Genomic DNA, 70,953 nt, shown 5'->3' with positions numbered 1-70,953 from the left:
ATGGCCACTGGGTAAGATAGGAAATTGTTCTTCTTTAACTAAGGGGGAAACTGAGGCCCAGCTGTATCAGGATCCAAATTGTGGAATAAAATCCAAAATTGGGATTAGGAAAAAAAAAAATAGAGGGATCGCCCCTTCAATATATGGAAGGAGGGAAATAAGTGGAGACTGGAAGTCATCTGCCCGTCACTTGGGTCCCCACAGGTGATAGTAAAATGGGTCAGAACATCCCCTTCTACTTTTACACCTCTGAAGAGATTGTGTGGGGACCTCAGCTTTGAGTTTAGAGAAACCCCTCTGTGTCCGCTCCTTTACCCAGTGAGCTATGGGGTCGACTGCTTAGAAGTTAGAAAGAGAAGACAATTCTCCTTTAGCAGAGGGCTGGACAATATCTGACTGTTGCTTACCACTGTCTTGGACTGGCACTAACTGGACAGTGAAAGTCCTTTGACTGTTCTTGATGTCCCGAAATTCAATCTCATTGCATTTTACAAGAAGCAGAGTAAGGGGGCCTGGTCCAGAGAAAAGTGTCCTCTGGGCCAGGGGCAAGGTCCCAAAGCCATGTTTGGAGAGGCCCCTTCAGCCACAGGACCTCTTATCATGAACTTATGCAAATTAAACTGCATTGCCTTGGCAAGAAAGATTGAGCAATAGCTAGATTGAAAGATGCTGAGAAAGATAGGCAGAGAGAAAATAAACCATTTTTAAATAGTGGGGAAGTAGTCCCAGAGTGAGCAGGAAAGAGGACCCCTGGGCATCTGCAGCTCTTCCCCTCACTCGCTGTTTCCTGGACCTCTCACAATGCGCACATTATTCTTTGCTGAGTGTGATTCTGGAAGTCCAAAATTCCCCACCATTAACCCCAACCCCCCTAAGACCCCTTTAGTTTATCCAGAGCTGGGTGAAAGAAATAGCAATCTGGCACTTCTCGCCCTCTGACTATAAAAATAACTGGTTTTATTTATTATGTGCTTCCCCCACTAGAACGTAAGCTCTCTGAGGGCAGGGATTTTTGCCTCTCTGTTCACTTCTATATTCTCAACTCTTGGAGCAGTACTTTGCACACAGCAGACGTTTAATAAACACTTACGTAAGGAGAAACTAAAGGAAGGAGCGAAAGAAGGAACGGAGGCGGAAAAGGAAGGACAGAGAGGAAAACGGGAAGAACGACGGGAGGGGGGCGGAGTTAAGAAGGTCGGCCCAGCCTCGTTGCGGGTCCCCGGGCAGCCCTCAACTCCCAGCAGAACTACAACTCCCAGCAGGCCCCGGGGACCCGGGTGGGCCGCCGCGACCAGGCCCGACCAGGCTCCAGCCCACCAGGCTCCCGGAGTGCCTTGCGAGAGCAGGCGCCGTCGCAGCGCCCGCCGGGACTTGTGGTTCGGACCGCGGGTGGGGGTGGGGCCGGGCATGGAGGCGGGCGGGGGCCGGGGGCGGGCGCAGGCCCCTCCCCCGTCACTTCCTGCGGGGCTGCGGGCGCCTGAGCGGCTCTTCAGCGTTTGCGCCGGCGGCCGCCGCGTCTGGCTTGGCTCCCCCTTCCTCTGACCCCCCCCCCCCCGGCCCGGCGGCGCCCGCCTCCTCCGCGGCCACTCCGCCTCTTCCCTCCGCCGTTCCCTTCCTCCTCTCCCTTCTTCCTTCCCCTACTCGCTTTCCCCGGCGCCACCGCCGCCGCCCAGGACTGCCGGCTGGGGGACGAGCTCGGGGCAGCAGCCAGGTGAGGCGGCCGGGCCGAGCCGGGCCTGGCGGGGCCCGCGCGGGCGCCGCGGCCGCGGGGAGGGGGACGGCGGGTGGGGCCTAGGCCTCGGCGGCCCCGCGCGCCTGGCCTTCTTCCCCGGGCCTCTGTCCCGCCCGCGGGGCCTTCCCGGAGGAGGCGGGTCCTCCCGCGCCCCCCGCCTCGGGGCGCCCCGCGGCCTGGACCCCAGGCGCTCCAGCTCGTCCACCCCTTGCTGGGGCAAGAAACAGGTGCCACGCCGCCTTTCCTAATTCCTCCTCGTGCGTGGGGATGCCGAAGTTATTCCTGGGGCGGGGGATGGGGTGGGGGTCCCCGCTTCAAGTCCCTGAGATCCGGAGCGTCTGAATCTCCGCAGCTGGATCTGGAGCGTAGTGGTTACGAGCACAGCCCAGGTGTCCAGCACGGGTACAAACCCCAGCGCTACTCCCTTAAGCAAGTCACTTAAACTCTTTGTGTCTTGGTTGGAAAAAGGGGCTAATGCGGTTCCTGCCTCTTCAGGCTGTTAAGGTTCCGTGAAATGGGGCGTGTGAAGCGCTTATCAGAGTGCCAGACCCACAGCGTGTCCCAATAAACCGTCTGCATAATTAGCGTGATATTAAGGTATAACTTAATGGGTAAAGTGGGATACAAGTTGACCTACCTACCCACCCGTTTGGGTTTTCTTTGAGGCAGAAATATTTAGCGTGCCCACCGCCAGCGCCCGGGCTTTTGTTTTGGGTTGTTAACATCTGAAAGGGGCGTACGTTTAATTGGGACACTCTGTAAGTAGGCAGACTGTAAAAGATGCTGTTACTTCCATCTCCTCCGCTGAGCCAGCTACAAGATTTTCACCAGCTCCCTCAGTATGGGCAACCTGTCCTTTTTTTTTTTTTTTCTGCCATCATCCGGCTTCTTGTCATTTCATTTCTGGGAAAGTTGCTGGCAGAAGCTTTCCTTGAGTTCAGCAAACCTTTCTGGAGCACTTGCTCTGTGTCAGGCTCTGGAGGGGGCGGTGTAGGAAGCTGGCAAAAAATATGTCTGTCCTTTCTTGCGCTACATTTCTAACTTCTAACTTTTTTTCACTGCAGCTTTGCTTTTATTCCCTCCGTCCCTGTTGGCCGACTTTCCTTTTAAGCCCTTGCCCCACCTCCGTGTTGCAGTATTGCTTATGTGGAAGTTTTCTCCTGTTCGGCGAAGATGTGTGCTTCAGTCTGTTCTGCCTCTGTTCTCTGGCTGTGGGGACGTTTTTAAGGTCACTCTTCCCTTCTGCTTGTAGCTTTAATTGTTTAGAGGGTGGGGGAAAGAGAGTTAATCCGGGTTTTTGATTGATCTTGATCTTTCAGGAATCGGTGTGCTTACCAAATATAAATTACATTGCTCTTTGTTGAAGTAAAAACTAAAAATACAGTTGGATTGTAGAGGGAGCAGTTTCGGTCCTCCTGGTGACAGGTGGGATTTTTAAAACAGCAACTTTATTTATTTTTTTTTATTTTTATTTTTTAAAGATTTTATTTATTTGACAGAGACACAGCGAGAGAGGGAACACAAGCAGGGGGAGTGGGAGAGGGAGAAGCAGGCTCCCTGCAGAGCAGGGAGCCCGATGCGGACTCGATCCCAGGACCCTGGGATCATGACCTGAGCCGAAGGCAGTCGCTCAACCAACTGAGCCACCCAGGCGCCCTAAAACAGCAACTTTATTTAAAGATACTGAGTTTCTTTTAATTCTTTACCTAGTTGTATATGTGTACCTTTCCTTAAGGAAATGCAACTCATGGAGGTTCAAATTTACAAAAAAGTAGTGCGTGTGTGTTTGCTCACCTGAATGATCCTCCTATATTGTAGAGTTGTTTTAGGTAATAAGTGTCTTTACTGAATTTAAAGCTGTTTTGAATTACACCTGTCTCTTGATTACATGTGATATAAAGTGGCCTGTTGACATTTTTCTGTAATTTTCTGACAGAGCCTTACCGTCATTTCTAGTTTAAAATCTTTGGTTGGATGACTCTTCAGAACACCTAAGAAATAGCTGTACAACACGCATGTCTGCTGCCACATCGAAAATTGTAGTGTTGGGGAAATGATGTTTTAATATTGCCATCGATAACCTTTTTAAAAAACTCTTTATTATGGAAAACATGAAAAATTGGATAACTGTAGAGAACCCCCATGTATTGGTCACTTAGCTTTGACAATAATTAACTTGTAGCCAAGGTCATCTTGTTTCATGAAGTACCTCCTCCCCCAAACTGGGTTATTTTGAAACAAATCCTAAACATCATATAATTTTACAAGATCATCTCAGACTGTTAATCTGTCACAAAATTTACTTTTAGTGGAATCATAGTTCTCATTTTGTTTATTGGTCTTCTCATCTCTGTTTACACACGATTACTATACAGCAGAAAAAAAAATGAGTGGCCAAATTAGCTCTTGGTTCAGTGCTTATTCCATTCAGTCATGTCCAAAATATTGCCTTGCTTTTTTGTGTACAAAAGCAACAGTTCTTGAGCTGTTAGTGGTTATAATTGAAAAGGAATCAGAAATACAGATATCCCTAAGCCTGTTTTGGTGGAGACCTACTTGTTAAACCACTTACAATGGAGAATAACTTTGTGTCAAAATTAAACTACAGTTAATAATTCATAATGAAACTTTCAAAGTTTCTTTACAGTAGTTGTGTAAATATGCTGCTGTCACATTAGGTTAAGAATTAAGCAAAGGGTATTTGATTTCAAAACTTCGTTGTAGAATTATTTTTAGTAAGTATGAATGAATTTCAGAGCCTAGATGCTCATGTTTTTCTTCCTTGTCTGAAAAGAGATTTCTCCTAGAATTGAAGTTGACAGGAATATTACATTTGTCATTGTTACTTAATTTTCAAATTTCTGGTCATGGGCTGTTCACAGCTTTTCGACAATTGTAATTTACTTTTAGATAATTGTAATTTCAATTATGTAGGTTTACTTTGTGCTTGATCAGGTGTAGTGAAAACGTATGTTTTACTACAGTCTGGGAGATGGAGAGGGCTGTGCATACCTCTTAAAATTAGAAAAAAAAATCTGGTATCTAAGAAAGGGCACAAAATGTGCTTTATTTTAAAAAATGCTTAGTGCTTCCCAGGAGGCTTAAAGTCAAACTTTTTTAAGTATTTGGAATTGTTACCATAAATACAGTTTGTTCAGACTAAATTGCTCTCTTTTAAGATTCAGCCAGAAAACCCATGTATATACAGATTATTTTAAGTTTAGAAAGGAGTATGACTCATATAACTTTTCCCCCTCATTTCTGAAGTGTTATCCATTAAAATTATTCTGAGTGTAATCATTAAACGTTGGCCTATACTGTGCTGCTTCATCCAGTCTCCCCTCAGTAAGACAATGAAGATATTTAATATAGGAGGCACAGAGTGGCTCTCAGCTTGCAGGGCAACTTTCTCTCTTGCCCTTTTACTGGATGGAGTGAAAGTGAAATTCACCAGCATAAAAATGAAACTTTCATGAAAAAGGCATCTTTTAGTTGGATGTCAGTAAGTCAATTCCAGGGACCTTGTTTTTATGAGCCTCCACACTGGATCGTCTTACTCACTGTCATATTTAGTGGCACAGAATTGCTCAGGTTGGGGAAATGTAAATTCTTCCCCCCTTTTAAATGAGAGCTTTCAGAAATGTTGAGAGAATTTTATGACAAATTTTGTTTCACACTAGACCTTTTGCTTCACACTAAACCTAAACAGGTTGTTTTAAATTGTAAACTTTTGGTGACAGAGACCTTTGTAGCTAACATGCTTCTAGTATAATTTTCTATATGAGCTTTTCCTTAAATAAAACCTCATTAAAATCAAGATTTAGCATTTATGCCGTTCCAAAAAGTGTAATTTATGAGTTAGAGGGCGCCTGGGTGGCTCAGTCGTTAAGCGTCTGCCTTCAGCTCAGGTCATGATCCCAGGGTCCTGGGATGGAGCCCCGCATCGGGCTCCCTGCTCTGCGGGAAGCCTGCTTCTCCCTCTCCCACTACCACTGCTTGTGTTCCTGCTCTCGCTGTGTCTCTGTCAAATAAATAAATAGAATCTTTAAAAAAAAAAAAAAATTATGAGTTAGAGATTGAATGAGAAGACATGTTATTTGCTATCCTTATTTTTCCCTGACATTTTATTATGAAAATTTTCAAACATATAACAAAGTTTAAAGAAATTTACTATATGCCTCTGTATCTACCACCTGCTCTCTGCCATTGACATTTGGCTCTACTTGTTTTATCAGGTCTGTTCCATTTGTCTGTCTCTTTGAATTCATTAGTCCATTTTATTTTTCAGTACATTTCAAAATAAATTGCAGCATCAGCACACTAAATACTTGAGCATACATAGCCACCACAGTGAATTTTAAATTGAGGCAGCTCTCTAAGGTGTTTCTAGACCTTTAAAAGCCAAGGGCTTTGTTGATTTTTTTGTTTCCAGTTTTGCTTTGACTCCAGAACTTTCTGCTTTTTTGAAGAAATGTTTAATGAATTTTTGCGATAAGGTGTGCTTATGTGTAAATCAAGTATTACAAAGGTTGAATAATGTTGGGCAAATCCTTTGTTCTCACCTACTAAGGAGATAATAGGATTACAAATATATAGCTATGTTGATCTTAACAAATACTCCTAGATGGATGGCTTGGAGATCTGTTTTGTGACAGTTTAATGCTCTGAACTAGAAAACCTTACCAAAGAAAATTATTTATTATTTAAAAAATGGTAAAATGAGGAAATTACTACAAAGAGCTTAATTTTTTTTTAATATGTACATTCCCAAAGTAGTGAATAAGGTTGATATAAAAGTGATTTGTGTCACCAGATAAGAGGAGGTAGAAACAAATTCTCTGCAAACTTAATTTTATATTTTCTGGAATTACACATGTTCCTTTATTTGTTAAAGGAGTATATTCAGGGGGCTCCTTCAGAGTGTATTTACTGAAAGCAAAAGTAGGAAAATCTGTCCAAGAAAGTATTTGCTTTCGATTAAAAATTAGTCTTCTCAATATTAAATTTGTAGCCCATCTGCTTTTGTTTAATCTGGAATCTAATTTGGGGGAGAAGTGTGATGACTTTGTGAGTTTATAGCAGTAATGAAGCAAACCAGGCTATTTTATTATATGATACAGAGGTCATAATTGTTCTAGAAGATTTTTGTTAGTCTACCAGACTACAAAATCTTAAAAAAAAATTTAAGTGCCCTGGGGTCTTTGCCTAAATGGAAAGCATTGTTCATTAGATTATCTCTATATTTGATGTAGCTTTAGAACTGGTTGCCCAGTGAGTGGGTTGATTTTAGTCAGCATGTTCTCTGTTCCCATTTAAAATGTTTTTTACAAGTGATGTGTAGCTATAAGTTTATATTTATAGATGTTTATGTAGCTGAGGACAGGATTAGTAAATTTGCTGGATAATAATACTTGCTACTATTTATTGAGCTCTTAACCATGTGCTAGGTAGGTTAGGATTACAGGGTGAGGGTTACTTGATGCAGGAAAGGAATCTGAAGGGTCAGATTGAATTTATCTAATGATGTAAAAGCTGCTGTTCAGCGAGCTCTTCCTTGGTGCTAAGAGTTGAAGTAGACACTTTATTTTGTATTTCTTTTTTTTTTTTTTTTTAAGATTTTATTTCTTTATTTGACAGAGAGAGAGAGCACAAACAGGGGGAGTGGCAGGCAGAGGCAGAGAGAGAAACAGGCTCCCCCCAGAGCAAAGGAAGCCTGATGTGGGACTCGATCCCAGGACCCTGGGATCATGACCCGAGCCGAAGGCAGTCGCTTAACCAACTGAGCCACCCAGGCGCCCCTATTTTGTATTTCTGATACTGGAAAACGTCTTTGCAGATGTCTGTTCATAGTGGCTGTGGATACTGAGGCCTGTCTGGGAGGCCAGGTAACTGGAGTGGGGTTCTGAGCTCTTTCCATTGAACCAACTTCATCTCTAATTATGCTCGGGTGCTTTTTGTTTAGGGCGATTTTTTCTGTGTGTCACCATAGCTAGAATGATTTTTTGGTCACTAGAACTTCAGACCAATTTGAAAAAAGTCTGTTTCAGTAATACTCAGTTTTTAAAATGAACTCGATTCGGGCGCCTGGGTGGCTCAGTTGGTTAAGCGACTGCCTTCGGCTCAGGTCATGATCCTGGAGTCCCAGGATCGAGTCCCACATCAGGCTCCCTGCTCAGCAGGGAGTCTGCTTCTCCCTCTGACCCTCCTCCCTCTCATGCTCTCTGTCTCTCATTCTCTCTCTCGCAAAAAAAAAAAAAAAAATTGAACTCGATTCATCATTCCCTTGAAATAGACTTACCATGTACTTTTGTTTGTTGTGATAGATTGCTACAGCCACATTAAAACTTGTAGGTTGATTCAAAGGTTTGTGGGGGGCGGGAACTACTTAGAAGTAAATCGGAAGGAGGATATTTCATTAACCTGTGTGTTGTAGGAGGCTGTCCCCTAAATTATTGCTATAATCCTTCATGAAGTTAATTAAAAATGATTTATGAACTATAGACAAGGTTGTTGCTAAGAAAATTAGTTTCTTTAGAATTATAATATTCTACTTTATTGGATATGCATTAACTAAACTTCCAATTAACTTGATAGGGCTCTCTGGTTGTTGCCCTCTTTGCCTCTCAGCCATGTCTAACATCTGTTTCCTTGCTGATGGTATTGGAAATATTTCATGTAACTTTCTGTTTGGTATTAAACTGCCTCCTGAACAGTTTCTTTTTTACTTTCTTTGAATCAGTGATCTCCTGAATAGGAAGCCTCTTTGGTTCTCCACCCAGGCAGTAGTCCTCTCTTAATGGTTAGTTTTAAGAGGCTAGATCAGTGAAATTAAACCTGCCCATTGGATTTGGGGTTTTCATGAGACGGTGTGTGAGTTTCCATTCTGTGTTTTAACCTCAGCCTAGGTGACCATGTAGTCTGTAATGACGTACGTGTGTCTCATTAATCATGAAAAGGTGTCGGAAGTGTGTCTTTTCTGGGGATGAAGTGAGCACATGCTGCTTCTTAAATTGTCTATATTGGCTCCCCTCAGGCACGAGCTTTTTGATCTAACTAGATCTTGTCTGATTCTCTCACAGTTTTGCTTTTTGAAGTCCATGCTTTCTATAGATTAAAATTAACTGAGGCATGAATTTTCTACTCTTGCAGATTCCACCCTGATACATACAGGGCCATTGTCTGCTGATGCCATTGTGATTTTGTACAAAATGCTAGGCAGTCCTTTCCTCTGTCAGAAAGAAGATAATTTATATGTAATGATAAGTCTGATTATTCCTGGAGGCTTATGTTCTTTGTTGCACAATTTAACCAACCTGCTCATTGAAGCTTATGACCCTTCACCTAGATAACAGTCAAATAGAGTTAGGTAAATAAATTCCCTTTTTGTTTGTAGTATAGTGAACCTTTACAGTCTGGAACATTTAGAGTATGACTACTGCTGGGTACTGATTTCCCTGTTAACAGAATTTACCTATTTAAGCACCAAACATAAAAAAAGAATAAAGTAATTTTTTAAAATAAAGTTCTTTCTAATTTTGCTGTTTTTTCTTTCTTAAATAGCGTGTTTCATACATGACTTATGTCATTTTATAAAATCAATTCCAGTATACCCTAAGAAAGTGACGTTTAACAACTAACTTTGGTATGGAATATCATACTTTACAAGCATTTCACCTGTATTACCAGCTAATCCATCCAAGCAGTACAGTTACTTTATTAATCCTATGAAATTGGTGGTAGTGACCCCATGTAATATAGTAAAAGGTTGAAGCCTCTTAACATATCAAATGAAGCTTTTACTATTCAGCTCAGCACCAGAGTTGGACCCAAACTCAGATCTCCAGCCAAGACTTTCCTCCACCATAACCAAACAGACCCCTGTGCTAGCTGGTTTGCCCTTATCCTAAATCAGCATTTTGCAGCCAAGGCGTCTTTTTGTTCTTACTTGTCTTCTTTAGTTATGAGGTGATGTGTATTATAAATGATTTGTTACTGTGAGTTAAAATGCCACTGTGAATTATTTACTAAATTTGTGTTAGGTTCAAGGTTATTCTTGTACAATTCCACAAGGACAGGGACTGTATCTTATTTATGCACTGCCTTCTCCCCAGTGTCTAAAATACTGCCTGCAAGTATTAGGTGTTCAATAATTTTTTGTTGAGTGAATAAAGCAATGAATGTAATTCATTCTTTTGCATTCTAGTATGTTTTCTTGAGTGGGAAGGTAAGGGAGTTGGGCTTAACCCCCAGTCTGTCTTCTCTGCCACTGCTTGGAGAAAGTAAGTGCTATATAGCTAGACTAGTAATAATCATGAGGGTTTTGGATTATCATTTGAAAATGGTTGGGGGATTTCAAAAGCTGCATTTGGTCACGGGAGTGTGAATGTGTATATGAGTGTCAGCTATCCTTGTTTTGTGTGAAAATGTCTAAAATCCAGATGGTTACAAGCTGCTGTATTTCTCCCCCCTCCTCCTTTTTCCTTTGCTGTAAAGTTGTTGTGGTTGTTTCTTACTGTTGTCATTGTCTGACTCTAGCAGCTCCTTTTTTCCATTTTATTTATTTATTTTTTTATGTTTTTTTTTTTTTCTAATTTTTTACATTTCTGGGTTGGGCTAAAAAAACGTAGATACCCAAAACTACTGTAATTGTTGAGCACAGATGGACTTGAATTGAGGGAAGCCCCCCCCGGAGTAGAAGGCATGAGCTCTCCTAGGCAGTCTTAGAAATGTCTTTGGGCTGCTCAGAGGCCTTTCCAGTTTCCATTCATGCTAGTCTTGTGAGATTATGGAGCAACAGGCCTCTAGATTGGAAAGTTTGTTAGTAGTATAACATACTATTTACGAAAAGGACTTGAGTTGTTTAAAATACCGTAAAACAAATTAGACTTTATTGTTTTATTTCTGGAATTGTTTGGACAGTGAACACCTACTTTTATCTTCTGTTAAGTCACAGTAGCAGTGAGAAATTGAAATGAGTGAAATTATGTTGTAAAAATGCAAAAGGCATCTCAAGGTAAGGAATCATCTTTGTTACTGACTACAGTTGACCTGTGAACAATGCGGGTTTGAACTGCATATGTCCATTTATATGCGGATTCTTTTATAAATGCAGTACAGTATTATATATGTATTTTCTCTTTATGACTATGTTAATATTTTCTTTTCTCTAGCTTTATTGGAAGAATACAGTATATAATACATATAACATAAAATTTGTGTTAATCAACTGTTTATGTTATCGGTGAGGCTTCCGGTTACCAGCTAGGCTATAAGTGATGAAGTCTTTGGGGAGTGAAAAGTTACACGTGGATTTTCGACTGTGTGGGGTGGGGGGGTCGGCACCCCTAACCCTCGCGTTGTTCAAGGATCACCTGTACTACCCTTTAAAAAGGAAGATACCTCTAGATAAATCAGATCTGAGAGTTTGAGAATTAAACTCTTATGTCGCCTGAAATCCAGTTCTAAAGAATGATTATGGTTTGGATTTACTAGAGGTAATGTGCTTTTTGTATTTTGCAATTTAATATAAGAATGTTTATGTGCAACTTGTGTTTTTGTAAATTTTCCCATGCAGTTGTATTTGCATGACCAAGCATATGGTAAGGACATTTATAAATAAAATATTTAGCCGGTAGTTAAAAGGGGGAAAAACCCCGTAAGTTTAAAAACCACACTTGTGTGATCAGACAGTATATGATGCCCAGTTTCTTTCTTTAAAATTAGTTTCGAAGTACTCCTCTCTCTCTTATGGTCATGTCTCCACAAAGTACTCTGCCCAGCTCCCAGGCAGTTGTGGCTTTTGTGGATTCTACAGTGTGCTGCTTCAGGCCATGACATGTTTTCAGAAACTTTCCTCCTTGTAAATTTTAGGTTTCCCCAAAACTTGAGCAACATATATCTTCATTGTCAGAAATGGTTTACTCTAGTAAATTATTATTGTTTCTTATTTTCTAGGAGTTTCCTAATCACATAACCTCTCAGAACTGAACCAAAACAGCATTATTCCCGGAGCACCTCTTTTTAAGGTACACATAATTTGGCTCTCTAATTTCAGGCCTGTTCATAATCTGTAATATTTTTGAATTCTTGAATGGCTTGTGTGGAAAATGACTTTTACTTCTGTCTGTAATGTTAGAGAAAAAGAAGAAATTGTATGCAGTCTGAATTTCTTTTTACTCTTGAGATTTAATTAGAAAGTAAATGCAGGGAAGATTGTTGGCAAGAATGTAAAACCCTTTAGCCAGCACTGCCGTGTACTTTAAATGTCGAGACGTGAAAATTGGCCACTGAAGTTGTCATTAGACATAACTCGGTTGGTAAGTATCTTGCTCATAGCAGGTTTTGTAGATTGCCTTTGATTTCTCAGATTGTTTATGTAAAACTTGATTTTCAAACTTGTGGAAATAATCCAACATTGTTTTCTGTCATGAGATAGGGTTATGAATCAAGTTCCATTTACTGCTGGCTGCTTGTGATCATCTAGACCAAAAGTTTTGTAAGAGTTGAGGATTTTACAGTTTTATATCAAGGCACTGCAAAATGCACTGCATCTGTCAGTGCTGCCTTGTATTTTAGCAGTTTCCCTCTGAGAGCTGAAAGCACAGCATCATAACATCACTGAGGTAGTGATTAGTGGACAAGTCAAACCCAGCTTTCTTTGGGAATAAGGAAATTGAAGCATAAGGAAATCAGAGAAGTTGTACCAGGCTCAATGAATGGATTTACACTGGGTTTATTTAATGCTTTTCTTTTCCAAGGACTAAACTGTTACCATACCATGCCTCAGGATTTCTTCATTATTTTCGCCCTCTGATTGCTGAAGCTGAGGCTTTGCCGAATATCCTGTTACAGGGTGTTCTGGGGAAACTGAGGCATCGGGCAGTGGATTGCCAAGAATTGGATGGATAATTGCTGTCTTATTTGGGAGTGGAACTGAAAGCCACAACTCAGAAGTTTGATCTGATTTAACATTGTTGGTTGCTACTTAGCAGCAAGGCTGGTTTCTTAGAAACTGGGTCTTGGCTCTAGTCTGTTTTGCATGAAGATGATGGTAAATGCAGTCGTGTTTCTAGGTAGATGGCACATAGTTACAGAGTACAATTTCCCTTTTCTGAAAGGAAAAGCCTGTTATGTTGAACTAAGCCCCTTCTTACTTAAGAATAGGTTACACAGTGCTACTCTGAAAAATCTCCAGCAAATCATGAATAGTCACTCATTTTGGTTGGTTTAAGACATTTCTCCATGTTCTTATAAGTCTAGATTTTAAAAACACTTCCATGTTTGCAAAAAATAATATGTGTTTGACTTTAGTTATTTTTAAGAGTTGCTCCTAGGGAATAGAAGAGGGAAGCTTGATAAGGTTGCAAAGCTAGAAAAGAAAGTAAAGTTTGCAGCTGGTTAGGCTGCAGGGGTAAAGTTTTTTTCACTTAAGTGTGCAGTTTGGTATGATGGTCTTTCCAGGATGAACAATTAATAATGAATTCTCTTTTAAGAAGTGTTTCTTTATTTTTTTTTTTTTTTTTTTTTTTTTTTTTTAAAGATTTTATTTATTTATTTGACAGAGACACAGCGAGAGAGGGAACACAAGCCGGGGGAGTGGGAGAGGGAGAAGCAGGCTCCCCGCAGAGCAGGGAGCCCGATGCGGGACTCGATCCCAGGACCCCGGGATCATGACCCGAGCCGAAGGCAGTCGCTCAACCAACTGAGCCACCCAGGCGCCCAGAAGTGTTTCTTTAAATGGACCACCCAGTGGTTACATTTGTGTGGAAAGAAAATCCTCCATTGCCCACTTGGCACTGAGCCAAGTGTGAGACAGGGGCCACATTCAGTCACTTGGATGCAAAGATCTTGCACAGCCTGGGTTGTTTCCAGGCATTATTTTTGGCTGATTTTATTGTCTTACAAGTGATTATGCCTCCTCAGGGCTACTTGTCCTGTCTTTCTTTTGAGCACCAAGTACATAGTGGTCTTTTTGTTTTGTTTTTCCCTCTGTCTTAAGTAGTTTGGTCATATTTCTTTTAAAGAACCTTTTATTGGGTATTTTGATATTTGGGCCTGCTATTGGATATTATTTGCTTGACATTGCCGTTGTTATTTGGAAATGGTTATGTAGGAGTATAGTGATTGCCATGTTTCTGTATTTGCGGCTGCCCTGCCTACGAGTGTTTAGATAATGTTTGGAGTCAATGAAGTGCTGTTCTGGGGATCAGAGCCACGATGGTGGGTGCTGGTAGGGGGTGAAGGTAGGAAGGTGTGGTGGTGGTTGTGGGGGTGGGGTGAGTTTATTTGTAGAAAACAAAAACCACATTGCAACCAGAAAGATGTGTCCAGAAAGGATCTTAGAAATAACTGTTGAATGTAAAGGAATGGTGTGGGCATTTTAGGTGTATTTCAAGGCTATTGTAGGAAAATGGTTTATTCCTTAGCTTTTTTATTGTTGTTGACAAAGTTTCTCTGAGAGTGGAGCCTCTCAAAACCTAGAGAACTAATAGATTTACATTTGGTTGCTTAAAGATCTCTTTTTGTGTCTTTGAGGAAAAGTTTAACAAATAGATTTTTTCTAGCACTTGAGAATGTACAATATGCCATATAAGGTTTCACATGTAGTAGATGCTTAATAAGTTTTTGTTGAATGTGGAATGAATATACTATCCTGAAATTGCTGTTCATACAGCTGATGCTTTATCCTGGCAAGGAACTGGAGTGCTCTTGTGTCTGTGTACCCACACTACATAAGATTTGATGGAGGACTTTGTTCAGGCATTAGCAGTACTGCCCTCACTAGGCGTTCATTGGACAGTAGCGCAACTCCAAGAAAAGGATGGTGAAGGGAGAGATTTTGGGTAAAATGTTTGTGGCTATCTAAGCTTGTTCAGAATTGTGGTGATTTCTTTTCTCCTTTTTTTCTTTTTCTCTTTTTCTTTCTAACATATCTTGTTTGGAAACATCACTTACTGCAAAGGGGAATGATGTGTTGAACACAAAAGTATACCTTCATTATAAGTCATATATTAATCTAGTTACAAATTGGATATTAAAATGTTTTTCCATAATTGCTGAAGTAGTTGTTTCATATTACAATGATTTAACAATCTGTTAGTTGAAAGTGAATATAAGACTAAGCACTCTTGGGGCACCTGGGTGGCTCAGTTGGTTGGGCGACTGCCTTCAGCTCAGGTCATGATCCTGGAGTCACAGGATCGAGTCCCGCATCGGGCTCCCTGCTTGGCAGGGAGTCTGCTTCTCCCTCTGACCCTCCTCCCTCTCATGCTCTCTGTCTCTCATTCTCTCTCTCTCAAATAAATAAATAAAATCTTAAAAAAAAAAAAAAAAAAAAAAGACTAAGCACTCTTGCAGATAGTTCTGTAAACTATTTCTAGAAGAATCTGCCTTTTTGTTTATTAAACAAATCACTCAGATGGTACACTCAGTATGGCCTAGTCTTGGTAGATCACTGCTGAGTGAGGAATTTGCATTTGTGTCTCCTCACTTTTTTTTTCTTTTCTGGAGAGAGAGAGAGACAGTGAGCGCGCGCGAGAAGGGGAGAGGAAGAGAGAGTATCCCAAGCAGGCTCCACACCCAGCGTGGAGCTCACCTGCGGTTTGATCTCACGACCCTGAGATCACGACCTGAGCTGAAATCAAGAGTTGGACACTCATTCGACCGAGCCACCCAGACACTTCTGTACCTGATCAATTTTTAACACATTATGTATAATTTTTAAAAATGCTTAGGGCCGCTGGGTGGTTAAGTGTCTGACTCGATCTCATCTCAGGTCTTGATCTCAGGGTCATGAGTTTGAGCCCCACATTGGGCTCCATGCTGGGCATGGAAAATACCTTAAAAAAAAATGCTTTTGTAGAATTCATGTGCCCATATTCCCGTTCCCACAACCCATTAAAAAGTATGTGACACTTGTGAAATGGAAGCTGCCATCCAAGGTGAGACTGTTTTTATGAGAAGATTTTTGTGTCCTCAAGCCAAATTTGGGACTTGGAATTAGGAGTCTTTAAAAAAAAAAAAAAAAGGTATTCGTAACTCTATCCTATCACCTCTCTTTGTGTTTTAGTGCTTGTATGTGCTACGTAAATACAAGGATTTGAGAATAAGATGTGAACATGTTTTCCTGAGTTGGTGTCTAAAGCTCTTGAGATAAGAGAAACCAGAGGCTTCTCGTCTGTGCTGGAGGCCGGAGACAGGGAAATAGCATGACCCAGGCTTAACAGTTAAAGGTGCTTTCAGTGCTGAGGAAAGCTGAACTCTTTGTGTTTTCAGTTTTCCACCTAATTTTACTGTGTGTAAAATATTGTTCGTTTATAAGAAGACTGACAAATCATTTTAATCTCTTTGGAGTCCCTAACTTATCTGGTAGCAAGTAACCCTTAAAGATAGGCTCAAAAGAAAAGACACGATCTCATGGAAGGATTTCATCTTCAGGACAGGGTAGTACTGTTGAGCAACAGGTGCTAAATCTGTACAGAAGTGGTATCTCCAGAATTCCCTGATTCCCCTGAATGCTGCTGTGCACTCTATAAATAGCAGTAGTGAAAAGCTTTATTTTTTGTTCAAGTTATGTGGGTAAATAATATATTTTACCCCATTTATAACTATGTTAGCTGCCTGGCTTCTCTTTGGGAAAGGAGCGTCTATTTGGGTAAAATATTAGCCTCAATTTTTTAGAGCCTTTTGAGATAAAAAGGGGATTTTCTTAAGAATATAAGCTACTTATTAGTGAGATTTTGTGGGTTAGTGTATGTGTACTCGAAACAACATCCTTGGCTCCTCTGTGCATTAGATACCAGTAACTCCTCCCATCCTCCAGTGGGCGACAGCCAAATAATGTATCCAGACCACTCCGAAGAACTGACTTGTCCCCTCTTTAGAACCATTGCATTAAATTCTCTTTTCAGGCTTAGAGACACATAGGAGCGTTCATGGGCTAATGGGTGCTGTTTGGTATTGGTCACGGTGGACATTAGAAATTTGTAGATGAGTACAGCCGTATTCGGGTTTTAGGAAATTTTTATTTGCAATTTTGAACTACTTGTTTCCCAGTTACAGAGACACAGCTCCAGGTGAACTCAAGGTAACATTTTGGGGGCAGTCTTAATTAAAGGCCATTTGTTCCCTTTTTCAGCTTGTAGAAAATCTGTATTTAAGTCTGTGAGGGGACTGCTGGCTGTGGGCCTGCTCTGCTCAGCACAGGCCAGAATAGATCTCTGGGCCCCACCCTTTCTAAATTTAGTTCATTCATTCAGTCTCATACCCTCAGAGCAACCTAGGGCAGGATTGGGTTGCTGCCTCTGGGGTGCACGTAGGCTCTGGAGTCTAGACACTTGGTTTTTGGCATAGTTTTTGACCTGTGACTAGTGGTTGGTGGTGTGAAGTTGTGAGTACACTATAGGTGAGTTTTTTTTTTTTTTTTTGGTAGAAAAATGCCCTCAAGACAGAGTTTAGAAAGAGAGGGGAGAAGGGAGTGCAGGGGGGTTGAGGGGCACTGAGAGAGAAATATTTCTATTTCTCAGCTGAAGGAAATCAAAACAATGAAACAAGGTCCTAGCTGATTTCTTTCTTTTTTTTTTTTTTAAGATTTTATTTATTCATGAGAGACAGAGAGGCAGAGGGAGAAGCAGGCTCCCCGCAGAGCAGGGAGCCCAATGCGGGACTCGATCCCAGGACCCTGGGATCATGACCTGAGCTGAAGGCAGACGCTCAACCGACTGAGCCACACAGGCGTCCCTGTCCTAGCTGATTTCTGAATGGTTCTGGAGTTGTTTCTTGATGTTGGCAACTTGTCTACCAGGACAGTTACCTAGTCTTAGTGAATCTCCTCTGTTCCTTTGTTCTGACTCCAAAAGTAAACAAGGAACAACTGCAGTATGGGGGATTTTGGTGAATAAGGGGATGGTTCTGTATCCAAAGTCATGTTTGAGCTGAGGTGTTTGGGTTGTTGTTTTTAGTTTTGCAGTTCTTTTTGCTCTCAGCAAGAGAGAATGTGCCAGAACTTCTCAAGTAACTTAATTGCTCTGGTCATTCATCTCTTTCTAAAGGTCCAGCTTTAATTAAAAATTACTCTGAGACTTTTTAAAAAATTAAGTAACAATTACTCTGTAATAGAACTTCTGATTTGTTGCTGGTTTCTGTTTTGGTTGGCTTTTTCTACTCTTTGTTGCTCTTGGTTATTTTGGGAGTACTTTTGACTTGGTTAAACATTTTCAGCTTTTTGAAGGATGACTCTGAACATAAGCAGAACTGTCCTTATTTTTGACTTATGAAGAAAATTTAAATGTATTTAGAAGTAATGTCTTTGGAACTTAGAAGATGAAGTAAATAGTCTCCTCTGCTCCCCAGGTTCCACTCCCCAGCCACACCAGTGAAATTACCAATCTGAAATCTGTTCCTCTCTTCTTCATCTTCTCCACTTTTGCTTTTAATCGTACAAACACTATAGAATGTTCTTTACTATTCAAATAATTTCCTAGGATCCTGTATATTGATGTAGATGCAAGTTTTGTTTGGGGTCTGTAACTAAATGAGACCATCTCAACAAACCTCATAGGAAAAAGATCTTTTACCATCATAAGGAAAAGAAACAGCAAAAGTGAGAAATTCCTGTGTTTCTTCAGTCAGCCTAAAGGAAAACTGTAAGGGTGCCAGTCTGAGCACCTTCGGTGGAAGCAGTGTTGACATTCACCCATTAATGGTCTTAGGAACCCAGTGTGCTTTCAGCTTCTGATAATTTTGAGGCCAGAAATCTTTACTGTATCCATATAGTATGGAAGGCCTCTCCCTATTTTTTTTAATTGGCCATTTTGAATATAGGCTGTAGTTTGTAATTCTTAATATTCAGCAAGGAATATCATTAAGCCCTACTGATGCTCTTTATAAAATAAACATGCAGAGCGGACAGGTATTGCAAGTCATTTAAAAGCAGTGTCAGAAAGTCATAAGGCCAGGAACCTCACTGCGTACCGAGGGGAAACCCACTTCTGATATATCGGCGGAGCTACAGGCTCAGTGGGACTATTTTCATTCTTGAGTAGGTGACACCGATTTTGACTGAATATTGGCAATTACATATCTCCTCTATAATTTACCTTTTTATTTTCTTTCCCTTACAACTTTTAGGTAGAACTTTAGACTTCATAGCACTGAATTAACCTGCACTGAAAGCTGTTTACCTGCAGTTGTTCACTTTTGTTGAAAGTGACCATGTCTCAAGTTCAAGTGCAAGTTCAGAACCCATCTGCTGCTCTCTCAGGGAGCCAAATACTGAACAAGAACCAGTCTCTTCTCTCCCAGCCTTTGATGAGTATTCCTTCTACTACTAGCTCTCTGCCCTCTGAAAATGCAGGTAGACCTATTCAAAACTCTGCTTTACCCTCTGCATCTCTTACACCCACCAGTGCAGCTGCAGGTAAGCGTATGAATCCAAGTGTCTTCTTTTTCAAATGTTTTCTTAGCCTGTTTTTTGATCTGATAAGTAGATTGCAGATGTAGGGAGCTCTCACATTACCTTCAAGAAGCAGAAAAAAGTTTTTTTTTTTTTTTTTTTAAGATTTTATTTATTTATTTGACACAGAGAGAGAGAGTGAAAGCAGGAACACAAGCAGGGGGAGTGGGAGAAGGAGAAGCAGGCTTCCTGCTAAGCAGGGAGCCCGATGCGGGGCTTGATCCCAGGACCCTGGGATCATGACCTGAGCCGAAGGCAGACGCTTAACGACTGAGCCACCCAGGCATCCCAGAAGAAAGTATTAACACCCATGCTTCTTTATTCCAGATGTAAAACACTCGGTTGTATACTGGGTTGTCGGAGGCCTGAGTTGACAGACCATTTCAAAGTGTAAGAAAGGGAATTGGAAACTAAACTATAAAACCTAGCTTATTATAAAGTGGCGGCCAGCAGAAAGGATTGAACAGTAAATACCACTTTGGATTTGTATTGTTGTATGGGAAAATTCTTCTTTTAAAATTATTTCCCAGAACTGACAATTCTTGTATGTGTAAGCCCTTGTTTTAGATCTCTGTAAGATTATATCCCAAGCAAGGGAGCAGCCAGATTTACCGGAAAGCAGGAGAGTGCGTTGGCATTTGTTAATTTTTATTTTGAACAAGTCAGTTTAAATTGAGATTCCAGAGGTAGTTCAGAAATCACAGTGAGGACCAATTAGAAATTGAACAAAGAAGCAGAGATTTTTGAAGAGGAATAAGTTCAGAAGCATTTAAATCTGACTGTTAGGAAAATAAAGATGAACTAAATGTACTCGTTGATGGGGCATGTGGCTGGCTCAGTCTGAAGAACATGCGACCCTTGATCTCCAGGTTGTAAGTTCGAGCCCCACATTGGGTGTAGAGATTACTTAAAAAAAAAAAAAAAAAAAAAGTTCCAAATAAATGTGCTCATTGATGAGAAAAGACTTGAAACAGCTGAAAAATAAACAATCCTGAAAATAATATTCTGCTTCCCAACCCTTCCCCATAGTGGCAAAACCAATTAAATGGGGTGCCAACATGGGTGTCTCCATAGCAGAGTCACCTTCTAACAGATTCTTTCAACCCCTTGTACCTGACAATTTCCCTTGCATTTCCTCCTTCATTTCTCATTTCCTTTATAAATCTGTTCTTAGAGTGTTGGCTCATCCCCCTCTCAGCTGCACGGCATCTGTCACCCTACCTCTAGGCTTCCTTGGACTGGCTCACTGGAGAGCTATCTTGACTTGTCATAATACCCAACAGATTCAGTTTTCCCCACATTTGCCATTGGAGACCATCTTCAAAGGAAATGTCACAGACTGTTTCAGTCCTCTGGGATTTACTGCTTTTTCTTCTAATGCGTTCTTATATCCACATCCTACTGACTTTGTAAAACTCCTGCCCGCCAAGGCCATTTTATTTTACTTGTATAATTCTCAGAAGTAGATAAGGTCTGAGGGTGGCAGCCTCTGGAGATAAGACTAGGGGATGCCCCAGGAACGAGAAGTTAGCCGTGTGGAACACGACAGTCGTTGTTTGAGAAATGGCATTGGCACGTTGAGTTTTGTGCAATAACCGACAGGGTCCAGCTGACGGCTGTTGTGGTAACCAGTGTGTCTGTGCTCACAAGACCTCCGTGTTATTCCCGCGGTTGGCTGTAACAACAGTGCTTCATCTGATTTCAAATCTTGCTTGCTGCCATGGTTTGGTTATCCCCCTGACCTCGGTTCGCTCTCTTCGGAAGACACGCTCTCCTAGGTTCCCCGGCTTCGGCCGGCTCAGAGCGGACCCCAGCCGTGCCTTCAGGCGGGCGCCCCCGCGTGGTTTGCAGCTGTGCGGCACCGCTGCTCTGACTCCTTAGACCTTCCGTTTTCCCTCTTTTCTCGTATCCCCGGGAGAGCAGCAGTCCTGTATACTGCTAGTTGACTTCATTGCTCTGACGTTATTTTTCAGTTCCTTCTAGCATGGCACACCCCAAAGAGAAAACCCCAATGTGTCTTGTGAATGAGTTAGCCCGTTTCAACAAGATTCAGCCTGAGTATAAGCTTTTGCGTGAGCAAGGTCCAGCTCACTGTAAGGTAAATATTGTCCATACTGCTTGTGCATTTCTAACCCACCAGGAATGTTTTCTGTCTTTTTATGCTGCTCCAAGTGGTGCTGTAGTTCAGAATACGTACTTCCCAACCACTGAGACTGTCTTCAAGAGATGCAAAAGTATAGATTTTTGGCAAGTCATTTCTCTTCATCCTTGCAGAATGGGTCAAAGAAAAGACATGCTTCTTTTTGGGATATATGGCTTTTAAAATTCCAATTAGTGTGTGATTGTGTTTAGGACTCTGAATAGAGACAATTCCCAAGCACCTGTGAATGACTTCCTGTGAGTTTTCCAGGCTCTGGGCCTCCTGGCTACAGCCTGCCTCGGGCTCCTTTCCTGCTTGTTTGCACGAACCCTAGACTGGGCAGGGAGAGGAGGGGAACAGGAAATCCGTTTTGCCACTTGTCAGCAATCCAGGTAAAAGGTTTGAAGATGAGGGGTAGAAATTAGTCTCAGAGTGAGTCCTTTGGATTGTCTCTGATTTCACTTATCCTTGTCTTTCCCCATATCTTAGAGAATGGAAGACTGACTGTAATTTAAATTTTTACTATTTGTTACTCAGGAATTCAGTCTTTGAAGCTCGTTTGATATCTGTGCTAAAGTAAATCTTGGAACTTAAATGTGTGCATATCTGGCTTTATCTTTGCAGCTGCAGTGTGAGAGAGGGTATGGTGTCAGAGAGAAGGAATCGGGTCTCCTATTTCTGATCCTAGCTTTGCAGTAAAGATAATATTACTAAGGATGAGTTATTGGTCTCTTTATGCGTCACTTTTCTTGACATGCAGACCTCAAGCCTTGAATGATATACCTACCAAGTTTCCCTTTTCATTTGACTAAAAACAACATCGACCACAGTCCTAAATAGGCACCATAGTGTGGTTAGGTGAGTCGCCTTTGGTGTGAGACAGATGTGGGTTTAAATCTCAGCTTCTTCTAGCTGTGTGACCTTGGGCAAGCTACTGCTGTTTTTGAACCTCAGTCTCCTCCTCTGTAAAATGGGGATAAGACCTACCCAAATAGGCCTACTGTGAGAATTAAATGAGAGACTGTATGTTAAAGTGTGGAGCACAATGCCTGGCGATTATTAAGTGCTGCAGAAATGGTAGCTATTATTATTAGGCATTTGAGAAACACAGAAATTTCTACTCATGTGAAGCTAGTTTTATTCTAAAGCATGATCGTATTTGAAATGTTTCTTTACTTTTGGAAGGCAGTGATTTTCTGTAACTGTTCTGTTTCTTCTGCGGGATTTTTTTTTGCAGACCTTAACTTTGGGATTCCCTTTATTAACTGTTTTTGGTATTTTTTGAAACACGTACTTTTTCACTTAAACTTCAGTGGTACTGTAGGTCATTTGGCTGTGTGTTCAATCTGTAACTGCCCCCCCTTTTTTTTTAACCTTCAAGTTATTCAAAGAGGAAAAGTTATTCCCTCCTAAGTGACTGTTAGACTCTTTAAAAAGTCGGTGGTGTGGTATGGTTTGAATTCTGTGAAAACCTAGATTCTGACCTCGCTACCAGCCCCTCCACGTGGGAGGCAGCAGAGCCACAACAGCGCAGATGGGGGAAGTGCTGGAGAAAGGCGAGACTGTTGATAAAATTAACTCTTTGCTTTTTAGCTTTTCCCCTTCAGCGTCTTTCCGTGCAAGGATCATGAAATGCCCTGGAGGTTGGGGATTGCACAGCACTGTAGGCTCCTGCTGTTTGGCTGCTCAGGCCAGCCACTGTTTTGAGTCCGTGCTGTTGGTGCTGAATGAGTACCCTTGTGAACTGCAGCATTAATTCAGGAGACCCCCTAATGGTTCCAGTGGGGTGAGGATTTCTTAATTTTTCCCCTTTAGTGGAAGCTGTGTACTGAGGGAATCCTGAAGTTAAGACCTACAAGAAAAATCATCTGTGAAGGCAAGGCACACCCATCCCTCTAGGCACCAAATTTCTGTGGTCTGGACATTTTCAGATGATGTAGATGCATTCACATCAGCATTTCTCATGTATATTATTTGTAGATGAAACAGAGTGATAGCCTGTGATAAAGAAAAGCAGAAAAATAAAAGCTCCAGTTGGTTTTGCTAAATTCCAAAGTAGTGAGTCTCAAACTTCATAGTGCGTCAGAATCACTAGGGGAGCTTATTAAAGATATACTTGCTTCGGTCTCCCCTCTTGCTCCTCAGTCAAAATCCATGGGCATGTGTATTTTACCAGGTTTCCTGGATGAGCACCAAAGTTAGAGAATCACTGTGGCATGATGGGTCATATTTTTTGACAGAGTATTAATTCAGTTCTGATAGGATTAACATAACCTAATTTTAAGAATGGAGTGTGTATTTGGGTTACCTTTATACTTAAGAAGGAATAAAGAGGCTTGCCATTGTCAGCATTTGCTGAGGACAAAATTAGCTGTTTTGGATGCCTCCTTGAGTTCAGAAACGTTTCTTGATCTTTGCTTACTGTGGATCAGATTTTCTTCTGAAGATGGAGGGAGTGTCTGAATAATAGAGTAATCTTAGCAAAGTCGAAGGCAGCGTTTTAGAGCCTGGCTGACATTCCCAAATTTATTCAAGTGTTTGTCCTCCTGGGATTGTGTTTTCAGACAAGAGACCACAAACGCATGAGAACATCAAAACGAACGTCTTAATTTATATGAGATACTATGTGTCTAAATCAAGTTTGCTATATTTCTTCCATGAGAAGTAACTGGAAGACAGTTTCTATTTGGATGACTTCCAAAAAATCAACATCTAATATTTAGTATATGCAGGAAAACTTTTCTTAATCTCTATGCTTACCCCCATTTTTCAAAGCATAGTTTTGTCACAGAATGCTGTTCAATGCTGGTCAATGATATATGTATCTTTTGGTGTTTATAGAAACAACAAAAAATGGGGGTGAAGGGATAAATTGCCAAGATAATAATCAGGCCTTTTAAACCATGGCCATAAAAAATGTTCAAGGTCCAACGTGACATACTATAGTCAACATCAGGTATCATGAATTGAGAGCTCACAATTTTCATTTGTAGGTGTTTACAGTACAGCTAACACTTGGAGATCAGCACTGGGAAGCTGAAGGAACTAGTATTAAAAAAGCCCAGCACACAGCTGCTGCCAAAGCTTTGGAAGGAACAAAATTTCCTAAACCCATAGTCCGCCCTTTTCGTAGCGAAGGAAGGAATCCAGGTATTATGCGTGGGCCAAGACAGGTTCCTTTCAAAAGTGTGTTTAGAGGTACCCATTCAGTATGTATATGAATTCTTTCTTAACTAACTTGTTGATTTTGAAAGCACAGTTTCTACACTACCAGTGGCAAACACTTACCTTTTCAGAATCCTTAACCATACTCTAAATCTGAAGCATTGGTTCCCAATCTCTGGTCCCGTGACTCCTGAGGATCTGCAAAGAAGGTCCTGAGAGGTGGGGGGGTGTCACCAGACAATTTCCAAGGTTTCAGAAAAGCTTAGAGAAAATACCTTTTGTTCCTCGATAAGGTGGTACAGATTGCCAAGACTGTAGGCCTTAGCTGGGATCACTTCAACCCAGTGTGGAAATACCAGTTATAACACATTGATCAGAAACGCTGATTGTCAGTTTCATGTCTCCTGATCCTTAAACGGAATGAGAAAATAACTTAAATATTTATCACTTAAATACTATTAGTAGACAATATCTCTTCAAACAAGGGACCCACGGAGAAGGGAGAAGACTAATAGAGAAGAGCATCTGGTAAAAGCTTGGGAACCACTGACCTGCCACGGTGGGTGGGAGTGGCTCCGTTGTAGCCACGTTACCTGTCATCACACACGAAGCCATCCCAGTCCCTTGGTACACAGGAAGAAATCTGAGGGATCTCGGCTACACCTTTCTTGTTGCTTTTAATTTCTTTGTGTTGTTTCAGATTCATTCTCTACTGCAGGTAGATTTTCTGGGTCAGAACTGCTCTGAAGATGATTCAGTTTATGTTAAAATGCAACTGTATGAATCACATAAAAAAAATAAAATTCTCATGTTAGGAAGAGAGAAGCTGGTTACTTCTGTGACCCTCTGATTTTGCAAACCCAAAGATATTCTTATAGATTTGATTCATGCACTAAATTTAGTCGAACCAGTTATAGTACAGAATCAAGTCATTTTTTATTTTCCTCTACGTACATAAAGTGCCTAAAGAGGCCTTTTTAGGTGGATTTTTGTGTGCCTTTAAGTTGAACTTTGCCATTGCTAGTGTTGTTCTGTGTTTGATGTGCAGGTGTTGTTTTCAAATGTGATTGTGCATTGACACTGCTCTTTCCAGCCTGATTTTCCTTTTACATTACATGTTTTTAACAGTTTATGAACTGGATGAACTGAGGGGAAAAAATTGGAAAATGAACAGTGTGTATTTTCTGTAGTTGATAATTCTGAGATAACTTATACTTGCTGTTGTTTATATGGAAACAGAACTAATTTTCCTAACAAGTATTCTCACAGGTCAAATTCCAATGTAAATATTGAGATTGGAAATATCTGAATATTTTGCCGCCCTCATCTGACTTCTCCAGATACAATTTACTTGCCTCCTCCTCAGTGATTCCACACCTTTCCTTATAGCACACATCCTGTTGTATAGTAGTTCTTTGAGAGTGTTTGTGTTATTTGAATCCTCTGGGGCAAGAATTGTATCCCTTAGCACAGTGCTTTACATCCACTTAGTACTTAGTAAGTGCATCATTCTATGAAATAGCGTGCATCAACACACTTCTAAGTGTAAGCCAATAGCCCAGCAAGTCAGTACAGTCAGAGTTATACTGGCTAAGGATTCCCAAACAGTAAAAGGATTTGGACAGTCACAGGGATTTTTTTTAATCATGGAATTTGATGTGTATTGGAACTGATTTCTAATAACTGGAATGTGTGGCTTTCACTGATAACATCTTGTGCTAGTTGTTGCCCCTGTAATAGCTCTTATGGTGTATTTTGTGCTGTTGACTGTGTATTAATATCTAGAAATCACAGCAGATTCTTGGATTTCCTGACCTGACGCCTAGCAATGTAGTACTTATATCTTTTCATGAAATGCATTGTGAATCCAATTAGTAGAAAGCATGCTATTCTTTCTGATTTTAGTGACCGTCATTCTCATGTCAGAAAACAACCAGTTCTCTATGTTGATTATGTGTTGCAGAAAGCATAACCCCTACTGTAGAACTAAATGCACTGTGCATGAAACTTGGAAAAAAACCAATGTATAAGCCTGTCGACCCTTACTCTCGGATGCAGTCCACCTATAACTACAACATGAGAGGAGGTGCTTATCCCCCAAGGTATGTGTCTGTTTGTCTTAAATACAGGTGAATATATATCTCATTTTTGACATGGAAGAATAAAATCTGTAGATTGTGGGGCACATAATGATTTGGTCATATTTAGGCTTGCCAAATGTTGAAGTCAGTCTTAATTGTGCTGGTACTTTTGGAAGTATGTCTTAATGCTTCTTTAACTCTTGTCGCTAGGGGCGCCTGGGTGGCTCAGTCGTTAAGCGTCTGCCTTCAGCTCAGGTCATGATTCCCAGGTCCTGGGATCGAGCCCCACGTCTGGCTCCCAGCTCAGCAGGGAGTCTGCTTCTCTCTCTCCCTCCCCCCTGCTTGTGCTCTCTCTGTCTCTGTCTGTCTCTCTCTCAAATGAATAAATAAAATCTTTAAAAACAAAACTCTTGTCACTAGCAAGGGCCTGAGCATATTCCTCACTAGCAGTGTGGCTATGCCCCAAGAAAATTTGGTTAAAGGTCACCTTTTTTTTTTTTTTTTAAGATTTTATTTATTTGAGAGAGAGAGAGAGAGCACATGAGAGGGGGGAGGGTCAGAGGGAGAAGCAGACTCCCTGCCGAGCAGGGAGCCCGACGCGGGACTCGATCCTGGGATTCCAGGATCATGACCTGAGCCGAAGGCAGTCGCTTAACCAACTGAGCCACCCAGGCACCCCAAAGATCACCTTTTTAACTGCTTTGTTAATTTGAGCATGATTCCCACAACATCAAGATTCTCAGCATCCAGGGGCGCCTGGGTGGCTCAGTGGTTAAGCTTCTGCCTTCAGCTCAGGTCATGATCCCAGGCTCCTTGGGATCGAGCCCTGCATCGGGCTCCCTGCTCAGCGGGAAGCCTGCTTCTCCCTCTCTGGCTCCCACTGCTTGTGTTCCCTCTCTCACTGTGTCTTTCTCTGTCAAATAACTAAATAAAAAAATCTTAAAAAAAAAAAAAAAAAGATTCTCAGCATCCATAGATTTTTTTCCTTTTTTTTTTTTAAGATTTTATTTATTTATTTGAGAGAGAGAGAGATCGAGCACAAGCTGGGGGAGGGGCAGAGGGAGGAGAAGCAGACTCCCCGCTGAGCAGGGAGCCTGACGCAGGACTCGATCCCAGGACCCTGAGACTATGACCTGAGCCGAAGGCAGACGCTTAACTGACTGAGCCACCCAGGCACCCCTAGATTTGCTAATTACTGCTTATTGGGTACTTTTTGACTTTGAACTTACGTGCTGTGTAATAGCCTTGGAGTACAGGTGCAGTAAAATACTAATTGAAACCCGAAAACATCATGTATTAAAAACCTCTTGTTGGCAGTCCTGAGACATGAGTGGATAGACTGATGATCAGAATGGAAGTTTTCCTTTCCCTGCCTGACTTGGATGGAGGCAAAGCCATTTGAAAAATACAGGCTCTGAAATGTAAGAAGCCAGGCTCTCCCAGGCTTGTTGGGTTTCCAGAAAGGAGGGGCCTTTCTAAAAAAGAAAAAACAAACAAAACAAAAAAAAACTTTTGTTAAAAAATTCCCAGCCTTTTCTGGAGACAGGCAAGTGTGACTCTCAGATCTGAGAAAGTAGAGCAAGTTAAGTCGACTACCTCAGCCAAAGCCTAATTCATTTTAGATTTTGTAAATTCGGGTTAGCATTATAAATTGAACTCATGTAATCTGTAAGCTAGTCCATTCTGTGAAACATAAGGTTGCTTCCTAAACAGTATTTGCTCATCCTGTGTGCCAATTCTAATCCAGCGTAAGCCTATGAAATCTCTGTATATTGATGAGGAGTCCTTAATGGCAAGGAAGCCCTGATGTGGTTTAGGTCCCATGATGAAGGAAAGACCCAGAATTTGCCAGAGAACGTACAGGTGACTTAACTGATCTGAGACTGTAACTCTGCTAATCCCCTTTTTACTTTCAGGTACTTTTACCCATTTCCAGTACCACCTTTACTTTATCAAGTTGAGCTTTCTGTGGGAGGACAGCAGTTTAATGGGAAAGGCAAGACGAGGCAGGCTGCGAAACACGACGCCGCTGCGAAAGCTTTGCGGACCCTGCAGAGTGAGCCCCTGCCTGAGAGGCCGGAGGGGAGGCGGCCAGGCGAGCAGGTGGGTGCGGAGAGGGGTCCTCTTGGGGTCTTTTTCTGAGATGAGAGCTGTCCATAATGTTTGTTATTTGGTAGCTTACACGATTCTGTGCTCTGTAGTTTTCTGGCCTTCCCCCGCACCCCTTTAAAAAATGTTTTAGTAAGAAAGATGCCTTCTTTTTTCCTCTGTGGTATAGTTTTGAGTGAACATGGTAGATTGTGACTAAGCTGAATTGTGAAGTACATGTATTGATGAATTCTTCGGTGCAAAAGATTATGCTTGTTAGAATCTACTGCAATTTATGGTACCAGCTTAGAGAATTTTCTAAAGCCATTTTTTGACCAGCTACTCTATTATGTTGAAGTGCCGGTTACCTATTGCTGCATAACAAACCATTACAAAACCTAGTGGCTTAACCACCTCTAGGCATTTATTTTGCTCACATATCTGCAGTTTAGGCAGGGCTTGGCATGGGAGCTGGTCTCTTCTCCACATAGCTTTGGCTAAGGTGGTTCCGCAGGAGCCAGAGGATCCATTTTCAAGATGGCTGCTCCCTCACATGGCTGGAAGTTGGTGCTGGCTGTTGGCTGAGAGCTTGGCAGGGGCTCTGGCCTGAGCACCTCCGTCCCTCTTAGTTATCCTATGCAGAGGCTGCTTCCCCATCCTCATGGTATGGTGCTGGCTTCCAAGAATGAGTATCCTAGAAGACAGGAAAGGAAGCAGCTTCCAGTTTCTTAAGGGCTAGGCCCAGGAATCCCCACAGCATTGCTTCTGCTATATTCTACAGGTCAAGCAGGCACAGAGCCCAGATTCAAAGGGAGGAAATATAGAACCTCCCTTTTTATTAATAGGTAAAATTCACACAACATAAATTCACAATTTTAACTGTTTTAGGTGTACAGTTCAGTTGCTTTTAGTACATTGACAGTGTTAACCCCACTTCTGGATGAGAAGAGTGTCAAAGAATTTGCGGGCCACGTTTTAAAAATCTCTTGGTAGGAATAGGTTTTTAACTCCTTGCGACTAAAAACCTCTTGTTGGCAGTCCTGAGACATGAGTGGATAGACTGATGATCAGAATGGAAGTTTTCCTTTCCCTGCCTGACTTGGATGGAGGCAAAGCCATTTGAAAAATACAGACTAAATACGAACATAGGTCTTAGGGAGTCAGTGACTATTTTTCGTCATGGTGTGTTTCCATTTTCCAGTGTAATCACACATTTTAAAACAGAGATGATGTGTTTCCAGGGTCCAATGAGGACCAAATAAAAGAAGGGACTGTAATTTAGAAGAGAGGGATTTCATGAAGTTAAAGGGATGAGCTTCTTACTGGTGAGTTTTGTTAGAGGCAGTCAGTAGTATAATCTGAGTCATTTTGGAGGCTTTGCATTTCTTTACTTCAGTTTGGTGCTAATGTAATTGGAGTCAGATGGGGTAGTTATTTCTCAGTTTTTTGTAGCCAGCAGTTGTTAAATGATCGCTGAACACTGGTATGTGGGCTGTCTGCTTCAGAACCACTTGAGAAGTTTAAAAAAAAAATTCCTTAGTCCAACCCACACGATTCTAATAGGAGTCTGTCTTTTGCCTTTTTTTTTTTTTCTTTTTAAATGTGCTCTTGGAGTAACTCTAAAGCTCGATCAGGGTTTGGGAACCCCTGGTCCTAAGTATTATCAGTGCTTCCCCCTCAGGCAGCTGCTCCACTTTGAATCCTGCTTGGAAGTGCTCCCCATATTGTTGAAAAGGGCAGGTGCCCATTGGTGTCTCCATGGCCCTGGAGCAGTGTGGTCAGTTCCAGCCTGAGGGCAGAGGCTGGAGTGGACTCGCTCTCCTGAGCTCAGTTTCACGCACTCATCTGCCATCTGCACAGAGCTTTGCTGAGAGTAATGTTAAATCTCCTCGTGCCCTTGTTCTAGTTCTGTATGGTTTGAAACAGAGACCGTGCCCTTCAGAAATGGCTGAGACTGGCTTAACCAGTGCTGCAGAAATAAGAATCATTGAGTCGAATCAGACTTTCTTTGAGATAATAAATGAAACACTTAGCCTCCCGCCTCAGTGAGCTGCCCTTTGATTTACCAGGCCTCCTGGGTAGGTGGGTAGTAGGGTGCAAAGAGAGAGACATTTTTATTTTTTAATTAATTTTAAGAGAGAGAGTGCACAAGTGAGTGGGGAGGGGCAGAGGGAAAGGGAGAGAGAGAAAATCCCAAGCAGTCTCCACACCTAATGCGGAGCCCAACTCAGGGCTCAGTCTCAGGACCCTGAGATCATGACCTGAGCTGAAATCAAGAGTTGGAGCCCCAGGTGCCCCAGGAGGGACATTTTTAGAAGGTATCTTTACCTTTTTTTACTTAGAGTTAATGCATGTGAACTATAAAAATTTAAAAAACGTTTTGGTGGATGTCAGTGCATATATAAGTAAATACATGCACCCGTCTGTTTAACAGAAGTGGGGTGATATCATATGGTAACCACTTTTTTTTCACTGAACCGCTTATCATGAATACATTGTCATGCCATTTACTTATAATTCCTTGGAGGACTCAAATTCAACTGGCATCTAAGCAGTTTTTAATAGCTACAAAGTGTTTCACTGTGTGAACATAGCAGTTTATTTTTTCAACAGAGCCTTAGTTATTTGGGTTGTTTACTGTGTTTCCTTTTAGAAAATAGGTAGTGAAGAACATTGTTGTAGTTAAATCTTTGTTCATGTCTATGCCTTTTTATGAGCCATCGACCTGGAGCTGAATTGCATGGCAAGTGTATATGGCCAAGTTCCCCACTAGAAAGATGGTACCATTTTAGACCTCTGCCAACAGGGTGTGAGCAGCGTGTTTGCCCCTGGCCTGCCAGGATTGGAGATTATAATTTTAAACAAACTGTTCATTTTGCTTTTGACGATTTGTAGGGCATGTGATTGTGTGGTGGATCAATTCATCTTCTTTAGAACATGGCCAATAAAGACAGCAATTTCTGCCTACAAGGCAGATATAGTCTGGTCCCTTGACGATAGGCATCGTGCTAGGCCCTGAGGAAAAACCACAGCCCTTTCCCTTCCCTGGTGGGGTTTCATTGAACAGCTGACAGATGTTAACGTTAGAATCATCAGAGTGCAGTGAGTGCTAGTGTGGGAAGTAGCAAGCATTATGAGAGCATCAGAGGTCTTATTTATTTATTTATTAATTATTTGAGAGAAAGAGAGCACTAACAGGAGGGACAGAGCAAGAGGGAGAGAGCATTTCAAGCAGACTCCCTGCTTAGTGTGGAGCCCAACGTGGGGCTCAATCCTACGAACCTGAGATCACGACCTGAGCCGAGACCAGGAGTCGGACACTTAACCGACCGCACCAGCCAGGCACCCAGCTGTCTCCTTTAGAGGGAAGTGAGGGTGATGCATTTAGAGAAGTCCCTTCTGGGGAAGTGGCGTTGAAGCCGAGACCAGACAGAAGCAGAAGAGCGGGAGCAGCTTGTGTAAGGGTCCTGCGTTGGGAATGTGCCGTTTGTTTTTTGTTTTGGTTTTTAAATCTAATGTTTGTGGTAATAAAAAATGACTTACTCAGTGTCTGAGCTGCTAGGAGCAAGATGGCTAATAGCTACAGTATTTGTAACAGACAAAACAGGAGCTAGCTGAATGTCCACTGGTAGGGAAGTGGTTAAACAGCTACATTTGTCAGAGGGAGGCCCAGGGTGTGGTAGATCTGTACACATAGGCATGAAAGGAGCTGCATCATGTAAGGGGTGGGGGGCGATCAAGAACCAGAGCTGTAGTTTTGTAGATAGTGTGATCCTGTTTGTGTTTAAGTAAATAAAAGTGCCAACTGTGTGTATGTATGTATGCATATGTATATGTTTGGTTGCACGTAGTTTCTGTCTTGAAGGCTGGATCAAGCTTTAAAAGTAGTTTTCGCTTTGTGGTAGTGGTAGGAGACAGACTTTTAAAAAAAATTGTACTGTCTGAAGGGTTTTTTTAATACTAGTGTAAAAATAAATACATGCAGCTCTTCTGGTCTTGAGTCTTATCTTCACTTGGGCCAGGGCTTAAACTAAAATTGGAGACCTTGATTTTCATTATTCTGTCAGGGTCCGTTAGACCCAATTTTCATTTTTGAGCTGCCTTTTCAAGCTCTGTAAGGAGTGATACTGCATGACTTGTATTCTTTTCTGGAGATCTTACAAAGAACAAAGAGAAAACATACTTACTTTTTTAAATAGAATAAAACTCATTCTGTCTTACACTGATCACATAGGTCCTTTGGACCCTTTTGTAAATCTCCTCCTTAGGGAATCTAAATTTTCCTTTGTCTTGAGACCTTCTGCTCTTTGTCATCCGACATATCATTTCAGCACTCTTTGTAATCCATTCCTAAACATGCTGAGCAAGACTCAGATAAAAGGACATGGAATTATGATGCCATCCCGGGGTGGCTGCTCAGTAGTGAAATAACTCCTCGTCACATCATCCTTTGCTGTGCCTGCTGCACTGCCCGATGCAGCGCATCCTTCCAAGAAGATGCAGAAGACTGGAGACACCATCTTTTTCCTGTGCACTTAGCTTTCCTTGAACTCAGGTGGGAAGTTAGAATTTTTCTTTGCCTCTAATGGCAAAAAGAAGAAAGTTGACAGAGGAAGACTTTCCCGTTATTAAACAAGCGGGAAGATGAAAGCAGAGGGACAGCAGGGCCCTAGACTGCAGTGGTGATGGTGGGATTGAGAGTTTAAGCGAATCTCAGACTGTGAGTCTTCAGACAGTATCTTAGATAAGCTCTCCCAAACTCAAGAATCAGCAAGTGAACAGTGTATTTCTATGGTGTATGAAAAGCAAATGTGTATTCTTTTCTGACCATTCAACAGGAAGGACATCGTCACACATTATTTTGTGACAAGAATCTGGAACATCCTGTTTTGATTTTTTAAACAGTATGTGTGACAGCATTCTTCTAATTTTTATCATGTTTGGCCACCAGAATTTACTTCTCACCACTTATGGTCCACAAAATAAGTGGACAAATGCAAAAGGTGTGTGTACAAAGGTCATTAGGAGAATATAGATGATAAGACAATGAAAAAACATTAGATCCTTCCTTCGGGGTTTACAGATCTAAAAATTAAAGCATTTTGTAGTTAGGGAGCAAAGAAGATGGCTCTTCTGTCTTTGATACAGTTATGAGTCAGTTTCACAAGTAGTGTGTTCTGATGATACCACTACCAGAAGAATCAGAGGTTATGATAAGCTAGAACCCACTGGGGATGGATTTGAAAAATGGCATTGCTACAGGTGGGCTGTGCTCCTGGTTCAGACGTGCTAACAGATGAGCAGTTAGCTGCATTTGAAGGACCGTGCCCATTTGGGGTACATAAATGCTTTCCAGACTACAAACCTGGAATAAAAACTTGGATTTGCTATTTTAATTTCTTTTCTTTTTTTTTTTTTAGATTTATTTATTTATTTTAGAGTGAGCAAGCGGGGTGGGGCGGGGGGTGGGGGCAGAGGGAGAGAGAGGATCTCAAGCAGACTGCCCGCCCAGTGAGGTGCCCCATGTGGGCCTCTGTCCCTTGACCCTGAGATCATGACCTGAGCCAAACTCAAGAGTCAGACGCCTAACCAGCTGAGCCACCCAGGTGCCCTGCTGTTTTAATTTCTTGTTAAAATCTCTAAGGAAAAGATTCTTACTGTCCTTTTATTCTGTATGTTATTTGTAAAATGACTAAATAGAGAAAAATAAAGAGTCTCTTGGAGCCAGATAGTAAACGGTGAGATGACTATTTTTTTCTGGCATACTGAGGGTTAAGCATGGTTCAGAGTGTTTATTTCTTTTCTTAATGTTGCCTAGATTTTATTGCTGAACCATACACTATGGAATTGATGTTAACAGTAATTCCCACTTCATGAAGGTAAGACTAAGGCTCCACTACACTTTCCCCATTTTACTGGGAATGGTATTTGTGGATTTGTTTTTGACTCATTTTGCTGCTTTCCCATTGCAACATTTTGTTCACTCCAGATAATATCAAAATTATGTAAAAGAGCAACATAATCTCACTTCCAAGTAAATGTATATCTTTGTTTCCTGTTTTGCATTTTTATTTTACTGGCTGCTTTGTCCCTATTGAAATCCCTTGAGAAACAATGGCTTAGAGCAGTGAATCTCCACTCTGCTTGTAAAATCAGCTGGAGTCTTTAAAAAAAAAAAAAAAAAGTACTATAAATAAAATGGATCTTTAAGCCCTACCTGAAAAAAATTTAAGTTCCCTCATCTGGAGTAGGAATCTAGATAGCATCTGTCCTTGCAGAGCTCCCAAGTGATCCTGATGCTGCTGTGGTTAAGAAACACTGGCTTACAGTTTAGATTTTTGCAGTAGATTGTTGTTTTCCATCAGACTTATGTGGAAGCTCAATATATAAAATAGGAAAGTAGCATTTGATTAGTATAAACTTGTAAGTTTGAATTTTAGAGTATTTTTGAAGGTAAATCAGTGAAAATTATTTATGTGAGTTTTCAAAACACAGAATATATCATATATTGTTTTCGTCCACTAAAAAAACATGGCTGTGAGAAAGATACATTCCCATTTTAAAATCATGATTAAGGCTGCCGGGAAAGGAGAGTGAGGAGAGCTTCGTTGTTTTCCTTAAAAAAATTAAAATTTAATGTCAGTAGTTCTTAATGTTGGGACATTTGTTAAATCTAGCACAATTGCCTGTTACATTATTTATCTGTGCTTTTCTGAATGTTTGAAATAGGTCATAATTAAAAGTTAAAACTAATTGGGCTGGTAAAGTGAACAACAGGTTTGAAAATTGGAGTACATGCGTGGTGGCTGAAGTCTTATTTTAGCCTCAGCACCCAGTTTATTTCTAAATTTTGTTCTGGTTGCATTAACAGTTACTTAGCATCCGAGTGGAGCCTTTGTTTTAACTCATCTGCTTAAAAAAAAACCTGTGGATATCCATCAAATAAACAGCTGTCATAAACCTTAATTGTGCACAAAAATGAGTTAATCTCTTAGCATAAGTTAATGTGTTGACAATCTCTAGTGTGTTAATATTTGGTACGAAACATACTTTTTTAAGTTGCTTTTTAAAGATAAACATAACATAAAGGTTACCATTATAACCATTTTTGAAGTACACAGTTCTGCAGCATTGAATATATTCTCAGTGTTGTGCAACTGTCACTACTACCCATTTCTGGAACTTTTTTATCTCACATTGAAACTCTGTGCACATTAAACAATAACTTCCCCTCCATTCCCCCTGCCTCGCCCCGCCCCGCCCACCCCAGGGAACATCTTACTTCTGTCTCTATGTATTTGCCCATTCTAGATACCTAATATAAGTGGATATTCATCTTTTGTCAGGCTTATTTCATTTATCATGTTTTCAAAGTCCATCCATGTTGTAGCATGTGTCAGCATTTCCTTTCTTTTTAAGGCTGAGTAATAATACTCCATTGTGTGACGGTTCCACATTTTGTGTATCCATTCATCTGTTGTTGGATGTTTGGGTTGTTTTCACTTCTTGGCTACTGTGAATAATGCTGCTGTAAACATAGGTGTCTAGGTATCTGTTTGAGTTCTTTTAAGTTCTTTCGAGTACATATCTGCTAGTGTAATTGCTGGATCATCCTGTAAATCTATGTTTAACTTTTTGAGGAACCACCACACTGTTCTGCACAGAGGTTGGGCCATTTTATATTCCCACCAGGAATGCTCTGTGATTCCCACTGCTCCATGTGCTTCCTAACACTTGCTGTTTTCATTGGCCATTCTTAACGGGTGCAAAGTGGTGTCTCATTGTGATTTTGACTTGCATTTCCCTAATGATGAGTGATACTGAGCTCATGTACTCGTTAGCCTTCTTCATGTACTCATTTCTACCTTCTTAAGAAAATGTCTATTCAAGTCCTTTTCCCATTTTTAAATTGGGTTGTTTGTTGTTGAGTTGTTTATACATTCTGGATATTAATTCTTCATCAGATCTATGATCTGCATGTGCTTTCTCCTATCTGTGGGTCGTCTTTACTTTCTTGAGAGCGTCTTTTGATGCACAAAAGTGTTTAATTTTGATGCAGTCCAGTTTATCGGCTTTTTCTTTTGTTGCCTCTGTTTTCCGTCTCCGGCACATCCAGCATCATGAAGCTTTTTCCTGATATTCTAAGAGTTTTATGATTTTAGCCCTTATGTTTAGGTCTTTGATCCATTTTGAGGTAATTTTTGTATATGGTATAGGTGGTTTTTTGTTGTGTTTTTGTTTGCATGTGGAAATCTGTTTTTCTAAGCACCATTTGTTGAACATACTAAAATGCAGGGTGGTTGTTTGTTTAAGTTTAAAACTTGTTTAAAAAATTTCAAACCAAACCTCCACGGAGCTCTAAGGCATCTTGCTTGAAGATTTCTGGCTTTAAAGATTCACTCATAAAAAGTCAGGCCCTCTTTCCGTTTAGGATTTAAACAAGAATAAAAGTATCTTTAAGTTAATAGAGCCACCAGAAATGCTATGCAAATAGTTCTGACCAGGCAGAGAGTGAAGTGAAACCTGACTAGAAGGAGAAGGCCGCCATCATGACAGGAGAGAGAAGTAGAGTGTGTCTGGGATGAATTTACTGGTATAGGATTATATTCTTGATGGTATTAATATTTTTAACTTAAGAGTTTTATTTTTTTTCTATTATAGTGTGAAATACTGATACACGGAGGTGTAAGATCTATCTGATGAACGTATAGAAATGCACAACCGATAAAATCCTGGATAGTTTTAGCCATGGGTTCTTGTCAGAAAGTTCTAGTCTTGGAAATAGGATTTTTACAAATTCTTTGATAAAAGTCACAATAATAAGAAATAAGAAGAAAAATGCAGCTCTCTTGCCACAATTTGCAGGGAGGAGGGGGGCATTGCTATTACTGAGCTTATCTGGATTCTCATTATCACTGCGTGGATAGAGTCGGTTATCAGCTCGCACTGAGATCTCTGCCCTCCCTAATCCCAGCCTTGGCTGGAGGACTGTAAATGAACCTTGTTATAAAGATGGAGTCTCAGCCTTTGTTGAGCAGACTTGATTAGTTTGCACTTGAATTTTGGCCAGCAGCAGTGAGGAAAAGATTTTGTACACAATTTCATAATTTGTTCCATTGCATCCATTTTTTAAAAAGTGGGTTTCCAGGGACTTTTGTCCAAATGAGAAACCTGCATACTTAGATGGAGAGACTTCTATTTGAACTTGCCATGTCCCACACAGAGCTGTCTGTATTCTGACTTTTTCCAGAATGTGGCTCGCCGGTCCTCAGGGAAGGCTTTGGGAGTCTGTCACTCTTCCTGAGCAGCTGTGGGCGTGTGGTTGCGCCATGATGAGGCTGATTCATACCCCTGAGTCTGTTAGGTGTGGGGTTGTTTGTGGTGGATTTACAAGGTACAAGCTGACCCAAGTGTGAAATAATTTTTTTTTTTTTTTTTTAAACCTTTAAATTCATGGCCACATGGCACACAGGTGCCCTTGCTCCCTGGGGTAGTGCTCACTCCATGAAGCCAAGGTTCAGTGCTTAAGGTTTATCACAGCTGGGATGTTGACAGTTTTTAATAAGAGTTAACTACTAAACAATTATTCTTTCTTTAGGTGAATGGAAGAGAATCAGAAGAAGAAAATCTCAATAAATCGGAAATAAGTCAAGTGTTTGAGATTGCACTTAAACGGAACTTGCCTGTGAATTTTGAGGTAAGCTTGCTTTACAAGTAGGACTGCACTGTAAAATATTGTTGGCATTCACCATTGGGATGATTTTTTTCCTAAATAACATTGGAATTATCATCACAAACCTGTGAACCTTCAGGTTTAATACTCAGACTTTATACTTAACAAAGCAATATATATATATTTTTTTAAGATTTTATTTATTTGACAGAGAGATAGAGAGCACAAGTGGGCAGAGAGGCAGGGAGAGGGAGAGGGAGAAGCAGACTCTCTGCTGAGCAGGAAGCCCAATGCGGGACTCGATCCCAGGACCCTGGGATCATGACCTGAGCTGAAGGCAGGCGCTTAACTGACTGAGCCACGCAGGCGCCCCTTAGCAAAGCAATATTGATTCTCTTCTTCGGGGTTGCTAATTTAGGGGCTGCCATGCCCCTCCAGACAGTCCATGGATGGTCTGCGAGCCTCCCAGAATGATTTTGAAGATTGTGTTTTCTAGAGAGAGGTTCCATTGTTTTCATAAGACTCTCAAAAGACTCTGTTACTCCCAAAACATTAATCTCCTTAACAGTCCCTAGGAATCATACAGCGGAGTTAAAAGGACATCAGTTTTGTCCTTGTCCAGCATTTGCCCTGTAGATCACCTCTCTGATAATTTCATTTGTTGTTGGAGACTTTATGGTCTTAAAAACCATAACTAATGGGCTGTTAGTTCAATATGGAAAGTAAGGTACATTTAGGACATGTTTCCTTCAAGGACCCAGTGAGTCCAAACAGATGAGGCAGGTGGTGGAGGTTAGTAAGTTTTCTGTAATGGTCTGACACACGATGAATTCTTTGCAAATCCTTTTGGTTTCTGCACTTGGTTATGCAAGGTTGTGTTTTACTATACAATGCACGTTTCTTTATGAATTCTTTGGTCTTTCAGAGGTGGTTTTTTCTTTGTTTTTTTGAGAGAGAGCACGGGGAGGGTGGGGAGGGACAGAGGGAGAAGGAGACGGGGAGAGAATCTTGTGGAGCCCGATCTCATGACCCTGAGGTCATGACCTTAGCTGAAATCAAGAGTTGGATGCCTAGGGGCGCCTGGGTGGCTCAGTCAGTTAAGCGTCTGCCTTTGGCTCAGGTCATGATCCTGGGATCCTGGGATCGAGCCCCACACTGGTCTCCATGCTCAGCGGGCAGTCTGCTTCTCCGCCCCCCACTCGCGCTCTTTTTCTCTCTCTCTCAACTCTGTCTCAAAGAAATAAATAAAAAATCTTGAAAAAAGAAAAAAGTTGGATGCCTAACCGACTGTGCCCCCCAGGCGCCCCAGGTCTTTCAGAGTTCTAAAGACTATATATTTAGTCTTCCAAAATGCTGTACGCTTCTACTTCATTACTTAGGCAAATGTAATTTGAGGTGGGGCATTTGCTTAAAACAATTTTAAGTGGTCCATAAATTTCTTCTGGCCTGTTTCTTTTTTTAAAAAGTCCCCCTGTGGGGCACCTGGGTGGCTCAGTTGGTTAAAAAATCCCCCTGAAGTTTATTACGCTGTAAAATACTGTAATTTTGTAGCATTTTTGCAGTTACAAGTGACCTCCAAACTTCATGCCTGACCTTTATAAAATATATACCTTCTCTTATTAATGTGCTAGCGCCCTAAACTGGCTCCTGAGTTCCGTCCTTAACCCGTCTGCTGCGTGCTGCTGACTTCTGGCCTTTAGCTCGCAGTGCTTCCCTGCCTGCCGTGGGGCACAGGTGGGATGGGAAGTTACACTTGCATCATGGGGCCACCCTGCATCACCCCACACCCATCCCTGTCCCACCCTGGCCAGCAGGACCAGGTTTACACTGTCCCTTCCTCCCAGAGGGCAGAGCCCTGGACAGACGAGGACTGTGTGTTACCTGGCTCTCTGTCCCTTCTGGCCCTTCTCCCTCTGTTGGCATTGGGGGGGAGGGAGGCAATGAGACCGGAGATACGCAGAATGACAGGGCTAGTTGCTGGGTGGGAACTAGGTGGGAGCTTCACTCCGAAAACCAAGAGGTCTTCCTAGGTACCTGTTGCAGGAAGGGAAGAAGTCCTCCTTTTCTCCTCGTGCTGAGGGATTGGTAGGGCATGAGAATGGATTTTTAGAGATTAGAGGGGTGCCAAGATTGTGGGAGTGGGAGGTGCCTGGCTTCCCGGGTCACCTCAGGATTACAGAGGTGACTGCTGGCACCAGGGCCTTGGATCCCTGTGAAGCTTGCCACTTGTTTCTACTAGTTTGTTGCCCTGCCTGAGAGTCAGCTTTCTGGAACCTTAGTGAAGGAATGCCATTTTGTTTTTACTCTGTGGGATTTGGAGACCAGATTGCTTCTGTTCCACTTCCGCTTTGTTTAGATTTCGGATTTGGGTCTCAAGCTTGTGTTCGGGACTATGTAACACAGCAGGAAATGGTCTGATCACCTGAAGGAAGTTTTGGGAGTGCCCTCTGGTGGGTGAATATCTTTAGGGTAATCATTTAAGACATTCCAATTTGTTCGTTGGTGGTGGTGTTGAATTTGTTAATGTGAGTGCTTATGTTAAATAGCTCATCGATCAAAGGGTCAGATTACTTCCATTATTAGCTTGAGCAAGGGCTTTCATTTTTTTCCCCCACAGTTCTGTCTCTTGCACCTGGAAGATTACCTGGCACATACTGGATGCTCAGGAAATGTTTGTTGAGTAAATAAATGGAACAGTTTTTTTTTTTTTTTACTGAGTTTTTTATAGTAAAATCTGTCACATAGAAATCTGGGTTAGAAGTGTTTAATAGAAGAAGGCAGGAGCCTTTCCTACGGTTCTCCAGAAAAAATGTATATAGCTTGACTTTTGATAAAATACATAGTTTTAGTTAAAAAAATGTGATGGTGCTGATTGATAAAGTCACCGGGAGGCAGTTGTGACCTCTACATGACCTTGCACTAAATCCATTGTAGGTGGAACTCCACATTTAGATTGGTTGGCTGGTGATGTGAGTAGATGAGTCAACTCTGAGAGGCCAAGAGTCCGGGTGGGGCTGAGTGTTCGGAAACCAGGCTGTCAGGGTGGGAGGTGGTGTGTGAGGGGCCCTCCCTGCCAGCCTCTTCCTTTGGGGGCAGTGAAGGCCGCTCTCCGAGGGGCCGGGCCGCTGGTTCTCACCTGGGGAGCACAGCACTGCTGTTTTGGGGCTCCTGTGGTTTTCCTAGCCATTTTTTGAATATTTTATTTTGAAAAATTTCAAACCCGTGGAAAAGTTGGAAGAATAGGACAGTGAATTTCTCCTTCACTGAGATTTACTAGTGATTAACATTTTACATTTGCTTTTTCTCTCTGTGAATGCACATACTATTTTCTATCTCTTCTTACCCTTGCTGGGTCATTTGAGTAAGTGGCAGGTATCAGGATTCCTAAATTTCAACATGTATCTTTTAAGGACAAGACATTATCTTAAATAAGCACAATCTAATGATCAAATACAGGAAATTGAGCGTCACTAATTCTTTTTTTTTTTAAAGACTTTATTTATTTGAGAGAGAGAATGAGAGAGAGAGAGAGAGAGAGCACATGAGAGGGAGGAGGGTCAGAGGGAGAAGCAGACTCCCCGCCGAGCAGGGAGCCCGATGCGGGACTCCATCCCGGGACTCCAGGATCATGACCTGAGCCGAAAGCAGTCGCTCAACCAACTGAGCCACCCAGGCGCCCGAGCGTCACTAATTCTTATGTAACGTATGTCCTATATTCACATTTTGCCGTCTGTCCCTTCCGTCCTTGATGGCACGTATTTTCTTGTTCCCCTGGCAGCGCAGGATCACACCCTGCATCTGGTAGAGGCATCCCTGGGCTCTCCTTTTGTCTGTAACAGTTCGCAGCCTCTTTTGACATTTTTAAAAGGTACTTTGTAGAATGGCCCTCAGTTTGGTCTGATTGTTCCCTCATGATTAGTTTCAGATAATGCATTTTTTCCCTCAGGGCACCACAGATGTGGTGTCGGTTCTTCTGAGCATCACATGAGGGCATTTCCCCCGTGTCAGTGACGTTCCTTTCATTGGCTTACACCAGAGCTTCACCTTAAGGAGACTTTCTTTCTCTTTGCAATTAATCCGTATCCTGCGAGGAGATGTTTGAAGGCTATGCCCTCAGAGATTTCCCCATTGATTCTCATAGTCATTGATAATTCTTCCCAGTAACAGTCACTGCTATGGTGGATTTTCTGCCTTTCTGAGCTGACATTCCACAGGAAATACCCCACCTCTGTACGTTAATTTTTATTAGCATAGGTCCACAGCTGCTTTTTTTATTCAAAGCGTTACTTCATTATTGTTGTCATTCATTGGGGGCGCCTGGCTGGCTTAGTCGGTGGAGGTGGAGGAGTGCGGCTCTTGATCCTGGAGTCATGAGTTCAAGCCCCATATTAGGTGTAGAGCTTACATTTAAAAAAAGGAAAAAGAAAAAAAAAAACCATGGTTCAACATTATTGTCATTCATTTTGATATTCAAATTGCCATTCAGCTGGTTGCTGTGTCCTTTGATATTCCCCTGTGGGGATGTTTTGGGAGGGGAGGGTAGTTTTTTTTTTTTTTTTGAGGTAATTTACATACAGTAAAATCCATTCTATTTAGATTTATTGATGTGGTTTTTTTTTGTTTTTTTGTTTTTTTAAAGATTTTATTTATTAATTTGACAGAGAGAGAGATAGCGAGAGCAGGAACACAAGCAGGGGGAGTGGGAGAGGGAGAAGCAGACTTCCCGCCGAGCAGGAAGCCCGATGCGGGGCTCGATCCCAGGACCCTGGGATCATGACCTGAGCCGAAGGCAGACGCTTAACGACTGAGCCACCCAGGCGCCCCTATTGATGTGTTTTGATGAATATATACAGTGGTGGAACCACGCCTGCAGTCAAGACCTAAAACCTCTTTCACCCCGTAAAGTTGCCCTGAGGCCCTTTGCAGCCAGTTCTTTTCCTCCGTCCTCAGCCTCAGGCAACCACTGATCCAATTTCCGCCCCTACAGTTTTTCTCTTTTCAGAACATTACATAAATGGAATTACAGAGTTTATTGCCTTTAGTCTGGCTTCTTTAACTTAATGTAATGCAGGTGTTGAGTTGTCCATGTTGCACAGAGCAGTAGTTCCTGCCCTTTTTTTTTTTTTAGATTTTATTTATTTAGGGGCGCCTGGGTGGCTCAGTCACTAAGCGTCTGCCTTCGGCTCAGGTCATAATACCAGGGTCCTGGGATCGAGCCCCGCATCGGGCTCCCTGCTCGGTGGGAAGCCTGCTTATCTCTCTCCCACTCCCCCTGCTGTGTTCCCTCTCTCACTGTGTCTCTCTGTCAAATGAATAAATAAAATCTTAAAAAAAAAAGATTTTATTTATTTGAGAGAGAGCGTGAAAGAGAGAAAGCACAGGTGGGGGGCGGGGTGCAGAGGGAGAAGCAGACCCTGAGATCATGACCTGAGCTGAAATCACCAGTTGGAGGCTTAACCAGCTGAGCCACCCAGGCGCAGCACCGCCCCCCCCCCCCCCCCCCCCCCCCCCTCTCTCCTGTCCTTCTTTGCCATCTGGCCATCTTCTTTCGGGGAGCATTTGTCCACGTCTGTCGGTTTTGTTACAGAGTTGTTTTATTACTGAGTTTTGAGGGTTATTTATATATTCTGAATACAATCCTTTTATCAGATACGTATTTTCTAAATATTTTCTCCCAGCGTGTGGCTTGTCTTTTCATTTTTTAAATGGTATCTTCGAAAGAGCAGAGAGATTTTAGTGAGGTTGAATTTGCCTAATTTTTCTTTTATGTTTCATGGTTGTTGTATGTAACCTAAGACACCTTTGTCTCATGTAAGGTCATTCTTCTTCTCTTCTCTTCTTGAAGCTTTATGAATCATTTTGAGTTACAGTTTTTATATATGCTGTGAGGTGGGTTTTTTTCCTCTTCTGCTTGTGTGCCTCATTATCCCTGCTCGCTTGCTTCTCACCTCCCCTGTTCAGATTTTGAGTGAACTTAAATGTTTTAGCCTTACCCTTACTTTGAACTTTCCCTGCTCAAGTTTTGGCACCAGTAGAAATGGAAATTCTAACAGACATGGCCTTAGCTGGTCCTGCAGGAGCCCCATTCCCCCTCACGGAGAGCGGCATGTGGAGATGAGGATGGGGCACCAGGCATGCTTGTTGCTGCTGGAGGGAGGGTCACTGCTTCTAGGCCTTGTAGGCAGGCATCACTAGAAAATACCTCTATTTTCAGAATTACCAGTTTATACCTCTCATTTTCATCTAGCATCACAAGGCTCTTCCCCTCCATTCCTAATTCCATACTTAGACCTCATGCTGACCATCTGTCGAGGTGTGCTTCCCGTGTAGAAAATGGGCATGTCTTCAGGGCACAGCCCGTTTCGAGCCTGTGGTTCACCACCCAGATCCAGATCTAGAGCATTCCCATAACCTCCAGCAGTCCCTGGGCCCCTTTCAAGTTAACACCCACCCAGAAGCTGTTTTCTGAAACCTATACTATGGCTTCATTTTCTTTGTTCTTAGACCTCATATAAATAGAATGATACAGTATGGATTGTTCGGTGTCAAGTCTCTAATCCTCAACAGAGTGTTTTTGAGTCTCATCCATGTATGGCAGGAGCTAATTGCCGTGCGGTATTTCCCTGTATGAATGTAAAGCTGTGCTTTATCCATTGTCCTCTTGATGGACGTTGTGAGTGGTTTCCACGTTGGGAACTTTTATGAATAAAGCTGCTAAGGCTTCTTGTGTACCCGTGCACCCAGAATTGCCAAGTCAAGGGTAAGTGTTTAATAAAAATTGTCAAGTTGGGAGCGCCTGGGTGGCTCAGTTGGTTAAGCATCTGCCTTCGGCTCGGGCCATGATCCCAGGGTCCTGGGATCGAGTCCTGCATCGTCCCGCTTCGGGCTCCCTGCTCAGCAGGGAGTCTGCTCCTCTCTCTGCCCCTCCCCACTGCTCGTGCATGCATGCTCGTGCTCTCTCTCAAATAAATAAAATCTGTAAAACAAATTGTCAAGCTGCTTCCCAAGGTGATTGTACTAGTTTATACTCTGACCAGTTGTTCCACATCCTTGTCAACACTTGATGCTGTCAGTTGTTTTAATTTTAGCCATTTTGGGGTGTTGTGTATATTACAGTATTCCATTGTGGTTTTGATTTGCATTTCCTTGATGACAAATGATCATTTTTCATATGCTTATTGGCCATTTAGAGATCTTGTTTCGTAAAGTACCTGTTCAAGTCTTTCATTAATTTGGTAGTTGACTTACAGAGGTTCTTTCAGTATTCTGGATATAAACCCTCAGATACATATATTGCAAATGTTCTCCCCCGTTTTGTGGACTCCCTGTATTTTCTAATTGTTGTCTTTTGATGAGAACAATTATTTTAATTTCGAGGAGCTCCGAATTTGTTTTCTTTATGGCTGGTACTTCGTGTTTTTAAGAGCTGTTTGCCAACTGCATGCTCCAGGCCTTTTCTCCTATGTTTTCTTCTTCTTTTTTTTAAAAGGAAAATCTGTATTTAATCTTGTGAAAAGTTAAGAGAATAACCAGTAGCTTCCATTTTTGTTTTAAGTTATTATTACCATTAAATTATATTCTTTTTATAAAAATTTGTTTTAGGGCGCCTGGGTGGCTCAGTTGGTTAAGCGACTGCCTTCGGCTCAGATCATGGTCCTGGAGTCCCGGGATTGAGTACCGCATCGGGCTTCCTGCTCGGCAGGGAGTCTGCTTCTCCCTCTAACCTTCCTCCCTCTCATGCTCTCTGTCTCTCATTCTCTCTCTCTCAAATAAATAAATAAAATCTTAAAAAAAAAAAAAATTTGTTTTAAAAAACTCCCCACACATAAACAAGCCACAAACTACCAACGTAGAAATGCAAACACAGCCAACACGGACACCTCAGGTGACACAGGAATGGGGTTCCTGGGGGGTCAACAGTGAAGGACAGAGGCACTGAAAGGAAAACGGTGCCTTGAACATGTGTTTTCTTCTTCTTTTTTTTTATTTATTTTTTATATTTTTAATTTTTTTAAAGATTTTATTTATTTATTTGAGACAGAGAGAATGAGAGACAGAGAGCATGAGAGGGAGGAGGGTCAGAGGGAGAAGCAGACTCCCTGCCGAGCAGGGAGCCCGATGCGGGACTCGATCCCGGGACTCCAGGATCATGACCTGAGCCGAAGGCAGTCGCTTAACCAACTGAGCCACCCAGGCGCCCCTTCTTCTTTTTTTTTTAAATGATTCCAAATTAGTGTCTCTTCAGAACTTTTTTTTTTAAGATTTTATTTATTTGAGAGAGAGAGAGAGCATAAGAGGGGAGAGGGTCTGAGGGAGAAGCAGGCTCCCCACTGAGCAGGGAGCCCGATGTGGGACTCAATCCCAGGACTCCAGGATCATGACCTGAGCTGAAGGCAGTGGCCCAACCAACTGTAGTCACCCAGGCGCCCCACTCCTATGTTTTCTTCTGATAGTGTTACAAGTTTTAGCTTTCACATTTAGGTCTGTGTTCTGGCTCCAGGTACCTGTTGTTTGTGGTGGAGTTTGAGACTGTGTGGTTCAGCTTTTCTTCCACGTGGATATGTAGTGCTTCCCCCCCCCCCCCTTTAAGACTTTTGTTTTAAAAAAAAAAAAGTATTTTGTCCTTGCTGCTGTGGACTCTGGGCCGCCGGGGTCAGTGAATGATCTCAAGATGGCTGCATGAAAACTTGCTCTAAAAACCATTGACTGGGTAGCTTTGGGGGAGATCATACCCCAAAACCAGAAGGCCATTGCTAACTCCCCGAAATCCTGGAATGAGACACTTACCTCCAGGTTGGCTAGTCTCCCTGAGAAACCACCTGCTATCGACTGGGCTTACTACAAGGCCAATGTGGCGAAGGCTGGTTTGGTAGACTTTGAGAAGAAGTTTAATGCCCTGAAGGTTCCTGTGCCAGAGGATAAATATACTGTTCAGGTGGATGCTGAAGAAAAAGAAGATGTGAAAAGTTGTGCCGAGTTTTTGTCTCTCTCAAAGGCCAGGATTGAGGAATATGAAAAAGAGCTGGAGAAGATGAGGAACGTAATTCCATTTGATCAGATGACCATTGAGGGAGGACCTGAATGAAGTCTTCCCAGAAACCAAATTAGACAAGAAGAAGTATCCCTATTGGCCTCACAAGCCAATTGAGAATTTATAAACTTGGGGAGAAAGCTCTGGCCATCGTATTGTAAATGCTGGACATTAAAAATAATGATACGGTGCAAAAAAAAAAAATTTTTTTTTTATGTACTTTGGTGTGTTTGCCAGAAATCACAAGACCAAATGTGTGCAGGTCTGTTTCTGCATTCTGTTCTGATTTATTGATCTCATTGTTTGCCTTTAAACAATGCTGTGAGGGCATCGTTGCTATAACTTTATCGGAAGTCTTGAAATCTGCTAGTGTGAGTCCTTAGTTCTTTTCAAGAGTGTCTTACCTAACCTAAGTTAGCTAGTTCAATTTTTATTTTCCTTCTGTGTGATCCAGTAAGAACCTTACTTGTAAGTTTCTGTCCACACTCAATTTTAGTGTTTTTCTCCCATCTTTGTTGACTTATTTTTATATTTTTAATATGTAAAACACTAAATGCTTCTAAAAGTCAAAACTATACAAAAAGATACACTCAGAAGCGTCATCCTGTCCCTGCTCTACACAGTCCCTCCCACATGCTGTAGGGAACTAATTCTCTCAGTTTCTGCTTTATCCATCCTGTGTTTCTTTTTGCAAAAATAAGCATATAAACACACACATGTGTGTCTGTTTATATATTTGTGTATATGTGTGGGTATATATAAATCTTTTTTTTTTTTTTACACAAAAGTTAGGGTACTGTATAAACTCTTGGCAGTTTGGTTTTTTTTTACTTAGTGTGTATTGGAAATCACGGTCAGTGCTTTGAAATTTCTCATTCTTTTTTAAAGCTGCATAGCAATCAGGATTTAATAAGCTCAGACTTGGCTGGAGGCTCAGAGCAAATATTAAACTTGAACTCTCCGTGTTGCAATTATTTCTGGACTTCACTGGGACAGCTTCCTTTCTGCCATTTGCAGTGGATCCCCTGAACTCAGGACAGTCTCTGACCCTGGGAAGACGGGAGCCGTTCTGCTCGGAGGGTGGGAGCAGAACTTGTTTTCCTCTTTACTCCGTACTAACTGTATGGGGGACCAACCAGACCCAAGAACATTAGCAAGTCTGAGAAATAAGGAAGGGAAGAAAAGCATTCAGGATTTTCACTGTTTTCTTTTGCTGATATTTACGCTGCCTGCATTGATCAGGTCTTGTCCGTAACTCGCCCTTCCCTGTGGTTCCTGGGAGGTCGTGTGCTGAGCAGTGTGTCCTACCACTGGCAGGAAGTGTCTGTCACGCTTTCACTCAGTCTTTCCCTCTGAAACAGGTTGCCCGGGAGAGTGGCCCCCCCCCATATGAAGAGCTTTGTGACCAAGGTGTCAGTTGGGGAGTTTGTTGGGGAAGGTGAAGGGAAGAGCAAGAAGATTTCAAAGAAAAACGCTGCTATCGCTGTCCTCGAGGAGCTAAAGAAGCTACCACCCCTGCCTACGGTCGAGCGAGTGAAGCCCAGAATCAAAAAGAAAACAAAATCCATAGTCAGGGTAAGAACCTTCTCGATCGAAGAGGGTATTTCCATTGCCTGTAGATGACGGGGGAGGACATATTAAAAGGTTCACTAGGTTGCTGACCCTAGTGACAGGATAGGCACTGACGTGCCACCTGCCAGGCCTGGTGCAGGGGCCACCTTGGGTGGTTCCTCCCAGGAGCCCCCTCGGCAAAGATGCGGACGCCGAGGCGCTGGCAGCTGTGTACACACGTCGTGGGTGAGGGGTGATCACAGGAACCGTGTGCATCTGCAGTGCCCTTCTGCAGAGCAAATGGCGACAGTGTCCTTCCTCCACCTCGCTCACCGCTGAACTGGTGCGAGTGTGAAGCAGATTTGTGGGGAGCAAAGGCGTCTGGGGGCAGTGAGGCATTTCACCAAACACCTCCTATTCTTTGGGATTTTTTAAGCCATGTCAATGGACCTGTCAAAAATTATACTAGCCCCTTGCTTCCCCACCCAGAGAAGGGACAAGAGTCCAGCCCTTCTGTTTAGGGCATGTTTAGGAATACTAGGGTCTGTTCTGATTGTCAGTATACAGTTTTGACCTTTGAACAGCACGGGCCCCCACCCCACAGTGGAAAGCCTGGGTTTAACTTCTGACTCCCCAGACACTTAACCACTAACGGCCTACTGTTGACCAGAAGCTTTACCAATAAGATAAACAGTCAATTAATATGTTTTATATGTTATATGTTGTATACGTGTGTATGTATTAAATGCTATATTCGCACAGTAAAGTAATCTGGAGGAAAGCAAACATTATTAAGGAAATCTTAAGGAAGAGAAAATACACTTACTGTACTCTATTATAGTTATAAAAAAAAAAATCCACTTCTAGGTGGGCCTGCACAGTTCAAACCCTTGTTGTTCGAGAGCCAGCTGTAGTTTCACGCTTTGCCAAGACCCCGTGCCCAGGGGTGAGCACACGCTATAGACTGTTGCAGCTCCCCTTTTCTCTCAGGAGATCCCAGGAACCACCCCACACGAGCAGTGGCTGAGGGTTCCGTGGCGCTAAAGATGGCCATTGGGAGGAAACTGTGGGATTCTTAGGTTCTTTCCACGTGGTGTCAGCCTGAGGTTTTGTGTTTCGTGTGTGTGTGTTTTTTAAATAGTTTCTGGATTTTGAGTCCTTGTTAAGAAAGCTGGGGACCCATCTTATAACAGACTTTTGGGGGGAATTTTAGGAGTAGTGTTCTGTATTTTTTTCTCTCTTCATTGTCAAGTTGAAATTTATTGTTAAAAAGCAGACTTTTCAGGGTTGCTTGCCTACCCATAGTGGGATACTGATGTTGGTTTGCCAGGAGCCTTTTAAAAAGTCACCTCAGAGCAATCCTAGAAAATCCCTAAGTATCTTTTAATTTTAAGAAGGTTTAAAAAAGATCTGATTAATTCTGGGCACTTAGATCAAACATAAAGGAATGTTGCGTTGTGTCCTGACCCCTGAATTGGCGAGGTCCTCTCTGTGGCTAACATGGCACATGGTGTCTCCATCCGTTGTCGTCAGCTACAGAGCAGCACAGACTGCGGCCAGGGGATGAACCCGATCAGCAGACTGGCCCAGATCCAGCAGGCGAAAAAGGAGAAGGAGCCAGAGTACATGCTCCTCACAGAGCGAGGCCTCCCGCGCCGCAGAGAGTTTGTGATGCAGGTGGGTCAGCATGGGTTGTGGCAGCCCTTCTGTGACCACGCCCCACGCGGCTGGAGGGGTCCGGGGGCTGGGTGCTTTCCTGAGGGGGCCAGGTCCAGTGCCCTGGCCCAGTGGGCCCCGCTCCCCGCCATCAGACGTTAGCAATAGTAAGACCACATTGCTTGTAGTAAATGCCTTAAAACGTGTCCTTGCGTGCGCACCGCACGTGCTGCTGAGTCAGCAGGTAGGAACTCGGACACCTGCTCCAGGTCATGGGTGCTAGGGCAGGGGGATTGCGGGTGACCATTTCTCTTCAGTACATCTCCTTGAAGGCTTGTATTGTTCTTTTCAGAAGGTAAATTTTACAAGTTCTATCAAAGGATCTGTTCCTGTTCCTCCCAATCTGTAGAATCTGGAGTCTAGGGTTGGTCCTCCTCAGATTGGGATTGCACTTTGGATTAGTGCAGAGTGTTTTCTTGTATTTGTGAAACGGTTACTCATATGGGCGGTCTACTTTGTGATTTGAATTTAATGGTGTTTTCTGGTGAAAAACCCAGTACTTTGCTCTCGTGTAGCAGTTCGCTCATGACTTGGGAAGTGTTCTCGGCGTGTTCTCCCTCCCCAGTCAGAAGGCGAGTAAAGTCACGGTCCTTCCAGGCTGCAAGGAAGATGGCAGCATACCAAGAGGATCAGTAATTTGGCCAAAATCAAAGCTGGTAGATGGCAAGGCCAGGATTCAACCCCAGAGCCCTCTTCACAGGCCAGGGAAGGTTTCCTTGACTCTCAGTTCTGGGACATGGGGCTTTTTGGTCTGGTCTGTGATCAGGACCAGCTCGGAAGGGGTTGTAAGCCATGGTTACGTGCTGGAACCTGTGAACACTCAGCTCTCCTGGGGGGCGGGCTGGTGGGAAGGGGGGTGTTTATAGATGTGTTACGCATGTATAAACTACACGTCTGTGTAGTACAGATGTCACAGAGAGGATGAGCTCCTGTCCGCTGACTCAGCAGCATGTGCGGTGCGCATGCGAGGACACGATTTAAGGCATCAAATTACTACAAGCAACATGGTCTTAGTAGTGCGAACGTCCGACGGCGGGGAGCGGGGCCCACTGGGCCAGGGCGCAGTTGACAAATAATACAGAAAACACGTAATACTCTTTACTTTCTGTGTTCTCTGTCACGTAAGGGCCGTGACAGTGTTAGATGGTGTTAGAAAAGCAGGCCGCCCGTGCTGTTGATAGAGGAGCATAGTTCTAGCATGAGAATCGGTTAACGTTTTTGTTTACATGCAGAAGATGAAAGTAAAGACACGTTGGAACTTCATTTGTGAACAGTGAGTGACTTTGTTGAACCAGATCATTTTCAACGACTGGGTGGATGTTCCCGTTTTTTGTGCAGTTACAGGGCCCTGGCTGCAGACTCGACAGGCTTGTAAGCGTAGTTTGCGTGCCTGCCTCCGTCATTAACCTTTCCTCCATCTCATAAGTCTAGAGGAGACGACAGAACCACCGGAGGCGGGGTGCTGCATAGTGCCTGCAGGGTTCCGTGGGGGGAACGCTCTGCCCGTGGCCGTGCAGGCGGTCCCGGGCTGGGCTCCACACACGTGCCCCGGGTCGCAGACCCTCAGCAGCACAGATGAGTGTCAGAGGGAGTCACGTCAGGAAGTGCGTTTTTAGAACTCCTTACGTTAAAGGGCCTGTAAGCTTCTGTGATCTCACATTGACCGGCGGCTGCCGCGGCCGCCACGGGCGCCCCTGGGAGGCTTGTGGTCGCTGTTGGGTTCTTTTGCCCACACGCCACTGCCTTGCCAGTCTTATTCTGAAGGTGTAAGCACTGGTCTGAGTCCTGACTTCGTCTTCATGCAGGTGAAGGTGGGAAACCATACCGCAGAAGGAACAGGCACCAACAAGAAGGTGGCCAAACGCAACGCAGCTGAGAACATGTTGGAGATCCTTGGTTTTAAAGTCCCACAGGCTCAGCCCACCAAACCAGCCCTCAAATCAGAGGAGAAGGTGACTGCTCGGGGCTCTGTGTCCTTGCTCTCTAATGGCAAGATGACCTCCTCGCCTCATCCTAGGGGACTCTGGCAACCTCCAGGGCCAGGCTTCAGGGCAAGGCTTCATCCTCCTGGCAGGAAAACAGCCCTGCTGAGCGGCGTCCTATCTGTTTGGAGCATTATAATGTGGTCAGAAGGGGAGTTGCATGTCCGTGGCTCCGAGCGTGGCTCTGGGTTAAGTCGTTCTTGTTTCTGTATCTCTGTGGTCGGGGACACTTGGCTGGAGGGCAGCTCGCCCCTTTCCACTTGGAGGAGGATGGGCGACGGGGCTGCAGATGACCCTGTCTGCGGCTGCCCTCGTGCTCGCGGTGGGGCCCGCGTGGAAGACCCGCGGCCTCAGGCTTCTGCTAGTTGGGAAGCAGGCTTTGGGTTTTCTGGGACACCGACACACTGGGATTTATGGAAGGAAATTCGTAGTTTGGATTCGGGATTCTTTTTTTCTTTATGAATTGAACACTAGATACAAAATCTTCTGCCAAGATTGGTAAAGCAGTACCCTCAAGCGGGTTCTTGACCGAGCTTGTTTCCACTGAGAGGTCCCGGGACGGGACCCCCCCTGTGCCAGCCGTGCCGGCAGCGGGCTGTGGCCTCTGCCGTGGCCACTCCTCGGAGAATCGGCACAGAGCCTGGACTTGGTTTTGGGGTTTTTCATTCCAAAATCTGATAGAGGATTCCCTTCTCAGAAAGGAGACCGTGTTTGACAAAAGTTTTCTCTCATAGCATTCCCCCCCGCCCCCTCCCCCCGTTTGTTATCTTTGGAAATGTCACCTTTTCTTTGAATTGGATATTAGTTCCAGAAAAGTCTTTGTTTAGCTTTCATCTAAAAGCTGCTTTTCCCCCGCCTTGGGGAAAGCATCTAGCATCTCTGGCTCCCTCTGGTTAAACGTTCCCCTGTCGTCCTGTGAGTGCTGAGCAGAGCTGAGCCCCCGGCTCAGGAGGATTCTTAGCCTCCTCTGGTAGAGGACAGGCCGTGGGGGCGGGAGTGGCTCTGGGGCGGGCGCGGTTCGGGGGGGGAACGCAGGAGGCTGCTGGGCCATTCGGCGTGGGGGTAGGGCTTCTCTGCTGATTACCTCTTCATATTTCAGAAGGTTACAAACCACAGATGAACGCTGGTTGGAGCTGGTATAGTTTCAGAGAGTAAGAACTAATCTTGCGACAGTTTGATTTCCGCTCATGGCCTTTTTTTTTTTTCTTTTTTAAGACACCAATAAAAAAACCAGGGGATGGAAGAAAAGTAACCTTTTTTGAACCTGGCTCTGGGGATGAAAATGGGACTAGTAAGTGTGATGTTAATACTGTCTTGATCTGAATGTGAGTCTGGGCTTGGCGTGGCCCCTGGAACGACGAGCAGTGTGGAGCTCTGCGGCTTCCCCGAGCTGTCGTGTGCCGAGGGCGGGCCGGCGGGGTGGCAAAGGTCTTTCCTAGCGGCGCACGTGGCCTCGTGTTGATCTGTCTGCGTGTCCCTCCCTAGGCAATAAAGAGGATGAGTTTAGGATGCCTTATCTTAGTCATCAGCAGCTGCCCGCGGGGATTCTTCCCATGGTGCCCGAGGTTGCCCAGGCCGTAGGAGTCAGTCAAGGACACCACACCAAAGATTTCACCAGGGCAGCTCCGAATCCGGCCAAGGCCACGGTAACTGCCATGATAGCCCGTGAGTTGTTGTATGGGGGCACCTCGCCCACAGCCGAGACCATTTTAAAGAATAACATCTCTTCAGGCCACGTACCCCATGGACCTCTTACAAGACCCTCTGAGCAGCTGGACTATCTTTCCAGAGTCCAGGGATTCCAGGTAACTGTTAGGGCGGAGCTGTGTGGTCTAGACCTCAGTGCACTCAACTTTTTTGGGTTTCTCTCAGAAAATGAGCCTTGCACCTCGTTTATTAAATCCAGGTCTTTATGTGGAGGAAGGGTGGAGGGCACGTGGTACCTGATGGTCCTGAGGCGGGTGGAGGGAGTTCGGGAAAGTATGGGACAAGCCTGTATGGTAACAGAATCACCTTGTCCTTTGCTAATAAATAAGCTTTTACAAAATCCAAGCTAACCGTAGTAACAAAGCTTGTCATCTTAGTGATAGTTCTAGCAAGAATGGATTCAGTGTGCTGGCCCTTTTCAACCTAGCAGAAAAGGACATGGCTTCTTTCAGACCAGGTGTTTGGTACCCCCCCCCTTCTCCCCGACCAGGGTTTTTGGGTACCCCCAGCTGCAGGTGCCCTGGACAGTCTGCTCACTGAGCAGGAGTCGTGTCTGGTTGACAGCAGGAGAAAGACGTGTCTTCTCCATTTGCTGGGCTCCTTGCGTATTCGCCACTGCCCTACTCGGCCTCCGTTTTCTTTTCCCCTCAGGTTGAATACAAAGACTTCCCCAAAAACAACAAGAACGAGTTTGTATCTCTTATCAATTGCTCCTCTCAGCCACCTCTGATCAGCCATGGTATTGGAAAGGATGTGGAGTCCTGCCATGACATGGTACGTTCCCCAGGGCTCCTGGCCCCTGCCTATTGCTGGCCTTGGGCAGACAGGAGAAGGGTTCTCCCGGAGACTTGGGTACTTTTATAGACTTCGTATTTTTGAAGATTTCTTCCTCAGTTTATTGATTGTTCATTGTTTATCAGAATTCATCAGCCTTAGACTCTCCTTCCCGTCCCTGTGCTGGCCTGGGGGGTGGACTTGGGTCCTGGACCCCCTCCAAGCGCTGTGTCCATTCCTCTCCTCCCAGAACACAGACCACACGCCCAGGTTCGGGCAGCTGTAGAAAGTCCCTTATTTTGGTCTCCGTTCAGGTGCAACTACTGTTAACGAGAAGTACAAAACTGAGAAAAAGAACTGATTAATCTAGGTAAACTGTGGTATATCCGCCTGATGGAATATAATGCAAACATCAAATTAACGTATTCTAACAAGGGAACATGACAGGTTTCTGTTCTAAAGCAAGATACAAAATGTGTAGTCTAGCTACCATAAAGTTAAAAATATTAAAAGAAAATTAGCAGAGGTTGTGATTCAATGAGGTAAACATGGATAATTTATTTTGTAATTTGTATTTCAAACCGAAAGTCCAAATATTAAGGGAATGTGAGGTTTAGTGGGACTCCCTGTTTTGTCCCTCGCCTACCTGTTCAAACAGCGTCTTACTGTGGCCCCGGGTGGCGGTCATGCTCTGACTCTTCTTTTTGTCCCTGCCAGGCTGCACTGAACATCTTAAAGCTGCTCTCTGAGTTGGACCAACCGAGTACAGAGATGCCAAGAACAGGAAATGGACCAATGTCTGTGTGAGTGAGCTGATTTACTCGGAAAGGCAGTTCTGTTGTTCCTCATTTGCATTAAATTCAAACCGCCTGCTCAACTCAATAGTAAGACATCCCCTCTATCACTTTCTGTCCCTTTCCCTGAAAGGTTTCCAGGTTGTGAGCAGAGCTTGACTTTCTTAAAAAAAATGAGAATAGGTAATACATACACAGGGTTCAGACCCCACAGTGATCTCCAGAGATGCCGGGTGGTCAGTCTTGCCCCCCACGCAGCCCTCACCCACGTCACTCTCCCTGCCCCCACCCACAGATCACAATGGTTAGTAGTTTCTTACGTATCTTTCCTGTGTGTTTCTTTATGCAAATACAGTCCTGTCTTCCTTGCATTCTTCCTTTTCTCCCGGAGACCACACACTACACACTCCTTCTCCTCACCTTTTTCACTTGACGGCGCATCCTGAGAAAACCGGAACCCAGTGGTCCTAAGCGGTCCTGTGCGTTTGGGCTTCAGTGTCTGCCGATTTCTTCTCGTCTTCAACATGGGTTAAATTTTCTTACATTTCAAAACTGGCATCACTCTCCTTTCTTTTCTTCCTTGAAGGTGTGGGAGGTGCTGAACCTTTTCTGGCCACGAACCGTTGTGAAACCCCGACGCGTATACTGAAAATCCTGAAACTGCTTTGAGAATTTGGAAGTTCTGATACCTCCAGTGGGCCGAGAGACGTGCTGGGTGAAGAACCAGAGGCGGCAGTGGTGACGAAGACGGGAACACAAGGCGGCGGCCGTGGCTGCGCTCGCGGGTGCTGTTCTGTCCCCACATACAGGCAGCTGCTGGGGGGCACGGCGGGGCCTGCCACGTGGCCCCGGACCCCTCGGTGCTTGTGTGTTGGGGCTGTGTGAAGGAAACCGGGAACAGAGCACGACCCTTTCTCAGTGGCTCACTCAAGCCCTTGGGACACACCCTGGACACCCACGCCGGGGAGCGGGGCCGTACACCAGCCCCAGGGCCGAAAGCACCAGAGAAAATCACATGCTTCCTACTCAGCGCCAGCTAACCATTCTCGCGTGCTCCGGCCCCCGCCTCCGTGGCGCCCACTCTCTCCTCACCACTGCTTTCTCTCCCGAAAGAGATTACATATTCTTAGTTTTATTATTTTCTTTTGACTGAAATGACACTATATACATTTTCATCTGGGAGTTTCTCAATTGTATCTAGTTACATAGCACAGTTTAGAAACTTGTCTGAGACTGACTTCAGTAATCTAATCAGCAAAGATCATATCCATGTGTATGTGGTTATACGTCTTGACTTTCCTGGACTAACCCAGGACCATTTCGGTGACGCAAACTGTGTGGCCTCCGGTTTAGCTGAAACGGTCCTGGGCTTCTCAGAGTCCTTGATGAAGTCTCCCACGGTTGTATAAACTGGACAGTTTAGGAATTTTAAACTTCAATGATCATTTGGTTCTTTTTCTATTTTACTTTTGTTAATGCAACAGGACTTAAACAAATGAACTTTGATCTTTGTTTTAAAGATTATTAAAAAAAAATCGTGTGTACATACACCTGGCTCTTGAAGACACGTAGCTTTCACTACACTACAGGATATGGTCTCCACGTAGTACACACAAACCCGCAAGGGGATTTCCTTGAGTGCTTTGTACTGTTGATTACATCTCCATGTAGGGCTGAAAAGAATGACCCGTGTTTATCTCTGAAACTGTGTTGCTTTTGATGTTGTATTACTGGGCACAGAAGCGTGTGCAGTTTAAGGTCCTGCATATGGTCCAGATGAAAAGCACCGTAGCCTTGCGAGTTAAGTACCGCTTCGATTCATTGTTTACGCTGGAATTTTTTCTCCCCATGGAATGTAAGTAAAACTTAGTGTTTGTCACCAATAAATGGTAATACTAAATTTTTTTTTGTTAATTTATTCTCAAATGCCACTACTGCTAGGTTGGTCCCCTCCCAACCTGCCTCCTACCCTTTTTTTTAAGAAAGAAAAAAAAAAAAACACTTTGTAATGCTTGTGACTTCTGTTTGGGCAAAATTCTGAAGATCTGAAATAACTTTATATCAAACCATTGATCAATAAACAGATACTAATGAATTTTTGGTCCTTCTGAGCAGTAACTAAAGAAGTGAGGGAAGAGGTGAGTGAGGGTGTGGAAGTACGGCGTGTGGGCACCCAAGCGAGGGGAGGTGCCTCTCTTCTGGACCGGACACTGTCACCCAAAGAATGAGCCCGAAGAGGAGAGAGACTTCTAACACCTCGAGTCTCCTCACTTCCAGCAGGTGCTCTCACACTCGGAGTCGTCAAGGTGAGGCACTGCGTTCAGGCCTGGCTGAGGAGTGGGCTGGTGGCTTTGTGGCTTGTATTCTTGGAAGACGGTTCACGTTCATGAACCGGCCTGTGGGTTGGACTGTCAGAATGACAAAGTGGTCAGAAGGTTATGGAAAAGTGCTCAGCAACAGAAGGGCGTTCATCAACATTGCAGGGATAAAAGCAGTGAAAGGAAAAACATTTTCCCTTCCCCAGTCCTGGAGTCAGCCATTTATTCTGGTTCCCTTTAGTGACGAGAGCATCTAAAAACCAGGGTGTTGGGGGGGCAGGCGCCTGGCTGCGCTCAGTCCATAGAGCATGTGACACTCGATCTGGGAGCTGTGAGTTTGAGCCTCACGCCAGGCATAAAAGATTAAAGAAAAGCCAAAGAGACAAAAAGAAACCACCAAGGTCTGGGCATTCAGAGCACCCACTGCTATTTTTCTAGGCCCTCTGAGCAGCTGGCGCGTAAACAGATGTGTAGGCGTGCGTGTGCGCGTGTCCATGTGTACACACATTCGTCTGGTCAGTGTATGTGTATTTGGAAGCCCTGCGTTTATACTGCTACCAGCCCCCTGGGGTTCTGCACAGCTCTCCTCTGTTTGCAGTACCTTCCCCAATACTGAGATTGTAGGCAATCTCCCGGCCTCGCCAGCCACCTCCTCCCCACTTGCCACCTGCCACTTCTGCCCGGCGTTCTCACGGGCCTCCGGGAGGCGAGCTGCCTCTGCCCAGCACGCTGCCCCCTGCCTTCCCAAGCGGGCCCGCCGGCGACCTCCACGCTGCCAAAGGGCGGTGGGAGAGGTGGGCGCGGTGTTTGAAGTACATCACAACTTCTAGTTGGCTGTTCGGCTCTGAATGCCAGAACTCCAGAGAGGGCAAGTTTCCCCTTGATCTCAAGGATGGTGTATGGATTTCCAGGTTTCTTGGAAAGGCTGGTTTTCAAGGGTGATGCATCTTTGGCTCTTTTGGAAAGATGTCCTTGAATGTTCAGAGGCTGTAAATTCTCACACCAGTCTGGCCTCTGGGAAGGCCTGCTGCCGTCCCCTGCTGCAAGGGTTCCCTGCAGTACGCCGTGCCCCCCGCCTCGTGCGCCCCCACCTCCCCCCAGCCCGGGTCTCAACAGGCTTGAACAGAGCTGCCTGGGAAGGGAATCTGCACCGTGTTTCATGCTGGTATGCTCGCTCAGTTACAAGAACCTTAGAGCCAAGACAAGGTGCTCCACCCTGGGGACAATTCATGCGGTCCTGGGTTCTGCAGTGCAGGCAGAAGAGGAGACAGGAAGGCGCCCGAGGCAGGTCTGGAATAATCAAAGGGGCTTTGGGTCAGCCACGAGAAGACTGTGGGTCTTAGGATTTGTGGAGTGTCGATCCTCAGAGGGGAGAGGCTCTTGTGGTCCTTGGGACAGACAGGCTTGGGTCTCTCACCCACAGTGCGTGTGCGGACATTTTGTCTTGACTTTGTAAAATGCCTCTTACCAAAGGGAGATTTTAAGGAGTAAAGATTTCCCCAGAGCTGGTGGTTTTGTTGGTTTTGAAAGGCCTTCTTGAGCCATAGGAATGTAACCTACAGTTCTTAGAAAAAAGTGTCCCTTCTGACACTGGGTTTCCTTCCCCCGCTCACCAGGCTGACGTGCGTAGCTTTGCAGGGGGAATGCCTAGTGACAGCCGCCTTGGCCTGGATCCCAAGTCCCCTTAGAGAGGGAGCCGGCTGCCGGTGCGGCCTGTGGAAAGGGCACGTGTCTTCCGGAGAAGCAGCGTGCCGCCGCCTGCTGTAGGGGGCGCTGCTGTGAGCTCGGGACAGCAGGACCCTGGGATGCAAACGCCAGGACAGGGATGCACAGCTTTTGTTTGCTTGCATGTAGTTTAACATTGGAAACTTCCATCACTACCATCTCTGGCTTAAGGGTTTAGATGTCTGTGTGCCCATAAAAGACAAATTTACTTGAAATTTCCAAATCCATAAATGGATTTTTTAAGCACTTGAACATTGCTGGATTGGCAGGAAGTTAGCCGGTTTTCCTCAATAAGTTTTTAAAAGAAATGTGGGTTCTTCTGAGAGGCGATGGCTAACTCAGAGCTGGGGGCAAGGGGGTTTCGATTCATGAAAGCAGCACAACTGTTTTCTTGGAACTTCTTGTCCCTCTATATACTTGCAGTGCTGTTTAATGGATACAGAGGGTGTATATATGGAATATGTGAAACTGTAAATGTGAAAGCACCTGATTCTAATTAGACTTCTTTGTAATTTAAATGGCATCCATATTTTATTAGCAAAATTATCTACAATTTAGGAGATTTGTACTACTTTGCTTAATAGCCCAAGTTTAAATTTTTTTTTTTTTAAGATTTATTTTAGAGTGAGCACACGTGCATACATGCAGGGGCAGAGGGAGAATCTTCAAGCAGACTCCCTGCTGAGCGTAGAGCTTGATCTCATGACCTGAGCTGAAGTTGAGTCGGCCACTTAACTGACTGGGCCACCCAAGTGTGCCCCACCCCGCCCTGTTTAATTTTTAAAAAATATTTCCTTTGGGGCTGGCTGGCTCAGTTGGTGGGGCTTGTGGCTGTTGATCTTGGGGTTGAGTTCAAGCCCCCAGGTTGGGTGTAGAGATGACTTAAAAATCTTTCAAATAAAAAAATTATCTCCTTCATAGTGTTCCCAAAGGTATTCATTAAAACCTTTGGGTTTTTTTTAAAGATTTTATTTATTTGACAGAGACACAGCGAGAGAGGGAACACAAGCAGGGGGAGTGGGAGAGGGAGAAGCAGGCTTCCCGCCGAGCAGGGAGCCCGATGCGGGGCTCGATCCCAGGACCCTAGGATCATGACCCGAGCCGAAGGCAGACGCTTAACGACTAAGCCCCCCAGGCGCCCCACCACACATGCAGCTTCTCCCCATCAGATGTGCAGCGCATGTGCATGGTGCCGTCACAAAGCTGAGCAGGGCCCAGGAGCAGGCAGGACCAGCTAGGCCAGAACGTGCCGCACAGAAGCCCGTGGGCTCTGCTTAGCCTCAGCTCATCACGGATGTCCCCACTTAGGCTGTGGCAGGAGCAGCAGTGAGTCTCCCTCTGGCCTCTGACATTGCTGAGCGTGGACAGATTAGTGAGCAGGTGGTCCCGTTCTGGAATGAGGACCTATGCAAATCCTGTCATTATTCAGACTGTGTTCTTCTGTGGTATCTGCCTTTTTTTTTTTTTTTTGAAAGATTTTATTTATTAGAGAGAGCACAAGAGGGGGGAGCGGGAGAGGGAGAAGCAGACTCCCTGCTGAGCAGGGAGCCCGATGCGGGACTCGATCCTGGGACTCCAGGATCATGACCTGAGCCGAAGGCAGTCGCTTAACCAACTGAGCTACCCAGGCGCCCGTGGTATCTGCCTTTTTAATCACGTATTTCCTCTGGCTGCCAAAAAGGCCTCCCTAAGAAATGGCCAGAGATTTTCTAGGGCTTGGAAGCCCCTCGGGCCTTTGTTGTTCTGTGCCAATATCCACTGGAGATTTGTGGCCGCAGTGTCCTGTAAGCTGAGCCTGTGCTCCCCGGTTTGGGAGGTCATGCCTGAAACTTCTCTGGGCCCTAATAGGACCCTCCTATCTGGTGGCTCCTTGGACTCAAGGTCAAGAGCAGTGTAAACATGGTTGGAGGGTGATAAGGAAACCAGAATGGTGCAGACCTCCCCTACCCTAGAGGAGGGGGACACGCCGGTTTTTGGCTGAGTTTGGCGAGTTAGGGTCTAGAGGGTTTGTTGGCAACAGTCTGTTCCCTGAAAGCCCCAACCCTTTCTGAGATGGTGTGCCAACCTTTGTCATTGCTCGCCTCGGCCAGGTAACGCCTGCCTGAGGGAGCAGTACGGTAGAGGGTAGACACCCATGTGGACGAGGCTTCTGTGCTGTGAAGAGATCACCTCCTGAAGGACCGAGGTGCTGTAATGTAGGTGGATGAATGTTTACACTTGGCAGAGGAGCCGGTTGGAGGCCTCCTCAGAGGGCAAGGCAGTGTGCCCAACTAGACGGCCGTGGGAGCTCGTAACAAGCGCAGCTACCAGCCAGGGCATCAGTCCTGACCTGTCACCGCTTGGCTGAGACCTCAAATGATTTCACCTCTCTGTGCCTCAGTTTATCTGTAAATTAGAAACTCCCTTCTCTCACACCGCCAAGACAATACACGTCAGTAGCTCCTCAGGGCACCTGGTGTTGGAAGCGCTTCGTACCTACCTCCTGGTCACGGAAGCAGGCTGCTCCTGGTCCGCCCTCTGGGCCCACCACTCAGGGCTGATGGAGAGGACTTTGCCCGATTCCATGCCGGAGGTGTCCAGTCCTAATCTTGTTTTGTCCCGTCTAGCTCTCACGTCTTCCCACCGGGATGCAGGCCCCAGGCCACCGCAAGTCTCCCAAAAAAAACTGTAGTGACAGATTCCATGAGAACAAGAATTTGTGTCTATGCTGGAACTGTAGGGCGTGGCTGAGTTTTGGAAGAGGTCCACTGAGGCCCGTGGCCCCTAGTGGGCCCTGACTTTGTCTCCCTTTGTGCAAAACCAGAGCTGTTAATTGCACACCCATTAGTTCTGAGGCCATGAAGCTTGAGAGCACTGCTCCCCAGCAGGGCGCACAGCTTTACCAGGTCCGTGTGTCTCTTCGATCGATTCACTTTTACCTCACTTTATCCTAGTCACTGCCCACCAACTTAAGCACTGAGCATCCTCTCCCGCGGTGGAGGGCTGTGAAAAGGTTGCTGGTCCCATGCCAGAGTTTGTGGTGGAGGAGGTATGGGACTCAACGCGTATTTCTAATCGTTCTAATTTCCTAGGTGATGCTGTGGTAATTTGAGAACCACTGTGCTACGCAGTCAGCATTGCTAGTGGGGTTTTTCTAATATAGAATACAGAACTCTAAATGATAGCCGTTCCTTTTGATAGCATCACAAATGCTGTGGATCATGGTGAGAAATGCTGCCTTTGAATTAAACAGAGGGCACGTCTGGCCCTGCTACTGCAGACACACCTCTCCCCTGGAGACTGCTGTCCACATTCAGAGCCAGTCTGTCCTTGGGCCTGAAGGGAGTTTCGTGCGGAGGGTCAGAGCCAAGGGTGAGGTGTTCACGTGGCTGGGGGTTTGGAACGCACAACCTGTGGCGGTCGGCTCAAGTCTGTCGCCCCCACCCTGCCGCTCCTCGGGACGGTCTTGCAGCCTCTCTGACCAGGATGCTCAGCGGACACCATCGTAGCAACTTCTTCCCTCCTTCTAGCCTGAAATCTGTAGTCCTGACAGAGGCGGCTCTCTCCCTCCACTTGGGATCTCACCAGTGGGGCTGCCGGCCTTCCTGAGACACTCAGCCTGCTCTGTGAGGGGCAGGAGCTGGTGGATACTGGGCTCTACCTCCCTTTGCCCTGTGGACTCGCCTGGGAGACAGATCAGGAGGTGTTCTCAGCTGATGTTTGTTTGCTGCAGAAACCCAGCTACCTGGGAGCAGTCATCACGTCCCCTCTAGACTCAGAAGGGGTGACCCTAACTTCTCGTGAGGAGATGGACCTTTTTCCGGTGCAAGATAAATATGCTGCTTTTCTCCTAATGTTTCCCGCTTCCCCATTAAATGGTCTCCTTTTTGCAAAACTGACCTGCCTATTGTGGCTCTTTCTTCATGTGGACAGTGCTTCCCTGTTGCCACATTTTTCTCTCACATTGTCTAATCGAGAAGGGAGAAAACCCAGAAATAGGTAAATGACTTCATTAGTTTATGACTGCCTTCTCCAGCCACATGTGAGCATTTCAGAAACAGCCTTTACCACCTATCACGCAGCAACCCCCCAGGGCCCGTGTGTCCCCGTAGCTGTAACCGGAGCCGCTTAGGTCTTTTGGAGAATCCACTAGAAATGACCTCTTTTGGAGAATCCACTAGAAATGACCTCAAGTTATTTTCAACGGGTCCATGAAGCTCCTTTGCCCTACAAAAGAGCAGCCCCTCAGCATACCCCAGGATGGCCCAGGGGCAAGTCTTGCAGTCACACATCCGGGCCAAACAGTACTCAAGTACGGATTCTCACTTCCCCCCCCTTTAAAAGACACCTACAGATAAAGCCCAGCGGATAAGGGACTACTGCACAGGACGGAGCGCCCTCTCCTGTGACGTTGGAGTTACCTTATCACAGATACTGAGGAGCCAAGAAACCGTGGCCAAAGTTGAAGAGAACCACCGAGGAAGATCTAAGAAGTGCGACCTAGTTTTTTACTTCTCATAGCAGGGAGGGTGATCTGCCAGTTGAGGAGACGAAGAACTAAAGGCCCCAGGAGCTGAAAACCGGAAGGCCGTCGCTCCGTTACCACACGTGGGTAAAGTTGGATTAAACCCAGACTGGCTACGGCACACGTGTGGGGAGGGCCGGGCTACAGCAACTGGCACGAAGCTTTCCTCGGGACAAGTGCTCAGTAATCCTACCATCAGGAAAGAGAGGGACTCCCGTATAAAGAATGTTCACTTCAAGAGTTTATCATTTCCAACAGTGGTTATAATTATTGTTAAATGTTTAAAAAGCATATCAAATCATAAATGCTCTCAACTCTGTTTAGGGGGAAAAGCCAAAATATTTGAAGGTAGGTTTCTGTGTTTACCAAGTTTCCAACAAAGAAAATACATTTATATCAGAAATGTTACTTTTAAAAATCAAGCTGTTACAAAGGGAGATGTGCTCAAACAGAACCTGTGGAAGCAGCAGGAGGCTCTCATGAGGAACTTCGCAGGTTAGATACATTTCTCCCCTGTGTCTAAAACTACCCCCTGGGCTGGGACTCTTCTGAAAAGTCTTCCCCCTCCCCCCCCCCCCGAACAACACCACCCCCGCCAAAATAAGGCGGCATTCGGCTCCCCGCTGAGAGACACCCCTCCTCCCCGCTAACCCCCCCCCCCCCCGCGCTTGCCCCCAAGCCCATCCTAAACAATCAAATAGCTGCTTTTACTTATTAGTACTTAACTCTGCATATGCTCTCTGCTTAAAGTATGTCTTTTTTACATCTTACAACCATCCTGAAGGTGATTTTTCTCATTTTTCAGAAGACATCAAAGTGGAGAGGCTGAGTCATTTGCTCAAGGTCATACATGTCACGCGCAGAGTAATTCAAACCCAGGTTGGCCCAATCTCAAAGTATGAATCCAACTCTTTACATCCACAAAGAATTGGCATCACCACACTGAGAAAGTCACTAAGACCTGTCAGAAACTCACTACATACCAGCTGTTAAAATTTAAAAGCTAGGTAAACTGTCTAAGATGATGGAATGAGAAACCTCCATTTAAAGCATTTTTAAACATTAGCAGAATTAATGACTTGTGCCAGAGTAAAGGATAGGAAAGGTACCAATCTTTCTGTTCAGAAACTATTTTAAAAGGCACATTTACAAAGACAAACCATCTTCTGGTGGTTTTGAGGAGGAAAAAATTCACAACCTGCTCAGTCCTCCGAGGCTAAGATGCTGAAGCAAGGGTTCTCTGCAACAGAATGTGCTGTGTTATTTACTTAACTGTTCACCAAGAGCTCTACCCGATCGTTGCCGAACAGGTGCTCTTGGAGCTTATGTAAGAAGCAGCAAACAAAAATCATCACCACCGACTGTTTTTCACTACAGATTTTTTACCTGTATTAAATTATACTTCAAAAGTAGATCCCAATAATATCTCAGTATCTTGCCAGTGACCACTTAAATAGTGATATATGATTTAATGCTTCCATTACTATATCAAGACAAAAAAAATGAGTAGATTGATACAACACTTAGACTGATTAAGCTGGAGGGTTTCTCACGCAACGCTACAAAAACAGCATGTGAAGAAAAAACATTCAAGTCAGGTGCCTGAAGTTTAAAAGAGATCACTGATGTGTGCAGAATGAGATTTCAATTTAATCTGCACCGAACGGACAATTCCAGCAGAAGTAAACTACGCCTCTCAATTGAGCTAGTCTGATTACTCCCTAAAAACCCAACTGTTCTAGAACCTGCCCAGGCAGCCTTGTTTGCTAGTGTATACCCACTCTCATGGCTCATCCTAGACCTCAGGCTGTACTTTGAAAAGTTCCAAGTAACCACCAATCTGCAGATAAGACAGACACTCTCAAAAAGGGCAAACGTCTATGCAGTCTAACCTACGCAACAGCCTCGTGAAGCCAGCTAGGGCATCTCTCCCCGATCCACAGAAGGAACCATCTGGCCCAGAGTTCATGCTGCCATCTAGAAATGGGTCCAGAAAAGTTCTAATAGATAAGCCCCAAACCTTTATTAATGTTCCCTTTTCCCTGGTAAGGAAAGACTGAGTTTGAATTTCAGTTATTTAAAGAAACTCATTATAATAGTATTAGCACCAAAAACCTGTCTTTAAGATGTTCTTAGATACATATTTGAGGGCTTTAAAAAAAAAACTTCTATTAGATTTAAAACTATGAAATGTGCATTTCTTGGCAAGTTACACCAGTGATTCTTTACTTACTCACATTTCCAATAAAAGCTTACGGAAACAGACAAAAATACAAAGGAGAGAAACACAAATGGCAATGCCTCAAAACAATTTAGTAACAGAAAAAAGTCTCCACGCTCAGTGTCCATCAGAATTTTAAAGTTATCCCAACAGTGCAAATGCTCAACTCATGATCATATACTGAACTAATACCTGTCCCTGGAAGCTGCAAACTGGAAAGTCACCCACTTCTATAGTTATGATCACACAAACCACCTAATTTGCTCAAGGTTCAGCTTAAAGCAACATTTAATATTCTTTACAAGATGGAATTTGTGACAAGTTCAAAAGGAAAACTTGCTTTAATGCAGCTGTGCTCAGACGTCTATGTGGTTTCCTCAGAAACCATCCTTGGCTTAGCCAATCTGGAAAACGCAGGTCAAAGCAGTGTCACGCTGGCCGCCTGAAGGTAGCCTTGGAGATACTGGAGCGCTTCCGCATTAAGGCTGGTGCTCACCATCGAGGGAACCTACAAGAGATGGGAAACATGCTGGTTCCTGGAGATCCTACTAAACCAACACAAGCCCCATCTTCTCCAGAACTGCCGTGTCTTGGGAAGGGCAGTCCATCACCAGTGACTCTTGCAGCGATTCTCAAGGACCTCAATTGCTTTACACCTTCAGAACTGGATAGGTCTAAAAAGCAGATCCATAAGGAATTACTGCTATTCAGTGTGGTAGTGGCATTGTGGGGATTAAAAAAAAAAAAAGTCCTTGGGCGCCTGGGTGGCTCAGTCGGTTAGGCAACTGCTTTCGGCTCAGGTCGTGATCCTGGAGTCCCAGGATCAAGTCCCGCATCGGGCTCCCCGCTCAGCGGGGAGTCTGCTTCTCCCTCTGACCCTCTCCCCTCTCATGCTCTCTCTCACTCTCTCTCTCTCAAATAAATAAATAAAATCTTTAAAAAAAAAAAAGTTTATTGGTTAGCAATGCATAATTAAGTACATATAGGTGAAATGACATCATGCCCAAGGAGAAACACTTGCAACAAGAATGGCAGAACACTGGTACTTTTTGAAGGGTCTGTATGTGAAAGTTCATTATGCTGTTTCTATGTGTTTTAAGTTTTCCATAATGAAACATTGAAAAATATACATTTTCTCCGATAATCTAGAAGACTCTGTAAAAGGTGCTAGATAATGCAACTCTACAGCCATTATGTTTACTCCATGATCCAATATTTGAGTATGCTGCAGTTAAAAAAAAAAATGCCTACATTTTAATAGAAGAGTGATTTCAATCTGGGAAATAAATACATTTCTATTCAAAGGGTTTTAGAGTGCCTGGCTGGCTCAGTAGGAGCCAGCGACTCTAGCTCTTGGGAGTTGTGAGTACAAGCCTCATGTCAGGTGTAGAGATTACTTAAATAAATAAATAAAACTTAAAAAGTGTGTGGGGGAGGTGTGAGGGGGTTTTATCCCCTGCTTTGTCCTTATTCCAAAAGTCATTTGCTTAAAATCTACTTCTAGCACATCATTTTAACGAAAGAAAATTAACGCCTAACTATAGGCACCAGCATAACTCCTACCTTCTTGCCTTCCCAGAAAGGGGTCTGTTCATCAGAGTTCCTGGACAACACACTTACCCTTCCTGGACAGGCGGTAGACAGCTTGTGAAGTGACTGTGCCAGGTGAATTTTGGGATTGTTCACCATCTGACCTACAGGATCATGCTCTTTTTTCCCAGCAAATGCCAACTGTGAGAAGGCGGTCTGATACCCTGGTGTATCTTCTATGTCAATAAAATGTTCTTCATCAGGAATGGTATCATCTTCAGGTAACTCAAAAAGGCCAATCAGAGACTGTAATAAAGGAGTCCTGGATTTGAAGCAAGCAAGCAGACAAAAGATAAAGTGAATACTTCTGAAGATCTAAACAAAAAGCAGCAATTCCTCAGAGACACAAATCATAGAGGCACAGTCTCAAGAGCTGCAAGGGACCTTTGAAATGGGATGGACATCAGTTCTTACACGTATCCTCCAAAACCACTCTTAACTTCTTTTTGGCCACAGCACGCCAATTTCCCTTTTGGAAACTACTCCATCCCCAGAGCTGTCCAGCTGGCTGTGTGACCCACTGGCCAAGAAGGCCATGTGACTGAAGCCAAACCAGAGATTCACTGCTGCCAGAAGTTAGTTAGAAGAAATAGGCCTCGAATCATCAGATCCTTTTCTGGAAGAGGGTGCCTGAGTGAATCCAAAATGAGGCAAGGTTCCTGAGAGCAAGAGGTCAAGAAAAGCCAGGAATACCAGTCATGGAGCACAAGCACATAAGATCCTCTTTTAGCCTATTCAATTTCTCCACTTAAAGATTTAAGCCAACTTAGCTTGGCTTAAGAGTGTCTGTCATGAACATTCCTAGAGATCCTGTAGACCAGCAACATTCACCAGATTCTCAGAGGGGGCACATGAACCCCCTCTGATAAAGTTAAGAATCAGGAAACATCTTTCTAGACCCAGAAGGACCCACATGTCCTGTCTTGGATCTGATGGTTGCTAGTGGAGAACCTGAGATCAGAACCCAATTCTCAGCCCTCAGGAGAATAAGCTTGTTTAATTTTGCAGTCATAAGGGAAGGAAGCTGTAATTCCCAAAAAGTTTGGAGTACTACTTACCATAGCTTGGTATACTCTGTGTCCATCATTGGGGGACATTCTGTTAGTAATTTCGTTATGCCAACCGCACAAATCTTTTTCTCTACATTTCCAGATACTTTCTGAATTTCAGGAATAATGATTTTTTCCAAAACCATTCCAAACATTCTATTAAAATAAAATATTAGACTATCACTATAATTAAACTGTGAAATGCTTATTAGATGTTACTTACACTGACTCCTTAGGGATATAATAAAATCCAAAATAACAGAGCTACTATTTTTGGTCAACTGAATGGCAGAGACCTAGAGATGACAAAGCAAAAATGAAACCTCAAACTTCGGCCCTGTGGCCAAGTGCTGCTAACAACTTCTGTGAAATACTAAAGTCTGTGCTCATGTGGAATCTTCACACCGCTTTTCTGTCACTATTTTTTTTAATTACTCAAATCTTTGAAAAATTAGAAATTAGGTAAGAGAAAGCAGAAAAAGAATTACCCATCACCACCCCACTATCCAGTAATAACTAGTTTTAACATTACTGGATTATAAACTTCCCAATTTCCTATGCTTACGTATCTATAAGGATATAAATGTTAATGACTATATTATAAAAATTATTTAGCCACCAATCTAATATGTTGTTGCAAACATCCTAAGAGCAATACCAAACGATGTAAAATCCTCAGTTTCTACTTCACTAAAATTACCTGAAGTGGAAATAGTGGATATCAAAGATACTGGACATTTTAATACTCTAGGTATTATTTTTTGCTTTATAGAAAGATCACACCGGTTTACCCACTAGCAGTTCATGAAACTGATTTCCTCACAAATCTCTACAGCTGAAAAGCATATATTCTGGTACTACTTTTTCAGGCTAATTCATTTTTTTCATCTCAGTCAGTCTGGAATTTTTTTGATATAATACCAATACGGGGATCTCACTTGAGTTTTTTTCTTCAAATTGTTCTCTATCATTTCTATCCTTCCTTTCCCTATGAAATGGGAAATACCATCTAACTACATTCTTTGTATGTACACTAAGTGAAAAGCAAAGACTGTCATCTGAAAAATCACACTACTGGCCTTAACAAAGGCAGGCTCCTGGAGACAACCCCAACCATCCAGAATCACACAGAACACTGGCTGTGTAGAAGGCAGCGGGGGGAGTTAGAAAAATGTCTGCAGGGATTTTATTCTTTGCAACTCAACAGTCCTAAGAATATTCTGAAAACCACAAAGATATATAGCTCCACCAAGAACTATAAAACCATCTATAAAACAGAAATACTGGTTTGTGCTAAAAGCAGTCAATTTTTGCTTTAAATAACAAAATACAGTAAGTAATAAAAACAAACTTACTTTGGTTGTATGCCATCAAATATTTCTTGCAGTGCCAGCGCCCCATATTTTATGCAATACAAATTAATAAAGACTAAGAAGCCTGTTGAAAGGAGATGCAGAATATCAATACAGAGGCCTCAGTGCACTAAACAAGTGATTCAGCACAAGTCTGCCACGTGAAATAGTCATAATCATTAAAATCAGTGGGTAACTTTAGGATCAATATTCCCTTTATTATACAATTAACATACAGTATAGACAAAAAATGTTTTGATATCTAAACTTAAGACACTCACCTTTGGAACACAATATATTTGAAAGTG

The 70,953-nt window shown here is 43.7% G+C and overlaps 2 protein-coding genes, 1 non-coding gene and 1 pseudogene across 4 annotated transcripts in view; 2 read left to right on the top strand and 2 right to left on the bottom strand.

Moving 5' to 3' along the window:
- Positions 1–14,379: 14,379 nt before the first annotated feature.
- On the bottom strand, positions 14,380–14,557 carry LOC123326131. The gene has a single exon (XR_006540910.1). It is a non-coding gene; the product is annotated as a U4atac minor spliceosomal RNA (small nuclear RNA).
- A 4,392-nt stretch (positions 14,558–18,949) lies between these two features.
- On the top strand, positions 18,950–57,786 carry STAU1 (staufen double-stranded RNA binding protein 1). The gene is given in 16 exon segments (XM_044918586.1): positions 18,950–19,148; positions 21,158–21,282; positions 24,318–24,474; positions 26,453–26,591; positions 28,487–28,645; positions 29,730–29,736; positions 38,257–38,355; positions 48,724–48,741; positions 48,743–48,937; positions 50,447–50,590; positions 52,435–52,581; positions 53,827–53,902; positions 54,097–54,416; positions 54,970–55,092; positions 55,810–55,895; positions 56,473–57,786. Coding segments are annotated over 16 exon segments (1,920 nt in total). The 5' UTR covers positions 18,950–19,039; the 3' UTR covers positions 56,489–57,786.
- Positions 47,003–47,489, top strand: LOC110576703 (annotated as a pseudogene).
- A 9,138-nt stretch (positions 57,787–66,924) lies between the features above and the next one.
- Positions 66,925–70,953, bottom strand: part of CSE1L (chromosome segregation 1 like) — a 46,387-nt gene continuing 42,358 nt past the window's right edge. Inside the window, exons 22-25 of one of the 2 annotated variants that reach the window (XM_021685926.1) lie at positions 70,649–70,730; positions 69,303–69,449; positions 68,275–68,506; positions 66,925–67,162 (exon numbers count right to left, since the gene is read on the bottom strand). In XM_021685926.1, the coding sequence (XP_021541601.1) occupies positions 67,073–67,162; positions 68,275–68,506; positions 69,303–69,449; positions 70,649–70,730 (551 nt within the window). In that variant the 3' untranslated portion in view covers positions 66,925–67,072. Of the gene's footprint in view, positions 67,163–67,862; positions 68,507–69,302; positions 69,450–70,648; positions 70,731–70,953 lie in introns of those variants that run through there. The other variant, XM_044918976.1, reaches the window with a different exon arrangement.

This window comes from Neomonachus schauinslandi, chromosome 10, assembly GCF_002201575.2.
Source record: "Neomonachus schauinslandi chromosome 10, ASM220157v2, whole genome shotgun sequence".
NCBI classification, from domain to species: Eukaryota; Metazoa; Chordata; class Mammalia; order Carnivora; family Phocidae; genus Neomonachus; species Neomonachus schauinslandi.
This window is presented reverse-complemented; position numbering and strand designations above follow the sequence as displayed.